At 41.9% G+C, this 72,089-nt stretch overlaps 1 protein-coding gene and 1 pseudogene across 1 annotated transcript; one reads left to right on the top strand and one right to left on the bottom strand.

The window, feature by feature from the left end:
- Nucleotides 1–17,729: 17,729 nt before the first annotated feature.
- On the top strand, nt 17,730–20,372 carry LOC125905169 (uncharacterized; annotated as a pseudogene).
- A 34,776-nt stretch (nt 20,373–55,148) lies between these two features.
- LOC125904319 (sclerostin domain-containing protein 1-like) lies at nt 55,149–60,600 on the bottom strand. The gene is made up of 2 exons (XM_049601661.1): nt 60,376–60,600; nt 55,149–57,019 (listed from the first exon to the last, which is right to left on the bottom strand). Exons 1-2 carry the CDS (start codon nt 60,569–60,571, stop codon nt 56,592–56,594), a joined length of 624 nt encoding a protein of 207 aa, XP_049457618.1. The 5' UTR covers nt 60,572–60,600; the 3' UTR covers nt 55,149–56,591.
- Between the last annotated feature and the right edge of the window lie 11,489 nt (nt 60,601–72,089).

Raw genomic sequence — 72,089 nt, 5'->3', positions numbered from 1 at the left:
CCTGTGCACATCCTGTAGTCACATCAAGACCTCTGGAAATAACTAAGTCAAGAGTGTGACCTTGATTGTGTGTAGGTCCAGAAATGTGTTGCGTGAGCTCAAAAGTTGATAGCAAATCAGTGAACTGCTTTGCAAAAGGATCGTTGGGATTATCAACATGTATATTAAAGTCACCACAAAGGAGGACTGAGTCAAATTCAACAGTAATTTTTGATAGAAACTCACCAAACTCAGAGAGGAAGCCATTTTTGAGTTTAGGAGGGCGGTACAGCGTGAGAACAAGGCAGCAACATGCAGATCTGGTTATAAGAGCCAGATATTCAAATGTAGAGTAGGAACCAAATTAGGTAGTTTTTTATGAGAGGATATCTGAAAAAATATCAGCAACACCACCACCTTTTTTTATTAGGCCTGATACAGTGTGAGAATGAAAAATTGGATGGTGATGCTTCAATCAGCTCCTTACTACCAGTATCATCGAGCCAGGTCTCAGTGAGGAGAATACAGTCAAGTTGATGAGATTGGATAATGTCATTTACAATAAAAGTTTTACTAGAAAGGGATCTGATATTGAGGAGGGCTATCTTTAAGCAGTTTGTGGAGTGAGTGGAGTTGTCAGCTATGACAGATTCAGGCTGAGGAGGGTTAGAGGAATTCAGCAACTGTATTTGAGAGTTAGAGTTAGAGCCAGAGCGCACCGTGGCAGGACTTACACTGTTAGAATTTAGTGTAATTGTCTGAACTGAGTCTTGCCGTGGTGCACTTCAGGATAAACATGCTATAAGTTGGATGAAATTAGTGGTCAACTGCCTTGTTCCCTTTCTGTTTGGATGCTGTTGGGAATAGAAGGATTTTATATGTTTTACTATCAGTTGTGTTTCACTATATAAATTTTAGATGTGTGAACAATGAGAATACTGAGATGATTTCAGCTGATCTGAATGTGTTTGCTTTGCAGAAGTGGAGAAGTACAGGAGAGGAAGAGACATGAAGTCTGAGGAGCACATACTGCAACGCTTAGATAATTAGTTTCATATATGGTAGTAAGAATAGAAAGTGATGAACAGATAGTAAGGTACAGCACGTGTAGGGAGTTGTGTTGTTCTCTTGTCTTTCAAAACAGGAACCACGCCCCCACTGTCAGCGGGAAGGAGTCAGATTAACACGAGGCAGGGGCGTGGTGTGGTGAAGGAGGAAGTGGAACTGCCAATGAGAAGAGGACAACGCCTTGCGTGCACAATGACACTCTGTTATGCTCAAATATACTGGGTCAGGGAAAGGACAGGAGGTCAGACTTCGTGAACTGACACACCTTTGTTGTTCGTCAGGGACGTGAAGTTGAGACCCAGAGCTCTGTAATTTTATTCCTTTACTGCTTAATAAACTACATTAACTGAGACCGAATATCTTCTCCTATTGCTTCATTAAAGAACACGCAGGACTGAGCTCACACATAGCGCATTAGAGAGTAGGATGAGACTCTTAGTCCAACAATGCACACCATCAGCTCTGTAGGCAAGGCAAGGCAAGGCAAGGCAAGGCAAGGCAAGTTTATTTGTAGAGCACAATTCATACACAAAGTAATTCAAAGTGCTTTACAGAACAAGAAAATGCATTAAAATCACGATACAAAATAAAAACATAAATAATCATTATAAAATGAACTTTAAAAGAGAAGAGTGCAGATAAGATCCTTTCAGTCATATGCACAGTGAAATAGAGCTGTTTTGAGCCTAGATTTGAACATTGTCAGAGTAGAGGCCTGTCTCACATCTTCAGAAAGACTGTTCCAGATTTTAGCTGCATAAAACTGGAATCCTGATTCCCCATGTTTAGTCCTGACTCTGGGCACCAGCAGGAGGCCGGTCCCTGAGGTCCTCAGAGTCCGAGATGGTTCATATGGCACTAACATGTCAGAGATGTACTTTGGTGCTAGGCCGTGGAGAGACTTGTACACAAGCAGAGCTGCTTTAAAGTCTATTCTCTGAGCCACAGGAAGCCAGTGTAGAGACCTGAGCACAGGACTAATGTGGTCGTAATTCCTGGTTCTGGTCAGGACCCGAGCAGCAGCATTCTGGATGTACTGCAGCTGTCTTACGGCCCGTTTGGAGAGGCCAGTGAGCAGGCCGTTACAGTAGTCTAACCTACTAGAGACAAATGCATGGATAAGTCTCTCCAAGTCAGGTTTAGACACTATACCTTTGATTTTGGCAATGTAGTGTAATGTAATGTAATTTAGATGGTAAAAAGCTGCTGATGTTGTTGATTTGATGTGGCTGTTAAAGTTCAAGTTTGAGTCCATTATTACGCCAGGGCCACACTGCCCGCGGAAGCGCAGCGCACCGAAATTCTCGCGCGCGCCGGAGCACCTCCGTTCACATCAGACGCGCATTTCTCCATGCCGTCGACAAGCGATTCTGCTCCCAGCTCTTGTTTTTCACTGCCTGGCTTGTCAGATTCGCTCGCAGCTCGCGCAGAAAATAGACCAGACGCCGAACTGATCACTGCAAATCGTGAGCCTGCCGCGGAGCTTCCCGGCGTGGCGCGGCCAGTGTGGACGACACAGTCGGTTAACATGGGCGCCGAAAGGAAACTGCCTTCTCTTCTCGGCGCTTCGAGGCTATTCGCGGCGCTTCCGCGGGCGGTGTGGCCCTGGTGTTACCCCGAGATTTCTAACCTGATTTGTAGGTTTTAGAGAGAGACTGGAGGTGACTGCTGACACTTTCTCTTTGTTTCTGTGGACCAAATACGATGACTTCAGTCTTGTCTGAATTTAGCTGGAGAAAGTTGTTTTGCATCCACACACTGACCTGTTGGATGCAGTGACAGAGTGAATCCACTGGTCCATATTCACCTGCTGTCAGTGAGACATAGATCTGAGTGTCGTCTGCATAATTGTGGTAGGACACATTATTACTTTGTATTAACTGGCCTAAAGGCAACATGTAGAGATTGAACAGAAGGGGTCCCAGGATTGACCCTTGGGGCACCCCACAGGTCAAGGCCATGTGGTCTGAGACACAGTTACCAATTTCAACAAAGTACTTCCTGTCTTCTAGATAGGACTTCAACCAATTTAGGGCAGTGCCAGAGATGCCCACCCAGTCCTCTAGTCTCTGTGAAAGGATCTCATGATCGACAGTGTCAAAAGCAGCACTCAGATCTAGCAAGACTAAAACTGAGACTTTGCCTGCGTCAGTGTTCAGGCGGATGTCATTTGTCACCTTAATAAGAGCGGTCTCAGTGCTGTGATGGGGTCTAAAACCTGACTGGAAAACATCAAAGGAGTTGTTCTTTAGGAGAATGTCAGTAAGCTGTTGGTAAACAACTTTCTCAAGGACTTTGCCTAAAAACGGCAGATTTGAAATGGGCCGGTAGTTGTTCAGTACTGTGGCATCAAGACTGCTCTTCTTTAGGAGAAGCTTTATGACCGCAGTTTTCAAGGCCTTTGGGAATGTTCAAGATTGTAGTGACATGTTAACTATGTGAGCGAGTGGTGGTGACAAACTGCTCAATACAGACTTTAGAAATCTAGTGGGTAACACATCGAGGCAGCATGTAGATGAACTCAGACTGGTGATGATCTCTTGGACAGTTTTGTCAGTTACAGGTGCAAAATGAGTCAGCTCTAAGTGTCTAGGTGGCTGCAGGGTTGTTATTGGTGTTGTGGAATTGATGGCATTTTTAATGGTCTGAACCTTGTCACAAAAGAATACTGCAAACTCATTACACTTAGATGTGGAGATCAGTTCCAACGGCAGTTGAGCTGGAGGGTTTGTTAATCTGTTCACTGTTGCAAATAAGACACGCGAGTTGTTACTGCAGTTTCCAATAATTTCAGAAAAGTACCTCTCCCTTGTTCTACGTAAGATCCAGTTGAACACGTACAACTTTTCTTTATAAATTTCATAATGAACATGAAACTTCGACTTGCGCTATTTCCGCTCGGCCCTCCGGCACTCCCTTTTCTGTGCCCTGACCGAGTCGTCATTCCTCCATGGCGCCTTCTGCTTATTTTTAACTATTTTAACCTTCACAGGGGCAATGGTGTCCAGAACATTCAAAACACTCAAAGTAACAGAGTTCAACAAATCATCAACATTAGAGCATGAGGCATTTTCAAAGTTTATCATTTCCATGAACAGAGCACCTGTGCTGTTATTTATGTGTCTCCTCCGAACAACTGCAGGACCAGCCGGTGGTTTGGGAGAAACAGACAGGTCAATGAAGACACAGAAATGATCAGACAGAGCAACATCAACCACATTGACGTTTGAAATATTAACCCCCTTTGTAATGAGCAGGTCCAGAGTGTGCTGCGCTCTGCTGTGTGTGGGCTCACACACATGCTGAGTCAGGCCAAAGGTTTCAAGGACAGCACTGAGCTCTTTAGCATTTCTGTCACAGACATTATCCACATGTACATGAAAATCACCTGTAATGACCAAACCATCAAATTCTGTGCATATAATTGTAAGCATCCTGGTAAAATCATCAATAAAACTTTGACGGTGCTGGGGAGGCTTGTATATAACTACAGAGTATGGACGGAGATTGTTTTAGCTCCATTTTAAAGGATACATACTCAAATGATGAAAACACCCCAAATGACAACCTGTGCATAACCATATGATGTCTAAATATTGCACAGACACCTCCACCCTTTTTGTTTTCTCGTGTTTCAGATTCAAATATGTAGTTGGGTGGAGCTGATTCTGTTAGAATAGCATTACCTGTGTTTTTGTCAAGCCATGTTTCAGTTAAAAACATAAAATCAAGATTATACGAAGAGATCAAATTATTAATTAAAAATGATTTGTTGGACAAGGATCTGACATTAAGCACAGCAAGTTTCAGATTAGTTTCAGTAGGACTGGACATTATCTTTTTACACAGGATATGGATTAAATTTCTCTGATTGGACAGTCTAACTGTCCTTCTGTAATCTGGTCTATGTGGTGTGGCTGTAGATAGAACACTAGGAGAGAATATTGTCTCACAGGGCCCCAGCTTGATATTACCGTTATCATGGCTGTAAGTCCTGGGACACCAGAGGCCCTGTGCATCCTAGCTCTTAGGGATACCAGCTCTGGGGGCAGGCAGGGGGGGCGAGCAGGGGGAAGTTTGGGTGATGGACCAGATGAAAACCGAGGGGGACGAGCTAGGGGAGCTTTAGTTTGTGAAGCAGGAGAGTTGAAGCTCCTGTGTGACTTGAGGGGCACAGTTTTATTCGGGGAAGAGTTCAGCATAGTTGGTGATAGAAGTCTTGACCTTGCTATATTAGGGGTGAGGGGAACCATCTTAATCCCTGATTTGATCAGGCTTTCAAGATGGTTGGGAAGGCCCATGGGGGAAGGTGGGGATGAAAAGGAGAGGGACAAGTCTCTAGAGGGGGTAGATGTGGCAGGGGGGGCCCAGGGCTGGTCTGTGGGTAGAGGAGGTGATGGGGGTGCTGCCGGGTCTGAAACTTCTGCTGGGGCTGTCACAGACAAGTCCAAGGCCTGTGATGAGGGCCCGGGGGGAGGTGGAACCGATGGCGGGCCTGAATCCTTCACTGGGGGCAGTGGAGGCTGTTGTGGTGCTGGAGCTGAATCCTTCGCTGGGGGCGGTGGAGGCTGTTGTGGTGCTGGAGCTGAATCCTTCGCTGGGTGCGGTGGAGGCTGTTGTGGTGCAGCTGGTGCTGAAACACTGGCTCGGTCTCTGGCTTCTGCGACAGAGATGCTTCTCTCATTCCTCTTTTCTCTCACTGGTCGCTCAGGACCCTGCCCCGGCCCATTCTGATGCCTCAGAGCGTGGAGGAGGTGTTCCGTCAGCACTCTCCTCCCACCTCTGCACAGGTGTGGGCCCTTTCCCTTGAACAGGTCCTCTCATTTCCAGAACAGATAAAAGTTCTCAATGTAGTGCAATCCTCTGTGCGCACACTCTTTGGACAGCCATGTGTTCAGCTGAAGCAGCCGGCTGAACTTGTTTATCTTCCTGTCTATGTTTGGAAGAGGTCCACTAATGAATGCCTTGACCTCCACTTTATCAAGCTCCTCGAAGAACTTAGTGAAATCCCTTTTCAAGACTTCAGTCTGTTGCTTTCTGATGTCCACTGCACCCACGTGCACGATCAGCTGTTTGACTCCTCGGTGTGTAGACAAAACTTTTGGGAGGAGTGTTGTTATCTCAGAGACAGTGGCACTGGGACAGCAGCATGTTTGAATTCTTCCGTGGTTTATGCCACTGATAGCACCGTCTCCTATCAGTAGGCAGGCTGTACAGGCTTGAATTCATCCAAAAGTAGTCAAAGTTAGAGATAAAGTCATATCCTGCAGCAGAACAAAAGTTTTTTAACCAGGAATGTAGATGGTAAAGTCGACTAAACCGTTCAGAGCTAGATGAGATAGTTGGAATGGGGCCTGACATCACACAGCGCTTTCCAAGACTCTCAACTGTGTAACACAGGGACTCAAGGTCCTCCTGTAATTTGCTAGAATTTCTGGCCATGACGTCACGTGAGCTAAAACAATGTCAACAGTGGGATGTAGGTCAATGAGAGCCGGTATGAGTCCAGTTAAATCGGTTACTTTGCCTCCAGAGAGACAGTATGTGATAGCACAGGGGAGAGTCAGATGCCTAACGATAGAGTCACCTACTATCAAGATCTTTGGGTAGGTGCTTACCTCACTGGAACTGTAAAAGAAGACGTGGAGTAGGTTTTACACAGCCGATTCACATCACACCAATCAAATGAGCCCCTCTCCTCGCCCTTAAATGTGCCACACAAAGGCGGAATAAGACTTTACTCAATTCGCCATGGCATAAGAGAGCAGCAGTGTCAGACAGCAAAACTTCTCCCAGGAGGAAACTGATGTTTTCGTCCGGGAGGTCCACGCTCGCAGTGTCCGAATATACAGAACTGCGAGCAGATCTCCACGGGCTGATGATGCAAAGGTAGCCTGGGAGGAGGTCACCACAATTGTAAATCAATGTTGCGTTTCTCTCGTGCGCGCGCGCGCTCTCTCTCTTTCTCTCTCGCAGTCTCACTCTGTTTCTTTTCTTTTGACTTTTCTAAGATGACAGATGCTGAATATATACTCCCTATCTGATGCTGTGGCTGTTTATTGTTGTCTGAGAGGGATGTGGACTTATTAGTTTGTAGCTGTGTTAATCAAATCAGGTTGGGTTTCCATTTCGCGTGCCAAATGTGCCAAACGGTGCCAATCCCCTTTGATCTGACATCAGATGTGACGGGACAGTCGATATAGAGATACATTTATGTGCTGCTTGCAGATAGTTGCATTGAATAGTGGGTTTTGTGGGTATTTATTGCATCATTAACATCCCTGACATTCTGGAAACCTGCCTGTGAGGTTTTGGTGACATGTGCGCACTGTCCGCCGGTCAGCAAAACTTCCACTTGCACTGGCTGCGCTCCGCCTGCGCTGACAGTAGACCGGGTTTCAGCTGGCGAGCTTTTAGCGCGCCTTCGGCGAAGCCTTTTGGCACAAAACTGTCACTGCGCCAAGCTGGATCTCAGCGCACCTCGATCTGCCAAACTACCAAACTGAGTGCGCCTCGGGTTGTGCTGCTTGAAACTAGCTCTGTGCGGGGTTCGCCACCCTGCGCTGCGCCGGGAAACTAGAGGCCATGGAGAGTCATGGTCACACGGTTTGAGGAAAACTCAAGCCTGTTATAACTTTTCTTCTTCAAGGTGTTTCGGCAGGACAGAGCAACGTTTGAAGTCAATTGGATAAAATCTCTAGGACAAGTTCGTTAATTTACAAGCCCTGGAAATGGGCAAAAATGCACAAAAGTGGCACAAGTAAATTTGAAATTGCGGACTTCCTGTTGGGTTTGGAGCATGGATCCAAGAGGCTTTTTTGTATGTCGTAGAGTGTTACAGATTCCTATTAAGTTTCATATATGCAGGTCAAACCAGCTTCGGGGGCTGCTTCATTGACAATTTCTAGGGGGCACTGTTGAGCCATCTTGACACATCAAAGCACAAAAATCACATCAGACAGCAGAATTTGGGAACTCTGATGTGGGTGCCATGCGATGAAAAGTCAAGAGCTTAATTTTTGAGTATCGTCAAGGTCTTAGGTCTTTTTATCAGCAAATTTTAGGTGGAGCTAATTAACCTGTAGTAGAGGGACATAAAAGAATGAACAAAGTAACTTTCTGTTGCAAGTAGGTGGCGCTATGACGGTGATTCAAAATTCCTCTGTAGATGTGTTCAGGGTTGGACTCTCATCACATGTGTGTAATTTTGGAAAGATATGCATACGTGGAGTCAAGTTACAGCAACGTTTATTATCATGGCGAAACATCGAAATTCTTAAGAAGCAAATTAAATAACTTTTCTTCTTCAAGGTCTTGCGGTGGGAGAGACCAAGGTTTGAAGTTTGAAATCGGATGAAATCTCTAGGAGGAATTTAGTTAAAGGGAAATTTCGGTTTATTTCAACCCGTCTCCTATCGTCCTAAATTTGTTTCAAGTGACTAGTGACATAGAAATAATAGTTAGCATGTTAGCCGTTAGCCTAGATACAGCCGTAGCGTCAGACCTGTTAAAACTTAATTGAACGGGCATCCTTTCAAGTGCAAAGTTAATCCACTAAACAAGCTTTTTCTCCACAAAGACCGCCTCATATCGTTAGGATAATTGTCAGAGAACATATAGAAAACGACATGTAAACGTGTTGTCTTACCTTACCGGTGTGGTGCCATATTTGTTGTTTACCATTTAGCTGAGGCTGCAACCGGTCCCATTCCTTGCAACAGAGGTATTCCTCTTCTGTGGGCATTGGGGTACAGCATTCACAGGTAACGTTACACCACCGATCTCCAGAGCTAAATCCTTCCAGCAGCCATTCCTCCTCTGTCGTCCTTTAACGTTACCTGTTGTGCCTCTCTCTCTCCTCCTCCTCCATTCTTAAGTTTCACGAAGCTCTTCGTCAGTGTACTCTGGCTCAAATAAATAAGGGCAGCCATCGCCTCTCAATGTGGAAAGCCTATATACAAACATTCCACATTTAGGTGGTCTTCAGAGTTGCTGTCTTACCTTACCGTGTGTTTACCGTTTATCTCTGCTTCCCAAAGCACGGCCGAAATATCGCGACAACCATAGACATATATACATAGACGCCACATTGACTGCCACTGCCTATTGGAGCCGACGTCCTCGCCGGCCACCATCTTGGATGGGTCTCGCTTCGCCTCCACAGTGCATTCACTTCTATTGAGGAAGGAGCTGTATGCACAGGTAAAATAGAATAACTCACTGAATTTTCAACTGATTTTCACGCGGTTTGGTTTGTTACTAACGGCACACGTAGTTATGATACAGGATGCTTTTGTACATTAAAAATGCGGGATTTCATGCTTTAATACTTCCTGCAGATAGCAACAGCATGTTATTTAGGTCACAACACAGTGCTTTTATTCACCTCAACCCCAGAGTGGGATATATATATATATATATGTATATGTGTGTGTGTGTGTGTGTGTGTGTGTGTGTGTGTGTATATATGTATATATATATATATATATATATATATACACACACATATATACAGTACAGGCCAAAAGTTTGGACACACCTTCTCATTCAATGCGTTTTCTTTATTTTCATGACTATTTACATTGTAGATTCTCACTGAAGGCATCAAAACTATGAATGAACACGTGGAGTTATGTACTTAACAAAAAAAGGTGAAATAACTGAAAACATGTTTTATATTCTAGTTTCTTCAAAATAGCCACCCTTTGCTCTGATTACTGCTTTGCACACTCTTGGCATTCTCTCCATGAGCTTCAAGAGGTAGTCACCTGAAATGGTTTTCCAACAGTCTTGAAGGAGTTCCCAGAGGTGTTTAGCACTTGTTGGCCCCTTTGCCTTCACTCTGCGGTCCAGCTCACCCCAAACCATCTGGATTGGGTTCAGGTCCGGTGACTGTGGAGGCCAGGTCATCTGCCGCAGCACTCCATCACTCTCCTTCTTGGTCAAATAGCCCTTACACAGCCTGGAGGTGTGTTTGGGGTCATTGTCCTGTTGAAAAATAAATGATCGTCCAACTAAACACAAACCGGATGGGATGGCATGTCGCTGCAGGATGCTGTGGTAGCCATCCTGGTTCAGTGTGCCTTCAATTTTGAATAAATCCCCAACAGTGTCACCAGCAAAACACCCCCACACCATCACACCTCCTCCTCCATGCTTCACAGTGGGAACCAGGCATGTGGAATCCATCCGTTCACCTTTTCTGCGTCTCACAAAGACACGGCGGTTGGAACCAAAGATCTCAAATTTGGACTCATCAGACCAAAGCACAGATTTCCACTGGTCTAATGTCCATTCCTTGTGTTTCTTGGCCCAAACAAATCTCTTTTGCTTGTTGCCTCTCCTTAGCAGTGGTTTCCTAGCAGCTATTTGACCATGAAGGCCTGATTCGCGCAGTCTCCTCTTAACAGTTGTTCTAGAGATGGTTCTGCTGCTAGAACTCTGTGTGGCATTCATCTGGTCTCTGATCTGAGCTGCTGTTAACTTGCGATTTCTGAGGCTGGTGACTCGGATGAACTTATCTTCAGAAGCAGAGGTGACTCTTGGTCTTCCTTTCCTGGGTCGGTCCTCATGTGTGCCAGTTTCGTTGTAGCGCTTGATGGTTTTTGCGACTTCACTTGGGGACACATTTAAAGTTTTTGCAATTTTCCGGACTGACTGACCTTCATTTCTTGAAGTAATGATGGCCACTCGTTTTTCTTTAGTTAGCTGATTGGTTCTTGCCATAATATGAATTTTAACAGTTGTCCAATAGGGCTGTCGGCTGTGTATTAACCTGACTTCTGCACAACACAACTGATGGTCCCAACCCCATTGATAAAGCAAGAAATTCCACTAATTAACCCTGATAAGGCACACCTGTGAAGTGGAAACCATTTCAGGTGACTACCTCTTGAAGCTCATCGAGAGAATACCAAGAGTGTGCAAAGCAGTAATCAGAGCAAAGGGTGGCTATTTTGAAGAAACTAGAATATAAAACATGTTTTCAGTTATTTCACCTTTTTTTGTTAAGTACATAACTCCACATGTGTTCATTCATAGTTTTGATGCCTTCAGTGAGAATCTACAATGTAAATAGTCATGAAAATAAAGAAAACGCATTGAATGAGAAGGTGTGTCCAAACTTTTGGCCTGTACTGTATATGTGTGTATATATATACAGTATTTATATACTGTATAAACAGACTGTGTAGAAGCAAAAAAGTCAAGGTCTCGAGCCGTGTCAGAAAGCTCGCGACCTCGCTCTTCCCCTCCCAAACGGACTTTCTTTGTCTTCCATTAGATATCAAAAACTCAAATACTCAGAGGTCAAAAAATCACTGGAGACACGTAGAATCAGATGCAACTGAGTTTAATGTGCTCGCAGGCTCTGATTGTAACGATATCCCACCTCTGCTGAGTCACTTTTTTCCCACCATAATGGTGTCATATTTCTGCTGAGTAATGTTTTTCCTAGATCTAAGACCGCCTCCTCTTACTAGGGTCATTCTCAGGACAAGCTGTAATTCCCCTAATTTTCCACTAGTGTTTTCTGAACCCATCCTCATGCTATTTTTAGAAATGATTCACAGTGAGTCCTAGGTACTTCTCCACCACAATGCTTAAGTGCTCAGTGAGTGTGTGTGTCATAAGAATACATGAAATATGTGTAATTTGTCAGTTGCACAGATTATATTGCTTCAACACATATCTTTTAAAGGTCAACTAAAAGGTACAGTATATGTCTTCAGTAAATCAGTACATTACACTACAACTGTATAAACACCATATACACAATACAAAACACAGTATAGCATATTATGTATAGCATAATATGTAGATCTGAGGTTTGCTCAAACTGTCAGCAAATCAGGGCTAAAAACAGTATTGTTTACTGAAGCGTACTCTTAGATTAAATAATTACCTGCTGTATTCTACTGCCCGTACTTTCTAACTACACACTGCTGATTTATGACTTTTATTATTCTACTTCTTTTCTTATCCTGACGGTTCAATGTATTGAGCCTGTTTTTATTTTATGTTACTGTATTTTATTATTATCACTATCATTCTATCATTCTTTTCAATCGACTGTTTTTATTGTTTTAAATTGTGTCTTGTTGCTTTTAATGTCTCTGTAAAGCACTTTGAATTACCTTGTATTGAATTGTGCTAAACAAATAAACTTGCCTTGCCTTGCCTTGCCTTGCCTAGCACACCTTTGTGCACATATTCACTTTTCCACCAGCTGTGCTGCAAATATCCCCTGCTGCTCATCCCTCTGTATCTTTTTTCAAATTATCTTGACCACAGTCCCATTTTCATAGTTATAATACCAATACCAAAATTAATTTCAGTGTTTATGTAAATACTGAAAATGTTTTTTACTACTTTTGAGGGATCACAGCAGTCAGTGTATTAGAATAACTTTACTAATCCCCGAAAAGAAAATTTCAAAGAAGTCTGTAAGATCATCTATTTAACAAAGAATTATTAAGTCTGATGGTTGTGGGTATAAAAGAGAGTGGGTGTGTGTGAGAAATAAACTCAATCAACAATAGAGCTTTTTCTTTATTAAAATATATTAATAAATTTATTAATATGCTATACTATGTTTTGTATTGTGTATATTGTGTTAAAACAGTATATATATGTGTGTGTATATCTATATCTATCTATCTATCTATATATATATATATATATATATATATATCCATCCCACTCTGGGGTTGAGGTGAATAAAATAACTGTGTTGTGACCTAAATAACATGCTGTTGCTATCTGTAGGAAGTATTAAAGCATGAAATCCCGCATTTTTAATGTACGAAAGCATCCTGTATCATAACTACATGCAGTGGCGCAAAAAGTGGGTATGCACTATATGCGGCGCATAGGGGCGCCGAGCTAGAGGGGGCGCCAAAGCGATGAGGGGAAAATTATTTCCAGTTGGCATTTTCTGTATTTAACAGCTGTTTGTGCATGTGTAAATGATATGATCAATAACAGAGGCACGTCACTGATTAGGCGCCCCTCCGCTCCTTCACCTCCCCCCCCCCCCCCGGTTGACAGACAGTAGGTAAGTTATGTCAGTGTAAGAGGAGGCTTACACTAGTACTACTACTAGTAAAAGGACAGGTTACAGTTGTCTTGCAACTGTGTACTGATCAGTATTTACAATATAACAGATCATGGCAAGAAAAATAAAGGAGCTTGTTTGTGGTTATTTTGTTGTTCAGACAGTAATCGGAAGTCTTGGATGTCGTCCAAACACTCTATTTACTAATTGGATTATAACTCGGCAGTGGTGTGTGATAGAGACTTACGGCAAAAAGATCTGGAAAGTTGACGACTGCGCCGTTTCAAAGAGGGGTCCGACATGATCGTAGCCCTTTCAGATGCTTTGTAATGCAGCCTTGAAGTTCAGTGACTTTTTGGAGTCTTGGCCTTTAAATCCGTCATAATACTGAACGTTTTTTATCGTGATCTGTGGATTTACTCTATTCACTGAACTACTGAGGCACCTGAAGTAAGAATAGAAGAGTGTAGATCAAGTAAATAATGTGTAGATTCTTATTTGTGCATTTAGATGGCAGGCGGACCTAAAGGGAGAAAAAAGGGCTTAGACCTCTGAGGGTTTTTAACTAGATGGTGAATCATAAAACAGATAAATTATAGAACTTGGGAGTGATACACTTGAGTTTAAATGTCTTCACTCGGATATAACACTACAACGTTATATCAGTTCAGCTCATATACTGTTCGTGTATGAGCAATGATCGCTTGACCCAGTTAGCAGTGATCTCTATTGAAAACAGTGTGGCACAGTCTATTTCATTTGATGCCATTCTTGACAAATGGGCATGTAACAATTTAGTGGTAACATTGTTACATAGAGAACAAACTGTTGTTCAGATGTCATAATTTCATATTTCCACTACAGAGAATATATTGAGCACTGGGTGCCGCTGCTGTTACATGTTATTACATTATTATGCATTATTTTTTGTTTTTGATTGAGCTGATCACCTGCTGTACTATTTAATTAAAAAATAGAAGTCTGTACTAATAGTCTTATATTTTATAAGTCCATGAATCAATAAGATTTACACAGGTAAGCATTATGAACAAAATCCGGTCGGGGGGGGGGCCTGTAATGTGTCTGCATACCCCTCAGAAAGTAGGTAGTTGCGCCCCTGACTACATGTGTGCCGTTTGTAACAAACCAAACCGCGTGAAAATCAGTTGAAAATTCAGCGAGTTATTCTATTTTACCTGTGCATACAGCTCCTTCCTCAATAGAAGTGAATGCACTGTGGAGGCGCAGCGAGACTCATCCAAGATGGCGGCCGGCGAGGACGCACTCAGGCAGTCGATGCGGCGTCTATGTATATATGTCTATGGCGAGAACAAGCAGTGATCTCATACCGTGTCCGAAATCTCGCGAGAACACGCCGCAGCAGCTGCAAGGCAGAACCGGACAGTAGCCTGAAAGGTTCATTCATTTATTTTATGAAAGATTTATAGAATAATGGCTGACTTGAGTTTTTGAGTATGTTAAGCCCCCCAAAAAAGGCAGATCATTTGGAGGAAGAAGAAGAAGAAAAATTCATTGCATTTCAATAAGGTCCTTGCACCGCTAGGTGCTCGGGCCCTAACAAGAAAGTTAAAGGCTCTAAAGATTGAATGAATAAATAAAGAAAAAGTTTTGAAAATGTTCTCCCTCTGCCTATATTTCCTAACGGTTGGCCTGGGAATCACCAAAGACCTGTGGATGAAACTAAATCAAACAAGTTATCTACAGTGTCTGCTAAATGGGTGACAACTCACTGCCGAAAAATCAACACCGTGGAAGACTTGGGCGATGCAGACCTCTTTTTATTTTTGGAAACTGACAACTATTTTCATCAGCTGGAACAAAGCTTTTATTTTATTTCCTTTGATTCCACAGATATAAACAATAAATTGTGAAGGCAATAAAGCCCCAGTACAATGGCATTTTATGTCTTCTGTGTGATTTATCCTGGCTTCATGTGAGTAGAGTCACAGTAGAGCCATTGTATAAATTTATACAATGTAAAATGTCTTAGGCTTGTGCTAGTAATGTTAGCATGTTATATCTGTGGGGAAAACATATCTAGTATGAGACTATGAGATTATTTTGACGGTGACCCTTGTGAGTTGTAATTGAGTTTTTGTAATACCTTTTGTTAAATGTTGCTGGTGTTCCTGGGGTGCCCTTTGGCTCACATGGTAGAGTGTGCGCCCCATATAGGCTGAGGCTTTTGCAGCTGCCTAGGTCTGATTAGAAAAATTAATAGTTTGACAGGCTTAAGCATTTCATATTTAAAGTTGTCCTGCATATATTTCTATTTTCTAACATTACCATAGTTACAACACTAATGTAATTTTTCTTCTCTTTCCTTTCTTAGACAGGATGTTAGTTTGAGGTTTACTGTACTTTATTGGTAGTATCAAGACTGAGGCTATTTGGGAAGCAAAGGTTCGTCTGCCAAAAGCTTTTTTCCTGAGATGAAAAAATATTATATTATCTTGTTTACAAGTATTATTCGCTTCATTTTTGAAATTGTTTAAGCTCACCAGGATTTGGATGAGGTTGTGGCCCCTGATTAGTTTTAAACACTAATTCAATCAAGTTTCACTCAACCTTTGCTTGGCTATATTCAACCTTAAGTGCACTAACTTAATGTATCTGACAATAAAGATATTAATTGTATGACAGCTTGAAGACAGATCTTCAAAGTGATGCCAAAAGGGTGACCATGATTTTTTCTTTTTAAAAACTCTCTTCAGCCTTGCATTCTCACACATGTTGAACATCCTTTGGCGATACATTAGATTTCTATAGAGCTCTGTCTCCCTGACTGCATTGTTCTCCATTTTCCACAGCTCTGCTCCCACGGGAGCACACTGACCTCTGTCTCTATGTTCATAGGCACAACCTGCAAGTATGACTACTGTCACACTGACTGTCAATGGAGTCACAACTAAAGCCCCGACCTCATGTTTTTACCCCATTATTCTCTCTCCCCTTATCAGCATGTCACACTCACTCTGGACTGCAGCCAAGCATAAAAGGTTGATCTCAAATTTCCGGTTTTCTGAGATGTAAAAATTAGCAAATGCTCTGTCAGATCAAATGACTTCTTGGAAGCCCCCAAGGTTCTTTTATTCTCAGCTGCTCCTCATCCATATCTCCACCTTGATGATGTGATGTGACAGACAGCTTTTTGGGGTAATTGGAGATCATTTTGAGAGCAAAAAGGGGAAAAACACTCCCTACCTCTGTGTAACAATAATGGCATGAGTTGGACAGTTTTGGAGTGGATATATTTTCAGTGGCATCAAAAGGAAGATGAGGAGAGTCAGAGAGCCCTGGGAAAGGCTTGTAAGAGGACACTTGGGTCTTGGGGCAAAGTTTCGGCAGGATAAAGGTGGAGAGGAGGCTTTGTCTGCTCACTGTATCATTTGGATAATGGACATACACATACATCATGATGGTGAGCTCATCCACTCAGCTTTGGCTGGTTGAGGCTCAGTGAAGAACAAATTTTTCAACACAAAATTTTCATCTAGAGCATTCAACTGTATTAATACTGATCCTGTTATCAGCTGATCCCCACACTCTAAACATTAAATCCCATCAGAGTCAGAGTCTGCCTTTATAAAACTAGCATAAGATATGAGGTTGTTCTTGAATCACCAATGGAAGCAGTTCATCATCTATCCTGGAACAAAGTCCTGGTGTGTTGATGATTACAGCCTTATAGAAAGGCTTTAATAGGCTATCAGTTATCAGTATTATACAGTACCTGTTATTGCCTTTACGTAACACTCTGTGGGTCTCTCAGGGGAGGCAGTTCTTTAAGATCCCTTCTGACATCAAAAAGAAAAAAAAATATTACAAAGAGTGCAATATCAGTGTTATAGACTGTAATTTAAGAGCATGTTGGTGCTAATGCAGGTTTCCAGGAGGATGAGATCATCAAGAACGCAAAAAAGACAAATGCTCCTCGAACATTTTGTGTTGTCACCTTATACCCCATAAGGAACAAACAGCACAGCCTTTATGTTCTCCTGTCTGCAGGGGTTGTGCATGTGTTACAATAGGACAGCCTCATGGATAGGAAACCCTGTATCCTTAATGTGTACAGCAGTAGATTATCTTGGAGTTATCCATACCAGCTATTACTGGTGGTGAATAAAAATGTGTGTTAACATACATCTTGTCTAATGCAATGAGCTAAATCTTACAGCTGCTCTCATAAAGAAAAGTCCTTCTCAGAAAACCTAGTTTGCTTAGTTTTGCTGAGGTAAACATATCCTGCATCCATGCATTACATGTCTCAGAGTTAATACACAGAAAAATAAAGTGTTCCCTTGCATGCATGTTTATGGATCAGTGACTAGCTTGCAGCACCCCTCCCTTTGCCATATGGGAGTGCATCATACAACAACTGGAGGTTATATATGGGGAGCAATTTGGGGTTCATCGTTATTTCTGAGTACACATATCAATGATTCATTAATATAATATCTTGAAGTCTGTCCTCAAGTCATCACCATCTACTATATAATCCTTGATTAAGAGTTAATCAGGAACTAATCAAACAGTGACTCATTAATTATCAGGTGTTTTTTGTGGTGTTGTCGGGGGCCTCCCTAGTGTAGTGGTTAGAGCACTCATGCGGAAGGTCCAGGGTTCGACGTTCCTGCTGGGGTCTACGTGAGCAAAGGCATGCGCTCGCAAGAGATTCCCACTGCCGAATCAAATCAAATCAAAGATTAGATTCCTTAGGGAGTAACTCCGGAATCTGAGGCAAGTCCTCAAACCAGGGCGCGTCTCAAGTACGTTGTAGAAGGGAGGTTCCAGACGTAAAAATGGATTCATTCATTTCTGTGATGTTTCTGGAGCTGCTTTACTACACTAATGTTTGGCAGCCACAGTTAGCCCTTCTGTTTTCTTTGCACATTGCATTTTAGGACAATAACATTATTAAAGTCACAGAGAAATTGAATGAGAGCAGAAAGGACAATCCCATTCAATCAAAGTAGCATGATAGTCAGAGTAGCACACAGTTTTATAGGAAACAGGCATTGTGGCAGGATGCACCATGTTCTGACCTTTACCATGGCCATAAAGGTCATCATCCAAGCATCTTGCTGAGTGGTAGTAGGAGAACAGCTCAAATCCTGTGTGCAGCTCCCACCCATCAGGGTTTAGAGTTCAGTCCGCACAAATGTCTCTCCTTGGTTCTGCCTTCCCCATGCTCCTTTATATTTTCTGACTGAAAATAACCCTCAGTCCCGGCGTCTCCATTCAAGCTCCGCCAATGAGATCTCTCCGACTCCGACTCAGACCGCAGGGGTCCGCAAATCTCAGGCCTCCTCTCCTCCTTCAGCGAGAACCAGACACCACGGGCATGGGCGTAGGCACCAGCTCCAACCCTCTCCTTATCGGCAGCTGACGCCATCGCCTAGGCTTCCAGCTCCCGGCTCTCCACCACGGCGCACCCGCGCTGTGTCCTCATCTGTGAGCCAGCAGTCTGAGCCCAATATCAGAGACTGGACCGTCACTCGTCTCTAACGTTTCCTGCGGAGCGAGGGCATCCCATTTCATAGCAACACCAACAAAACCACATTTTTTTGACTGTATTCAGCCTCTATAAATGCAGCAACAGACTCCATACCTCCCGCTCTTCTGGCTTCCTCACCCGTGCCACCAACTGCCGGTGTCATCAGGCGTGACGTCACAGGGCTGTCGCTGCCTCAGCCATAGCCTGCATCATCAGCCCCCTCTGGTGGGGGCCAGGTTGTATGTCCCCCTGTGCCTGCTCCCTCTGTTCCTGAATTCTCTCAGATGATTTCAGCTTTCTTTTCATCCGTGTCTTCGCAGACTTCACAAAATCCCTGTGCACATACATCCTTTCATCCCATCATCCCTTCCTCTACCCTTCCTTCAGCTGTTCCCAGCAACACAGCTTCTGCTTCTCTTTTTTCTGCAATAGCCAACGCAGCAGCAGGAGAGCCTCAGTCAGCAGCTCAAGGGGTCCCACCACAGGCTAACCAACTCTGTGATCTCCAGCCTCCTCCTTCACTTCCAACTGATCTATCCTTGTCCTTTGCATGTCTGCTCCTTTTGCGGTGGTGCATGTGCCAGGAGCACCTACCCCCAGAATCCAACCACAGCTGCAGACCAACTTGTACAGCACCTCAGCACCCCCGTTCAGGTAAATGTTCTTGCTACCGCTCTACAAAATCATCCTGATAGACAGCTTGTTCATTTTCTCATAGATGGCTTCACACATGGTTTTCATCCCATATGGCAGTTCTCCCTGACATTTCCCACGTCTATCACAACCTCCAGTCTGCTCTTGCAGAACCTCACACCATCGACACCCTGTTGGCCAAAGAGGTCAAAGAAGGATTCATGATAGGCCCGTTCGATATTCCTCCTTTTCCACTGTTCTGCATCAGCCAAATAGGTGTTGCCACTCGCAAATACTCCGGAAAAAAAGAGGCTAATCATGGACCTGTCTTCCCCACATGGCTCACAGATTCCAAGCATCAACAGTGACATTCCCAGTCCGTATTTCTCCATGCAATATGCAACCATCGACCATGCCATCACCCTCATTCGGCTAGCAGGACATGGAACTTGGCTTTCTAAAGCAGACATCACCAGTGCATTCAAAGGTTGGCCCATTCATCCTGACTTCTGGCGTTTTTTTCGGCATTTGCTGGAAAGGGGCATATTATTTTTCCGTGCACCTTACCTTTGGCTGCAAAAGCAGTCCTAAGATCTTCGATTCTCTTTCAATAGCCCTATGCTGGATCCTTACTAACAACCACAGGCTCCCTTACATTCTCCATCTTCTCGACGATTTTCTCGTCATCACTCCACCATCCTCACCTCCTCGCCACGAGCTCAATACGCTCACTAACGCTTTCTCTGAACTCGGCGTCCCTCTTTCTGAGGAGAAAACATCAGGACCTGGCACTTCCATTGAGTTCCTAGGCATCACCCTGGACTCAATTTCCTTCCAAGCATCTCTGCCCTTGGAGAAAAGTCTGAGGACATTAAACTTTTCACAGACGCATCTCCCTCCACAGGTTTTGGCGGCTACTATGGAGGGAGATGGTTCGCCTCCGCTTGGCCCCCAGAGTTCGAATCCCTCGATTCAGAGTCCCGCTCTCCTTCCTCTGCGCTTCACGAGCTGTATCCCATCATAATAGCTGCCATTCTTTGGTGGCACGAATTGTCAAGGAAGTCCATACTTATCCACTCTGATAACACCGCAGTCGTAGAGATCCTGAACAAAGGTTGATCTCGTTCTTTAGCCATCATGCAGTTCCTGTGCAGATGCACCTTATTCTCAGCTCAACATCAGTTCATCCTCTGGGCAGCCCACATTCCCGGTCATCACAACAGCATTGCTGACTCATTGTCTCGCTTCTCGGTCCAGAAATTCAGACACTTGGCTCCAGAATCAGATCTTCACCCAACACCTATCCCACCGTTTTCAGCCACAATATTCAACTTGCTCCACAGCTGTCAAACCTCTCTCATGCCACACTTGCCACTTACTTCAGACCTTATCAGCCTCTGCATATGGTTGAACTAACCCTAGAATCCATGTTTCTGCTGGCCTTTTTCGGATTCCTGAGGTGCTCTGAATCTGCCCCGACTTCATCCGTCTATAATCCTTCTCATCACCCCAGTCTATCTGACATAACCATCCACACTGCTGACTCACTCATATTCACGCTCCGAAAGAGCAAAACAGATCAGTTGGGAATTTCTTTCCAACCTCAGCCCATACGAGCCACTGACCGAATACATCAGCTCCAGGTATGCTGCCAAGGCATCACCTCAACACCCACTCTTTCTCACTGAAACAGGAAAAATGGCCAATCGATTCTGGTTCCAGAAACACTTACACCAAGTCCTACGCATTTCAGGCGTATCTCCAGAACTCTATTCTAGCCACTCCTTCCGCATCAGTGCAGCATCCACAGCAGCCAGACTAGGCATCTCAGACCAAACCATTCAGGTCCTAGGCCGCTGGTCATCCCAAGCATATCGCTCCTACATCCGCAACAACATCTTAACAATCTCCGTCAAGCTCACGTTCAAATCAGTTCAATTTAAATCTGACTCTTTTGGGGGCCAGTAATCAGCTTGGGTGGATATACATGCCTGAGACGGAATGCCCACACTGAGTCTCCCTCCGCCCGGTCTTCAGTACATCCTCCCAGACCAGTCTAACAGATGACATCTTCCCTCTACCTCACCCACATCCATTCATCTATTCTCAACATTCAATAACTCCTGCATTCCATTAAACCTTTAAACGACACATTGTTGTGCTGTGGTTCTTGCTAGTGAAATGTAGTTAACCTGTTAACTTAGGTTCGGGAGCAGAACCACGCCTTAACCACACCTCTAATCACCTGCCAAGCCTACTTTTACCGGGTCAACCCATCCTACCCTGTTTGTCTCAAGATTTCTCGACCCACCCTGCCTTTCCCTTCCCTTCATCCTTCCATCTTCCGACTTCTTCCCTTCCCTCATTCCTTCATCCCCTCATCCCATCATCCTCCTACCTCATCCCTACCCTCATCCCTTCATCCCCTCATCCCTTCACTCCTTCCTTCCTATTCAGTCCGGTGCATACCTCTCCCATGTCTCATTCTAGGCACTGTCTAGGGGCCAGTTATCAGCTCGGGTGGATATACATGCCTGAGATGGAACGCCCACACTGAGTCTTCAATACATCCTCCCAGACCAGCCTAACAGATGACATCTTCCCTCTACCTCACCCACATCCATTCATCTATTCTTAACATTCAATAACTCCTGCATTCCATTAAACCTTTAAATGACATATTGTTGTGGCGTGGTTTTTGCTAGTGAAGTTATCATTCGGATTCACCCAGTGACGATTATGAAGAGAGCAACTAGGGAAAACCTGGGGCCTTACTTATAAATGTGACGTATGCACAGAAGGCGGCGTATACCACTCTCTAAGCAAACTCAGGGATTTATAAAAATCAAACTTGACGGGAAAATGTGGGGTCTTCCACAGAAGCTGTGACTCCCACTTGTGGGATAATAAAGTTTACCTTGACCTTGACCTTGACTCAAGCATATGCACAAAACTGCAGACATGAGACACTGCGACCCCCGTGGCAAAAAGATGAAAAGGAAGAAATGTTGTGAATTTGATATCGTGTAAAATAAAGACAGATATGACCTTTCACGTTATATATTTGAAGAGTGTACCCACAAAAACAGATAAACATGAATAAAGAACAAACATGTTTTTGACTGATAGTCCCTGATGTGCACAGATAAAAAACACAAGTTAGGAGACTAAATACAAGTAGATATCTTTATTTCAAAATAACTCTTTAGGTACATTCTATAATCATTAGATAATATGATGAACTTTAGTCTGTCAAATAATGATGTAAACAGTTGGACAAATCAAGTATACGCTGCTGCCATTTTCGATGCCTTAGTCGAGCAGATAAGACTGGAGAGTGTTATTGTTATCCTATATGAGCCAGTATATTTTGTTTTATAATGTGTTTGTTTTATGGCTTTTAATTCTCTTTATTGCTGTGTGTTAAATGTGTTGTATGCCATTGTAAAGCGCTGTGTCACTGTTACAAAAAGTGTAAACAAATAACGTGTATAATCATAATTATTAATATTTATCTTGCGTGTTTGTTGGCCAAAACTCTGTTACCATCAGGGAATTCCTTTTCACATACAATCAGTCAGTTGATGGGTGGGTATAAAAAGCAGCGATCACAGTGCGTAAAGATGCATGATGGCTTATTTGGCACTGTTAGAGTATGTGGTGGATGGGACACTCTGGAGGGAGCGGATATTCAGGGACCAGCAAGACCTACTGGCCAATGATGATGAGTGGCTTATGAGCCAGTTCCGACTGCCACGTGCAGTGCTGCTGGATCTCTGTGCTACGTTTGGCCCGAGGTTACAAAGAAGCACCCGCAGGAACCGGTGCTGAGCTGCACAATGTGGCGCAGCTAAGAAGTGCCACTATGGCTTGATGCCCCGACCTCTATCCCCAGGCATTTGAGCCAATTGCTGCTGCTGTGCGCCAGCGTCTGGATGTGATGCATTTTTCATGAAAACAAGATGTATTTTAAAAAAAATTTGGGTCAAGACCATCAGATTATTTGTCAAACAGCTGTGGCAATTGTATTCCTCACTCAGAGTGTTTATTTCAGACAGTCACTGAAACTGTCTGTCAGCTTGAAACATCACTTGGTTTTCTGTCTAAATAAATCAGCACAAATAGCCTTAACACCTTTATATCAAACCACTTCCTCTTGACTTCTGACACAGTCTAAGGTGGCAGCATTTACAGCATCTGCCACCAGCTGTCACTCCGCTGCATTTTTAGCCTTACTAATGCCCATATTAAGTCCACCAAACATCATTGTCTTTCCGTTATCAACTTCCCCAACAAGAACTTCAACTTCACGTTGTGTGAAGTTTTGTTTTTTACCTTTTTTTGCTACATTTGCCATGCTCATCTTTGTGCACTTTCTTGGTAATGAATATTAATTCAGGGCGTTTCACTGGCCATTTATTATGGAGCTTTATCCCTATCTTTATAGAGTGGTCTATCAGTTTGAGAGCATTATTTATTGATTTTACATTCAAAAACCCTGCCCTCACACTCAAATAGCCTCTCCTTGCGCTTGGATCTACTCTGTCTCTGCTCAAACTGTGTGCTCGCACTCAGATACCATGTTGCTCGCACTCAGATACCATGTTGCTCGCACAGATTTCCTGCTCGAGCTTCGGCTTTTCTCCTCGCGCTCAAACTGTTTCTGTGCGCTCGCGGAATTTCTGCTCTCAGATTTCTGCCCTGCGTTTGGATTTTTTTGTGTAACAACCCTGTCAAAATCCCCCAACCAACAGAATGCCAGATTTACTGTTGACCAATGAAATCCCTTCCTCCTTGTGGGCGCGCTTGCCTTAGAGTGTCCCGTCTGGGCAGGTACTCTTTAACCGGGTTCATCCACTCCCACCCTCCAGGGAAATTAAATGTTCTTCCCTTGCTTTCTTTACCACTTTTGAAATAAAGGGACTGTTAATTTAGACACGCGCATCCAGCTCATCAAAAGTCTCTGCTTTGGGTCGGCCTGGTGCCATAACATATATTACCCGCCCACATACGGAAGTCGCCACTGAAGGCGGAATTTCGCGGTGTTTGTTTGGAACTGAGCTCGCGGGACACAGCATCTCATCGCAGTTGGTTTGGGGTCATCCCTATGTTCCCCGGGTTCTGTGTTCCCCATTTAACCCTGCAAAAAAGGTTCTATGTTCCCTGCTTACACAAAAAAGGTTCTATGTTTCCCTGGTTCTATGTTTCCCTCTTACTAAAAAAAGGCTCTTTGTTCCCCGCTTATCCAAAAAAGGCAGGAAACATAGCAGTTGCATTAATATGTTGTTTTAACATCTCTAAACACACACACAACGGAACATAATGAGGAGAAATTACAATCAGAAACTTACCCTTTGGGCAATCTGTGGTGGGCAATCTGGGCAATTATATCCTTTACAGAAGGTTTTTTAATCCAGCCGTTAAATGCAGTGTTTCAGTCAGTGCAGATTTCTTCGAGCAGCCCAAGACCAACTGGTAAGAAAAGAATAATTATCATGGCTGAAATAAAGATAAATAAGCTGTTAAGTGCAGCGTTTATTCTGGAACTCTGTTTAGTAAATCCACCATGATTATTTATTAGTTTTGTGATAAAAATAAATGCGTCTATGTTGTTGATCACGGATGTTGATATCACCTGTTCAGTTCGGTCCTTCTACCAATCAGATACTCAGATTTCTTCCTCTCTTGTTTTTATGATGGTAGCGTCAGGAGCAGCCAAAGACCACCTGATGGCAAGATAGTTATCTACCAGTGTTCGTCAACAAAAGAATATTGATCATGGCCAAAATAAAGATAAAGATAAATAATTATGTACAGTTAATGCGTTTCCCCCTTTGCTTATGGGTACAGGGAAACATGTATGAAACACATAGTTTACATAGTTTAGTTTATTTAATGCAGAATTTTAAAAAAAATAAATAAATAAAATTTGTCATTGAAATGAGTAAGGCATTTTTAAAAAATCTTTATATCTAATTATGCAGCATAAACATTTCGGACACCCAGGCAACAACTTCAAACTTTGTTCGCCATTTGAAGAGTCATTCTGCCCAGTAAGTGCTTGTCAGTTAGCTAATATTATCTGCTTAGTTGGTAGTTAGCTAATGTTAGCTTGATACAATACGGGGGTGGGGTGGGGGGTGGGAGGTCATTCTGTTTTTTAATTTATTTGCTAACATTAACCTCAGACCGGCTGTACGTTTTATGAACGAGCAACACAGGGTTAAATGAGCTAAATGGGTGATTTGGTGTGTGTGTGTGTGTGTGTGCGCACGCACGCATGGGGGTCCTCCCTGCAAAGTAAACATTGCAGCGATGAAGTCAGTGTTTACTGACAGTTACTTATATCTTGTCTTTTCACTTTATTAAGATCAGATTCTGCATGTAAAATTACAATAATAAGGTGACTTGACTTGGACTTGACCTGTTACAGGACTTGACTTGGCTTGACTTGACTTGACATAACCTGTGACTTGACTTGACTTGACTTGACTTGCCCAAGAAAAAATGACCTGGGACTTACTTGAGACTTGAAGGTTAAGACTTGAGACTTACTTGAGACTTGCACATGTGTGACTTGGTCCCATCTCTGGAAATCTGTACTGACTGAAACACTGCATTTAACGGCTGGATTAAAAAACTTTCTGTAAAGGATATAATTGCCCAGATTGCCCACCACAGATCACCCAAAGGGTAAGTTTCTGATTGTAATTTCTCCTCATTATGTTCTGTTGTGTGTGTGTTTAGAGATGTTAAAACAACATATTAATGCAACTGCTATGTTTCCTGCCTTTTTTGGATAAACGGGGAACATAGAGCCTTTTTTTTACTAAGAGGGAAACATAGAACTAGGGAAACATAGAACCTTTTTTGTGTAAGAGGGGAACATAGAACTTTTTTTGCAGGGTTAAATGGGGAACATAGAACCCGGGGAACATAGAACCCAGGGAACATAGATACGCTCCCGTTGGTTTCAGGTAAGCTAACTGGAAGAAATTGGCCAAAAATAGCTTTGTTAGTTATTCTATGACCATTAAAAGAGGTTACTGGTGAGTAGTGAGGCACGACTGGATGTATATAGCACATGTCCCCACCAGCTAACGTTGTCTTTCGTTAGCTGATAACTAGTTTAGCTCATGTCAGCTAACAGGCTAAAACTGTAGTGTTTTCATTTTATTTTCCCTAGCTGATGTTATCTGCTTATCTGGTTATTGTGAGCACTCGTTTTGGGTTGAAGTGGAAGTTTCTACCGTTTTTTTTCCCCGTTAAAGGGTTTTTTGGGGGGAGTTTTTCCTTATCCGCTGCAAGGGTCATAAGGACAGAGAGATGTCGTATGCTGTAAAGCCCTGTGAGGCAAATTGTGATTTGTGATATTGGGCTTCATAAATAAAATTGATTGATTGATTGAATTGAAGTGCCCGGAGCTGCCACCCGTGGTCCCGTGGTCCATGCCCCCCCTGGCCTGACCCCCCCCCCCCGGCCTGACCTCCGCAGGGTGAGAGGAGCGGAGAGAACTGATAGGTCAAATAGTGAAGTTTAAGGATGCCTTCAGTATGTTGTTAATGTGATTTTATGGGGAATTTATCAGTCTTTCTGCAAAGCAAACTGACCTGGTGGCTACAGATAATAGCGCAGTTTTGAAACCACTGAGCTGCTGTTAACAGTTAACAGAGTTACGGGATCCTGTTATTTAACTGTTTCAACACTAAATTAAGCAGTGACAGACCCAAAGCCTTCAATCTGGCTAAAATACAGCTGAAATGCTAACAAAAACAAAAATACAGTGGTGAAGTTGGAATTGTTTCTTCAAGTTATGTGCTCATCGTCTTCTCTGTCTTTTGCAGGCTGCCAGGAGAAGTGGACTGGCCATCAGATATTGTTTGTGGAAATTTGAAAATAAAGTTTGTCAAACTGACTTTTGTCTCTTCATTGTGCACACTTACACACAAAATAGGCTATGGTAACAGTCAAGCTAATTTTGAATGTTAGCATTGATTTCTCACATTGAATGGTGAAATATCTGTAGTTTGAAAGGTCCAACCTAAATGAATGAAGGTTGTAGTTAACGACGCGTGGTGGTCAGTCACGTCTCAGTGACGTCTTGGCAATAAGCGAACGCTCTCCCTGCTAAGTCTTAACGTTCTAAACTTGATAAATCGGGCGACATCTGCCAGGTGTGCTATCTGGAGTGAGTGCTGATATAGAGTATAACATCACTGGGACATGTAACAGTAAAATCACTCCGCTCACAGGTGTTATAAATATAAATACAACCGTTAATTAACCAACTGTCACACTCACTACACTCATGCAAACTGACACTATAGCGTTGAATCCGGCCGTGCCAGCATCCAGGTTTGCCAATGTTTCATCAGCCGAACTGGACGAAGTTACACAGTTGCAGATCAGTGTAAATACAAAGTAGTTTGTGAGTTCCTGGCGTGTGTTAGAGCAATAAATAGAACATCTATCTTTCTATTGCTCTGGCGTTTGTGCTGCATTGCCTAGCAACAGACTGGGGGAACTGGGGTTTTTTCGCAGAGCTACATAACAAATAATTTATTTCATCACCTTTTGTTAACATTTCCTTACTCAGCATTGCTGTTGAAGCTGTTGTTGAACTGTTGTATAAAAGCAATATCACACTCGAGGTCGTGACGTACTGTATATCGTCATGGCTGTAATTGTCTTCAGCACTGCGGCCTCGTGCCATAGTGCCCATGACGGAATCACAGCCGTGACGATATACAGTACATCACTCCCTCTCGTGAGATATTGCTTAAATATATACATATACTGTATATATGTAAGGGATAATAGTGAGCCGGTGACTGTTGAAAAATAACTCCTGACAGGGGAAGAGGGTGGGAGTGGATGAACCTGGTTAAAGAGTACCTGCCAAGACGGGACACTCTAAAACTAAAGCGAGCGCACCCACAAGGAGGCAGGGATCATTTCATTGGTCAACAGTAAATCTAGCATTCTATTGGTTGGGGATTTTGACAGGGTTGTTACACAAAAAAATCCAAGCGCAGGGCAGAAATCTGAGAGTAGAAATTCCGCGAGCGCACAGAAACAGTTTGAGCGCAAGGAGAAAAGCCGAAGCTCGAGCAAGAAATCTGTGCGAGCAACATGGTATCTGAGTGCGAGCACACAGTTTGAGCAGAGACAGACTACAATCTCCAGCTCCATCCGACCCTCACTCGTGAACAAGATCCCGAGATACTTAAACTCCTCCACCTGAGGCAGGACCTTCCCCCCCAACCTGGAGTGGACAACACCCTTTTCCAGCTGAGGACCATGGTCTCAGACTTGGAGGTGCTGATTCTCATCCTAGCCGCTTCACACTTGGCTGCGAACCGTCCCAGCAAGAGCTGGAGGTCACTGTTCGATGGGGCTAGGAGGACCACGTCATCTGCAAAAAGCAGAGATGAGATCCTTCCGTCACTGAACCTGACACTCTCCACCACTCGGCTGCGCCTAGAAATTCTGTCCGTGAAAGTTATGAACAGAACTGGTGACAGAGGGCAGCCCTGGCGGAGTCCAACTCTCACCAGGAACAGGTCCGACTTACTGCCAGCCACACGAACCAGACTCGCGCTCCTTCAGTACAGGGACTGGATGGACCTTAGCAAGGGGCCACCAACCCTATACTCCCGCAGCACCCCCCACAGGATCCCCCTGGGGACACGGTTGTAAGCCTTCTCCAAATCCACAAAACGCATGTGGACTGGTTGGGCGAACTCCCATGCCCCCTCTGGCACACTGGCAAGGGTAAAGAGGTGGTCCACAGTTCTGCATTCAGGACGAAAACCACATTGCTCCTCCTCAATCTGAGGTTCAACTATCGACCGGACCCTCTTCTCCAGCACCCTGGAGTAGACCTAATTTAAAGCAGGTCAGCTTCAGATGGTGAGTTGTAGGTCTCCCACAGTTAAAAGATTTTTAACCGCTAATGCGGCTCAGCTGCTGACTTCCGCGTTCACTTCTGCGGTAACCTATGATCCGTGACAACCACAGGCCCGATGGCTTAAAACCTTAGTCCATGTTAAAAAGTACATACAATAAAAGCTGAGAGCAAGTGGTTTGTTAAAAAAAAAAAAAAAAAGCGAGAAACTGGATTAAAAGCTGTGTTTTACTGGACCGAAGTGACGGGGAAACCAGTGACGCAAACCAAAAGAAATCAACATCAATGAAGGTCATTTTACTGAAAAGTACATCCCTTTTGTTTTTGAGCATTAAAACAGAAAATGAACCTCATTCTTAACTTCACTTGGTAATGGAAAAAGGCTATCAGTCTGCTCCTCGACCTGCACAGTAGCTAGAGGCTCAAACTGTTATGCTGGCCTGAGTTGGGATAGCCCTGCTTGATCCATCTCCTTACTGGCACAGGGCAGCTCTACCCTTTCCCCCACCTTCACTACACAACAAGCACCATGATTCAACAGCTTAACCCAGGAGCCCCCAAAAGCCCCCCAACACCAAAGCCCTGTAAGGTAAAAAACAAACAAAAAAAAAAACAACAAAGAAAAGCATACAATCAAAAGCCTTCTCCTAATCAATAGACATAATAATAACATTAATATCATATAACTGACCTGTTGCCAAGTCTTGCCCCTTGAATGCAGACTGGACAATTATAGCCAATCATAATAGTGCATAAAGGCCTACTCTGCTCTACAGGAACCAGCTGGTTGAATATCAGTGAAATTTCCCTTTATTTTCATTGTCTTCTGTCTCAATTGCCATTTATGTTGTAGTTCACTTTTGACACGGATTTCTGGTTAGGCTTTAGCTACTAACTATCTTTATTTTGTTTACCTGTTTTTCGCTTATGAGTGAGTTTGACATCCTGGATATATCCTTTAGACCAGGGGTATTCAACTAAAATTCAAAGAGGTCCAAATAAAGAGAATTTCCTTACGCAAAGGTCCGGAACATCATAATGTCTAACTTTAAATGTGATTTAGTGTGATATATACTGAAGTAGCCTTGTAGTTGTATCAACGTCTGCATGTAATCAACATCTGACAGTCAAATCAAAAAAAGAAAGTACGATTCAAAAACATTACGACAATATTAATTGTCACTTAACATTGAACTATACAGATATGCATTTGAAAATAAAATGGAGAAAATAAATGAAATAGTTTTTGAAAAACTGTGCATCTTAAAAATTAAGTGCTTCATTTTAGAAAAAATTAAAGTGTAACAACAGCTTGAATTTTCCTTTTTCTCTGTTAACTTTCACATCTTGACTTAACAGTCCTAAATAACAATTGAACAGCTTTACAGTTTCTCTTTCTTTCCCTCTTTTCCCACTCTCCCCACTTCTTGTTGTTCAGTGAGAGAACTGAGTTCGAGCTTGTCCTGCCAGGATTTTAAATCTGGACTGGAATGATGTCAGGGCCATTCTCATACACGTACAGGTGCTCATTGGTGAGCCTGGAACGATATTTAGTTTTTATTATGTTCATTGTGGAGAAAGCTGCCTCGCAGCTGTATGTGGAGCCAAACGTGGTCAAGATGTACAGGGTTACTTTCCTCAGACCAGCGAAAGCTTCCTCTGTCTCTCTCCCTGTCTCTCGCTCCCTCGTCTCTTCCTCTGTGTTTCTCTCTGTCCCTTGCTCACTCACCTCTTCCTCTTCGTCTTCTCTCAGTGTATCAATTTCTTTCTTTTTCTATATTTCTATTTTTCTATCGTCTTTCCGCTTCTCACTCGCCTTTCACCTCTCTCATTTGACTGTATACAGAGTCACAATGTTAATCACCTGGAATGCAGAGATTTGATTGGCTGGGTGGCATCACGTGGGATGGCTTAACTCGCATGCAATTGGTCTGTTCATTTCCTGATCAGCTATACTGGTACCGTAAAGACTAGAAACGTTGTGCCAGTTTAAATAGAGGCATCCCGTCATAATTTAAAATCCCTTGATAATTTATTGGTTATAGGTCCCAGTCTGTATAGGACGGCGTCTGGGTCTGCCCTCGGACCACGATCCGCCTGTTAGTGACCAAGGCTTTAGACACATATTGTAGACCCCTTGTCTGCTTGTCTCTGAAATTGCTTTTTTGTTTTTCCAAATATTTTACATTTCTTCAGAGAGTCCAGTTAGTTACAGTAAAGGCTTCATGTTTACTCCAGTAGGTTGACAGACCATCACAAAGGGGCAGGGGTTAGTAAAGTGTTAATTTATAGATATCAAACACATCTGATATCAAATCAGCAGATGAATAAAGATTTTCACTCTGTTTGATAAAAGTTAATAGAATCCTATAGTCTGTGTAAGAGAGCTACTGGTCTCCAGTTTTTCAAAGTAGCTAAATCTCCCTTTTTCAGCAGCAGAGGGAAAACTGCATGCCTACAGGTTACTGGAAGGATCCCTTTTCGAAAACACTCAACACTCATGCTCAAAAGGTCCTGTTCCAAACACTCTAAAATTGTTAAAAAAAAAAAAAAAAAAGTTTTTTAGTAAGCTGTCCTGGAGCCTTGTCTGACACCATCTGAAACACTGCAGCAGTTCATTCAGACTCATGTCCAAGCTTAGAGTGTCCTGAACCTCTGGACATGGCTGAGGAAGCCTCTGCAGAAGCTCTGCAACAGAGTCCACATCACAACTATCCTCCCTGAACAAATCTGTAAAGAAGTCCACTGCATGCTTTGTCATCTCAGCCAGCTCCGTGGTCACCCTTCCCTCAGGGAGATGGAGACACACCATTTATTTACTCTGCATGACCGAATTCTCAAAATTAAAAAAGAACGTAGTTCGTGTGTCCATGTCTGGGAGTCTATTGAAGCATGCTCAGACCGTAGCTCCTTTGTCTCTCTCTTGCAGGAAGCAGTTCAGCTCCTGTCTTTTAGAGTGTAAGAGGGCAGTGTTCTGCTGATCAGTTTTTGAGACAGAGGCATTGTCCAGGTCTCTTACCTCCTATAGCTCTCTTAACTGTGAAATTAGATGTGTGTTGCTGACAGAACACACTTATTTGGGCTTTTCCTAAATCCAACCATTGAGTAAGGGAAAGGAAATTGTCTTTGCTATTCTAGATCTCCTGTGGACCCAAAACAATTTAAATTTTCCACATAAGTTAGGATCATGTAATAACTAAACATGAAATTGGCAAAATGATTTACCAGTGCGGGCTCTGACAGTTAACAGCTCAAGCAGTGAAAAATGTTCGGTTAATTTGTAACCTTGGTTCTTTGAGTGAGGAGATAATCTCCCCACCCAGAAGTTATATCACAACTATGGGAATTATCCCCATCTGGGGTAATCGACGTGGAAAATGAATAATCTTTAAGACACACCACTTTACATGGCTGGCATGCGCCAGGCTATAAAAACCCCACCCACTGATTAACATTGGAATGGGTACCGAGCAGCCTTGAGCCTGGGGAGATAATCTCCTCACTCAGAGAACCAAGATTACAAACCAACCGAACGTTCTCTATCATATCAAGATTATCTTCCCACCCAGTAGTTATGTCATATAACTATGGGAACCCTAGTTCCTAGTGGCTGTGTGCCACTGTGCCAATGCCCAGGCGCGAGATGCAACCATAATCAATTAATCAGTTCAATTAATCAATTTTATTTATAAAGCCCAATATCACAAATCACAGTTTGCCTCACAGGGCTTTACAGCATATGACATCCCTCCCTCACAGCGGATAAGGAAAAACTCCCCAAAAAAAACCCTTTAACGGGGGGAAAAAACAGTAGAAACCTCAGAAAGAGCAACTGAGGAGGGATCCCTCTTCCAGGACGGACAGACGTGCAATAGATGTCGTACAGAAGAGATCAATATGATAAATTAACAGTAATCCATATGTCACAATGAGACAGAAAGAGAGACAGAGAGAGATGCAGGACAGATGGTAATGACAGTAGCTTACAACAACATTAATGAAAGTAATAATATTATAATTATAATTCTGGCTGTTGTTATGTATATATATGTTATATATATGTTGAAAGTATATATTAATATCTGATGGTATACATATGTGACAATAATCATATCTGTATAATAACAGTAGAAGTATGACTAATGATAACAGCAGCAGCAGGAGGCATCTGGCAGGACCACGGCAGCAGCACAACCACACACGTCACACCATTCAGGCACCGCTGCAATGTAAGTTAACCTGAGAGACAGTGGAGCACAAAGGCTCCGGAGAAGAAGCCGAGTTAGTGAGCTGCATTATGGCCGAGTTAGCAAGATGCAGTAACAGGACACGAGAGATAGAGAGAAGGAGAGAAGGTGCCCGGTGTATTATAGGGGGTCCCCCGGCAGACTAGGTCTAAGTCAGCCTAACTAGGGGCTGGTACAAGGCAAGCCTGAGCCAGCCCTAACTATAAGCTTTATCAAAGAGGTAAGTCTTAAGTCTAGTCTTAAATGTGGAGACAACCAACCCTGCCAGATGCAGAGGTTGGGTACAGGAAGACCACTCATTTGGCCGGCCTGCTGCCAGGCCATTGACAATAATATACAACATCACCCTGGCTGGGTAAGGCAATGTGAGCAGAAATGCCCTATTCTTTTCTCTGCAGCATGGACTGTGACAGCCAGAGATGGCACCTGGCCACCCAAAAACTTGCCATAGCCTGCCAGCAGCTTCATCCTGCTCTCTCATGAGCTTTGGAAGAAGTGAGGACACACATTGTAGTTCGGCTATTAGATCCGTACTGCACTCCTTCAGCTGGCCAACCAGATGATGCTGGCACAGGGACAGAATGGCACCCATGTTTGCCAGCTGTGTCTGGACTGTCATGGCTCCATGCATTTTTCCAACAATTAGCCCTGCCAAGGAGGGACTTTGCCATCAGAGTCCGTCCTTGGCAGGGCTAAGTCTTCATCTTCTTCTAACCGCTTCAACCTCTTGAGGGTCGCGTGGGGGCTGGAGCCTATCCCAGCTGACATTGGGCGAGAGGCAAGGTACACCCTGGACAGGTCGCCAGACTATCGCAGGGCTGACACATAGAGACAAACAACCATTCACGCTCACATTCACACCTATGGACAATTTAGAGTTATCAGTTAACCTAGTCCCCAATCTGCATGTCTTTGGACTGTGGGAGGAAGCCGGAGTGCCCGGAGAGAAGAGAGATATAACTACTGGGTGGCGAGAATATCTCAATACAATAGAGAACCAGACATGTAAAACTGTAAAACACTTAGAATACCATGTGATATTGTCACCCAAGTTATCTGTCTTGTGAAGGGTGCTTTATCCTCCACACATCAACTAATTTTATTTGCTTTAATACATAAGACAAAAAGAGGATGACTGAAAATGTGGCTCCTCTCTAGTGCTATCTAGAGTAAAATCAGTGCAACAATCTCTCCACCCAAAACAACACACTAATCTCAATCAGTGCAACTTAATTTCTATTTCAATATTTTAAAAGGCCTTTATGCTCAGAGCCTCAAATTTGCTCAAAGACAAACCTCCTCTATTATTGCTTTCACCACTTGTTGAGCAGCTCCAGCTCAGTGAAGGTGACAGGAGAAAAAGCGAGAAGAGAAAAAATATTCTCCCTTTGTTGGGTCGATGACATCGCAGGGTCACATGCCACAGTGACCAGTGGTGACACTTGCCACTATTTCAACTGATCCCAAATCAAGGAAAAGAAGAAAATAAGTATCCATGAAAAACAATACCTCTATGTAACTGTTTTGTTTATGTGCAAAATACAGAAGTACAATCACTAAAAAAAAATGTGTACAGAACAATCAACCACACTGGCTAAAACGATGCTATTCCTATCTCTGCTGCTTCCCACCAAACCCATTTGGGCTGTCACACTAACACAATACATCATCAGTTCGGTTGCAATGCTTCAAAAAGAGCCAAAGCCCCAAGTAAACCAATAGCATTGTTTATATTGTAACATGGTTCTCTGGGGGTCATGTTGAATCCCTTTTTGGGCCCTCCTCACATGGTTCAGTTCCATAAACTCTTAATAAAAATGGTCTGCAAACATCATTTTACAAGCTGGAAAAAATTCTGATCACAAAAATAGACAAGTGTAGTTTAATTTTTAATTGTTTAAAGTACTTTATTTGATAATAAAGTAATATAAATTGTTAAAATGCTAATTTTGCAATAAAGCAACACTATACCTTTATGAATTCCAACCTTGACAGTTTTTTGGTATTTATCTCTACAAGTTAACCTATATAAATGCATAATGTCAATTGCAATAGAGTTCAGGCTATGACATTGTATAGTCTACCATAACTATACTATATCATAATAGTCTGCAGTTTGTGTCCTGTATGCTCATATTTTACAAACAGGTTTCTTTCACTGACAAAATTAACTCAGTGTCATTCTATGACTCTTCAATAAGAAGAGGATAAAATTAGCACCGCCCAGTTGATGTTAGCAGGGATGGATCAGACGTTAGTAGTTTGGAAGACAACAAATTGCTAACAACCCAGCAAGTAACTCAACAAATGGTGGTGACATCCAGTCTGTCAGGAAAGACACAAACCAGGACACTGAAAACAGGCATTTAAATGAAACAAAACAAATAATCAAGCACTGAATTGTAACTCACTGTCTTCTTTTGAAGAACGTTATGATAGTTTAGTTCGATAAATTGTTTGAAGTTTGCTGAAATATGTTAACACTCTTTAGCACATGCATTCCTATGGGCTGTTTCACAATAGTACAATGTCTTCTGGGGGTAATGCTCAGACAAATAAACCTTTAAAAAGAGCTCATTTTTAATGTTTTAAATTTCAAATGAAATGAAGCTTAAACTTAATGGTTTCTGAATATGCTGAATGAATATTGTATTAAGGTTTCTTAAAAACATTTTACATTAACCCTCTGTTGTCATTTCTTACCATTATGGTACTGTCTTGCTTTAAGATAACATACCCAAAAGTGTATCCCCCAGAAAATATTTTTGAAAGTTTCTCTAAATTATGTTTAGTTTGTCTATTTTATAAACAAACTCATTACAAGCATTTTTTAACCAGCTGGCATCATAATGTGTACCGTAGAGGGTTAATAGCATTAGAATTGGACCTTGTGGAGAGGTAGGACATGTGATCCCCGTCTGGCTGTGAACCACAGAGTGTCTTTGTCTGCTGAGGGTTTCGAAGTGTTTTGGCTATGAGGACATCCTTCACTGATGCCCTGCCTGAAAGAGAAACAGGTGTGTCTGCAGTGGAGAGATTAAACTCTCTTTGATTGTTTGAAGCTATTGACTGCAGAGCACACATGTAGACAGAAATCCAGCAGTAGCACCTTTCACAGCATCAGGCCTCAGGACGCTATACAAAACGAACCTTTGTATGATTCTATTTTGGCCTTTTTACTTAGTATGTTTGCAGAGAATGAATTTCTGCTGCTTTTGATGTGGCTCTCACCCACTCTTTGATGTATAAAACACAAAAAATGTATTCAAACTATAGGAAACAGGAAAATTAATATTTATGGGAGAGGGGCTTTATAAGATATACTGTGGCTATACCCAGCAGTTGCACGGTATATCTATTAATTGCTTCTTGTTCTAGTTGAGATTGTGACTACATGACTTCCTTCCACTTGTGATGTTACATCCATGATTTTAAAAAGGCTTGCAGTATCACTGGCTCGGGTGTAATCCTCCTATTCAAATATGTGTGAACTCTGCAGGTAGAACTGTGTGTTTTTGTATTCAAAGAATGACAGTGCTCTATGAATGTAAGACACCAGGGTTTGGCAGGATGTGGAGACAGTTCAAAGTATTGTAAGCCTGTGCTTAAGCCAGGGGCTTGCAATGTTTTGTAACTTTAAGGTCCACTTCTGATTGTTGAAAAAATTCCCTAGACCACCTTCCCAAACAAAAAATAATAATAATATGACAAAAAATATATAAAAGAATGAGAAATAAAATGATCTGGCCTATAATGCCACTGTCAGTTGTTCATGTCGTGATGACTTCTTGTTGAGCCTGAAGCCTGTCCCTTTTCATTCCTTTTCGGATGCTTTGTGTTTAAAGTTGGATTTAAGGCTTTTGTGTAGAATGCCTTTTTGTCATAGTATTTGCTGAAACTATACTATACTATATATTCATGTCACTATATTCACTCAGCACTAAATAGTCTGAAAAAACATACGCCTCTGCCTACTCTATTGCCTTATCGCACTTCTATTGGCCTTACTGCTCAAGAACAAAATCCAACACATTCTGACTCCGACCTCGTCACACATCAACATTTGGTCATGGACTTTCCACGTACTGATATGATGTGCAATAACAACAATAATAATAATAATAATAATAATAATAATGCATTATATTTATAGGCTCCTTTTAGGACACTCAAGAACACCTTACAAGACACAGTAAAAAAAAAAACAAGTAGAAATGTATCCATAGATCAGGCCAATTCAATTAGCGGACTGGGCAGGGATCGGTACCGAGACCCAGTATTAAACGGCCCAAGGCAAATTTAATCAAGACCGTAATAATATTAAGTTTTGCCATTGGCGTTGCATTTTAAAGTTTCGGTTTCATGTATCATCGGCACTTTGTCAGGACATGTCGGGGGGCAGCAGGAGCATGTTCAGCCCACTTGACATGCTGCTGTGTTGTGGTGTGGTGTGGTCGATTCAAGTGCTGGAATTTGTTATTTACGTGACCTGAGCACAGCACAGGCTCCGCTCCAATTGAGTGAGTGTACAGTGCTGTGCTGCGCTGTCCAGGGCACCATTTAGGCTAGAACCGCCACTGCTCCTCAGTAGAGGGGGGACAGAGAGCAGGATGAATGACTCATACTGATGTTTGTCTTCATGCTTTAACATTACTTTCTTCACTCAGTATTGTGATGTCAGGAGGAATATTTATATTCCAGTGAGATATTATTGGGTGTTAAATAGTGACTTTGTTGTTGTAAACATGACTGTTGCTGACATGGACTGTATAAAACTATGTCATGTGTAACTGACCTATAAGGAAAACGTCAGGAGGTGAGGTGTGTGCATGTATGTGTGGAGGAGAGGAGAGAAGGAGCGAGGGAGATGCTGGTAGGGATAGTGTGTGTTATTAGATACTGTTAATCTCACTTATTATGCTTCTGTGCATTGATAGCTCTTTTTTATTCTGTTTCTGCATAATGTTGAGGAGAGCATGCCTGTATATATATATATATATATATATATATACAGTAGCGGGCGGCACGGTGGTGTGGTGGTTAGCACTCTCGCCTCACAGCAAGAGGGTTGCCGGTTCAATCCTGGGTGTGGGAGCCCTTCTGTGTGGAGTTTGCATGTTCTCCCCGTGTCAGCGTGGGTTCTCTCCGGGCACTCCGGCTTCCTCCCACAGTCCAAAGACATGCAGATTGGGGACTAGGTTAATTGGTAACTCTAAATTGTCCATAGGTGTGAATGTGAGTGTGAATGGTTGTTTGTCTCTATGTGTCAGCCCTGCGATAGTCTGGCGACCTGTCCAGGGTGTACCCCGCCTCTCGCCCGATGTAGCTGGGATAGGCTCCAGCCCCCCCGCGACCCTCAAGAGGATGAAGCGGTTAGAAGATGAATGAATGAATGAATGAATATATACAGTACAGGCCAAAAGTTTGGACACACCTTCTCATTCAATGCGTTTTCTTTATTTTCATGACTATTTACATTGTAGATTCTCACTGAAGGCATCAAAACTATGAATGAACACATGTGGAGTTATGTACTTAACAAAAAAAGGTGAAATAACTGAAAACATGTTTTATATTCTAGTTTCTTCAAAATAGCCACCCTTTGCTCTGATTACTGCTTTGCACACCCTTGGCATTCTCTTGATGAGCGTCAAGAGGTAGTCACCTGAAATGGTTTCCACTTCACAGGTGTGCCTTATCAGGGTTAATTAGTGGAATTTCTTGCTTTATCAATGGGGTTGGGACCATCAGTTGTGTTGTGCAGAAGTCAGGTTAATACACAGCCGACAGCCCTATTGGACAACTGTTAAAATTCATATTATGGCAAGAACCAATCAGCTAACTAAAGAAAAACGAGTGGCCATCATTACTTTAAGAAATGAAGGTCAGTCAGTCCGGAAAATTGCAAAAACTTTAAATGTGTCCCCAAGTGGAGTCGCAAAAACCATCAAGCACTACAACGAAACTGGCACACATAAGGACCGACCCAGGAAAGGAAGACCAAGAGTCACCTCTGCTTCTGAGGATAAGTTCATCCGAGTCACCAGCCTCAGAAATCGCAAGTTAACAGCAGCTCAGATCAGAGACCAGATGAATGCCACACAGAGTTCTAGCAGCAGAGCCATCTCTAGAACAACTGTTAAGAGGAGAGTCAAATAGCTGCTAGGAAACCACTGCTAAGGAGAGGCAACAAGCAGAAGAGATTTGTTTGGGCCAAGAAACACAAGGAATGGACATTAGACCAGTGGAAATCTGTGCTTTGGTCTGATGAGTCCAAATTTGAGATCTTTGGTTCCAACCGCCGTGTCTTTGTGAGACGCAGAAAAGGTGAACGGATGGATTCCACATGCCTGGTTCCCACTGTGAAGCATGGAGGAGGAGGTGTGATGGTGTGGGGGTGTTTTGCTGGTGACACTGTTGGGGATTTATTCAAAATTGAAGGCACACTGAACCAGCATGGCTACCACAGCATCCTGCAGCGACATGCCATCCCATCCGGTTTGCGTTTAGTTGGACGATCATTTATTTTTCAACAGGAGAATGACCCCAAACACACCTCCAGGCTGTGTAAGGGCTATTTGACCAAGAAGGAGAGTGATGGAGTGCTGCGGCAGATGACCTGGCCTCCACAGTCACCGGACCTGAACCCAATCCAGATGGTTTGGGGTGAGCTGGACCGCAGAGTGAAGGCAAAGGGGCCAACAAGTGCTAAACACCTCTGGGAACTCCTTCAAGACTGTTGGAAAACCATTTCAGGTGACTACCTCTTGAAGCTCATGGAGAGAATGCCAAGAGTGTGCAAAGCAGTAATCAGAGCAAAGGGTGGCTATTTTGAAGAAACTAGAATATAAAACATGTTTTCAGTTATTTCACCTTTTTTTGTTAAGTACATAACTCCACATGTGTTCATTCATAGTTTTGATGCCTTCAGTGAGAATCTACAATGTAAATAGTCATGAAAATAAAGAAAACTGAATGAGAAGGTGTGTCCAAACTTTTGGCCTGTACTGTAGGACGGACCTACCCGCGATCACTCTCCTTGGTTCTGACCAAAGAACAGTGCTAGGCGCAGTGGGCGGGGGGGGGGGGGGGGACCCCCAGCGCCCCCGCTGCCCATAGCACCCCCATAGCACCCCCAAGAAATGCTCAAACAAAATTTCATTTTTTCACTGTCACTGAATAAAATTGTTTTTGTTCAATTGTGTGACATTATCTGGTGGGCATATTATTAATAGACTATCTATGAATAGGCTAATGCATCAGTTAGCGAACGTTCTGTAAATAATGTATTATCGGGTGCCTGATAATACATTATTTATGGTAGGTCCTGCCCGGAAAGTCTCGATTAAAGTCAAGAAGGAGGTCAGGGTCCAGAATCAAGGAGCGGAACACCCAAGACCGCTCCTCTGGACCATACCTCTCCCAGTCCATGAGGTACTGGTACTAAATTGACCTGACTTGACTGGATAAATGAGAGAGTTTGTAAACATATGTTTTGATATAGTTTTGCTACTGTTAAACGTGGACCCAGTAAATCAATATGTTCGCAGTTTTCCATGAAGGCATGGCATGACTAATTAACATACAACAGGGTTTGACTGGGAAAAGAATTTGGCCCTAGCATTTTTCCTTTGGAGCCGCCACGTTGCTACCCACTACCACCACAGCGAGGGAAGGTACACAGAATTTATCAGTTAAGGCATACATTTACCTGCATCTAAACAGAATTTACATGACAGTGACACTCAACGCCAACAGCACAGTCAATAAATAAATTCACCAGTATCTGACGAAAATGTTAGTGATGGACTATTGGTCATTGAAAGCTGAGAATGGCTGTGCTTGTAATTATTGTCAAATGCTGCATGAGCAACAGTCTGGTAAACACCAGTAAATAGTCTGCGCCAGGATGTTTCACTAGCCTGCAAAAACGCTCACATGGGAGCAGTGTCAGCTGTTGGTGTGGGTTGTGAGCTGTAATTCAGCAGTAAATAATCAGCTGAGTGTGTTTGACTGTGGATAGTGGAGCTGTTGAATGGATTTGTGGAGTATGTTAGTTGCAGCAGTGGTTGTTGCTAGCCACTGAACAACAGTGGAGCAAACAGCCGGCAGCTGCCAGACTTCACAGCTGTTGTTCCATGCAGGACTCCCCTCAGAGCCGGACTGTCTTGATGAGGTTTATGGTCCGATGCTGTTTGACAGGCAGGTAGGAGGCTCAGTTATCTGTGAGTGTAGCTGTTCTATTAGTAAACAGTCTGAACTCAGATAACTTTCATCTCTGACAGAGATGAAAGTGAAGTTTTAAGCACTAGCTCTGTGAGAGGACGCAAGTTTAAACCTCCAGACTAACATGTTGCAGATTAAAAAAAAACTTCAGGGTTTAATTAAGTTATTTTTCTGCTTCTTAACAGTGAAATGGATAAGTCAGAGTTTACAGTGAACACGAGCACAAATCCTAGCTGTTTCAGATTGGTTATTTGTGGTGTCAAAGTGTTTGAGACCATAAATAGAGAGATGTTGACCTTTTCAATGATGATCATTAAGTGTGTGCTCGTAAATCACCCCTTAAACCTGTCAAAAACTGCTGGAGAAATGATAGTTTGTAAGTGTGTGGAAATCATTTGTAGTTGTAGAAAAAAAAATGTCTATATGAATTTTTTATACAAGCTGTCACCTTGATTCTAATTTGTGATACATGAATTAGCCTTACTGGATTAATTTAAAGTTAAAAACAAACAAACATAGAAAACATAATGACTACAAGAAGACTAAAATGTCATTAATTTTCATCATCAAAAACCTTTTGAATTTTTGACTAAAATTAGATTTAAACTATGAAGGATAAAAATGACTAAAATGTGACTAAAACAAGTAAACATTTTCCTCTCAAGACTAAGACTAAATCTAAAATAGCTGTCAAATTACCACTAACATCACCCCATATTAACTTAAAAATTATTTTACTGCTTGTTCTATGTGAACTGCGTCCATAGCAACAGTCTGTTACTCATAGCACTGGCCTGCTCTTCAGAAATAACAGACCATAGAATGGATTGAAAACAGGATTTAGGCCATAGATAGACTCAGTTAAAGCCTAGTAAGAGATAAGGTTAAGCCACCTGAGTGATTGGCACTGGCAGTACTGTAACTGACAAGCTCTGTAAACTGTCACTACATGAGCTAGCCAAGCACTGTGGGTATCACCTGTTGAGAAGTTGTCATTTTGTCGTCCTCTGTAGCGGGCAGTGACCTTCTTTTCTTGCTCCTGGCCTGTAACGTAACTCTGCTAATATCAGCCTGCTGCTGCTCATCAGTCCACATACTCTTTCCTCCTCTTCATTTGGTGCGGCCTGCAGACCGTTGTCATTGTGTCAGTGCTGCGAACGTTGGAAACACTTTGCAGCATCAGCCTCCAGTACTTTTCTCTTTTGTCTCTGACCATCTCTGTTCCACCTTTTTGTTTTTTAGTTTCTTTATCCATCTAGTTTGTATTTACATTTTACATATTCTGCTCTTTCTGTACTGATTTCATGTATTTCCTGCTTGATCTCTGACACTACATGAGGGACTGATTCACTTGACGGGGTCAGGGGAGGTGATGACAGGCAGTATTAATGCACCTACTTTACAATACGGGTCTCCTTAAAATTTTTGGACCTGTATTCCCTAATCTGATGGACTGTTCCAACATCAAGTGGCCTGCAGCAAGCAGGTCTTATCTGTTTATTTCCTACAGTTTTTTATTAAACATTTCTGGTGGTGGCCTTGCAGCCCACAAGGTGGGCCAGCCCATCTGGCATTTGCCAGAATTGCCCAGTGGCCAGTCTGAGCTTGTAAATAAATGGTCATTTTGTGGGTGAAGTATTCCTTTAAATCCACCACATACTCAGTGAGTTCATCAATGAGTTCACTGATAAGTCATCAGTGACACTGACGGGTGTCCTGGAGCTTGCTTCAGACTGCATTTTGTATTGCAGACTACAGCGCAGCCTCTGACTGGCCTGACCATTTCCTGGCCTCTCGCATCACTGGGGGCATGCACCATAGTTTGTTTACATACTTTGATCTCAACAAGAAGGCTGCGCGGTCACTCTTACCGATGCTGTGGTGTTGGCGTGTTCAGATTTAGGGCCGGATCCACTAAGATCCCAATTTGCGTGTACTAATTTGCCTGCGCAATCTAGAATTTTGCGTGTGGGGCTGAACCGCGGTTTGCGGGTGATTTACTAAGAGTGATTGCGTAAATGACAACAGGTGCAAACGTGTTGGAGATACCCTATTTAAATGAGGGTTTCGCGGGTTTTATGGTTTGCAGCATGGCGAGTTTGGAGAGAAAGCGCAAAGTGAAATTTGACCCTATAGAATTAGAGGTGTTGGTAGATGAGGCCAATAAACACTTAAATGAGCTACAGCAAAGAAACGCTATATCACTAGGACCGCCAGGATTACAGCGCCCCAGAGCCCAAAATTTCACTTGTCGGTACCACTCAAGGTGACAAAGCTTACTTATACTTTTTGAAAAGTTCTATGTCTGTAGATGATATTTTGGTATGATAGCCCTTCCTGAGTGGTAGCTGTATCATAGTTATCAGCTCATCAAGTTTACCTACCCCCTCAGGAAATTGCATTTCAGATGCTGGTGCATATCCTGCTTTAGACTCACGTAGAAGACATCTGTCAATTCATTCATTCATCTTCTAACCGCTTCATCCTCTTGAGGGTCGCGGGGGGGCTGAAGCCTATCCCAGCTACATCGGGCGAGAGGCAGGGTACACCCTGGACAGGTCGCCAGACTATCACAGGGCTGACACATAGAGACAAACAACCATTCACGCTCACATTCACACCTACGGACAATTTAGAGTTATCAGTTAACCTAGTCCCCAATCTGCATGTCTTTGGACTGTGGGAGGAAGCCGGAGTGCCCGGAGAGAACCCACGCTGACACGGGGAGAACATGCAAACTCCACACAGAAGGGCTCCCACGGCCGGGATCGAACCGGCAACCCTCTTGCTGTGAGGCGAGAGTGCTAACCACCACACCACCGTGCCGCCCGACATCTGTCAATGTTTCACAATATTGTCTTTGGTATCATTTTAAAGGGGAGTATATAATCTTTCATTCAAGCTAAAATGTGAATCTTTCTGGCCAATATAGAGGTCACTGGAGCTCTTTGAACAGTCAACAACGCACATTTTTACATAATTTTCACCTAAATGATATACTATCTTTTAGCCTTGTGTCATCTAGGAGCAACAGGGACACAAAATACAAAATGTACAACACTCTCAGGACCATAATTCAGGAAATGTAGAATATGCCTATACTATTTCTTGTCAGGGGTGATTGTGAGCCTTAAATTAGAAGAGCAGTACTAGGCTCCTATTAAACTATACAACAGCCACTAGGATAATGTCACAAAGTGGTCAGTCTTCATCATACATATACAGGACATAAAGGACACCACAATGAGATAAGGAACCACTTAGAGTTTTATAAAAAAAACTTATTAAACAGAAAAACATTATAAACAAAATTAACACCCCATAATGTCACCCAAACTGCTCGTCTCTCTCATCCTCTGACTCCTTGAGTTCGAAGTCATGTTCTGGATCATCCTGCAGTTTTTGGTTGCTGCATGTCTGTAACTTGCACATATCTGTGCATGCCAGTCTATTTGATAAGTATGTGCAGCTTGGCATTTTGCATGAATGGACACACTTGCATGTTAGCAATTCCAGGACTACATCTGTTGCAGGTGGGGAGCGCATCCAGTAAATTGCCAGCTTGCCCTCATCTTCTTTCCATCCATGCTCTGTAGGACTTGGGATCACAGGGTTAGACTGCAGACTGCTCTTCCAGATTGCTGCCTGATAGTTGGCTCGTTCAACATGCAGGAAGAGATAGTCTCTACATGGTGGCAGCTGGCTTGACTTGACCTCTCCCCTTTTGGTACAGAAGAGCTGGTAGCGCAGTTGGTTCACCTCTACCGCACTGCTGTTAGCAGCGTACATGTGACATGTAAACTCCGCAGTTCCCTGGAACAGCTCCTCACTCACATCCCATGACTGCCATAGTCCACTGAAGGTTTCTTGGTAGGAAGTATCCTTCTTCACCATCTTCAGGGCATTCAGCTTCCCCCGGCCAGCGAATGCACTGACAGTGTCACAGCCAGTGATTCGTCTATATTTAACACGTGTCAAAGGGAAATGCAAACAGTTTGTATGCGTAATTGCGCACACATGGCTGCAGTTATTGTTGCAAGAAGGAGACATCGAAACGATGAAAGAAGACGCAGAGAACGCATTTTTCACCCTTGTGTGAACATTTTTGGAATGAATGAGGAAACAATCAGCCTCCACGACAGTCTGACAGACCGTTAGGTTTTTTATAATGCAAACAACTCTGTTTAGATAAAGCCTACAAGCTTCTCTTCCTATGTCGTTTCCTAAAAATGCGTCTTGTATGGTTTCTGAAGCCTTTAAGTTACAAAAATGAAACAGACTAGACTTCTGAGCATTTATACCTCCGACCGCTACCGAAAATTATACATTTTGATACATACAGGTGGGCTATATACACATTGCAAAACTCTGTAAAAGTACACCAAAGCATACATTTTCGTTTCCAAATATCCTATTTATTTGAAAACAAAACCATTCATACGGTCAATAAAAAAACATTTTGTTAATAATAAAAACGAATGTAATCTCAACAGTGACCGCGCCAGCCGGCGCGACTGCGGCTTCAATGTGTGTGTGTGTGTGTGTGTGTGTGTGTGTGTGTCAGAGAGGAGGAGTATCAATAAAAAAAAAAGTTTCCACTAATTATTCCGGTGTTTATTTCTTTTATTCTAAAAGTTTTTTTATTAAAATGCGTAATATAGCCAACAATATTAAAGACCAAAAATTAATCTAATTTATTGTTCTAGAATGTATTTAGCAGATCACCACTTTCAACTGGAGACATGGCGCAGCAGCAGCGCAGCAGCAAAAAAACAACAAAAAAACCCCGACAGATAGCTAGTGTTAGGCCTAATTAATTGACATGAGACATTGGAGAGGATGTCAGTCCTATTCTATAGTCTGTAATATTTTTTTTATTTTATCATAACTTCTCAGAAATTAGGAGAGGGACCTGGCTGCAGACCTCCAACCTCCACGGGTGACAGGAAACACGTGACCTCCATGGGTGACAGGAAACACGTGACCTCCACCGTTGACAGGAAACACGTGCGCTAGCGTAGTATTTGCATGTGCATACTTCATTGAGACGTATGCATTGAGAAAGCGGCAACAACGGTTTTGTGCAATATTATCATAGAAATGACAAAAGTATATCTCGGCGAGCGACAAGAGGCGAGGTAAGGTATGTTGAAATAAAAACAAAAAACAAAGTGTTGAGTGGCTGTAAGCATTTAATGAAAGCAGACCTCCAACCTCCTGTCTGCCTGCTATACAAACGGCTACGCTAATTTTAGCATTGACTTTAGCTAAGTTCATAAACTGTATGATCCACAAATCTCGTAGCCTGATCTGACTGTTGATATATTACCATGCACTGCGTTTACTAGTGAGACTGTGGTGTGTTTTTAATGTCGTTTTATAGAGTTTGGGGAACCCCAGACTAGAGCATATAATGTTACGTATAATAACTATAAAGGGAACCCTTGTGTAATAAAGCTAGATTTATGCGCACTGTTTCTTGAAGAAGTGTGTGTGTTGATTTTATTGTGAAAAACAAAAGACAAACTGCTGGTTTGTGTGATGCCACAGCTCTTTGCAATAAAATTATCCTTATATAAAGTGTAAGACATTGACACACAAGATGACAGTGCATTATGTTACATCTCATCACGTTGTTGTTTTATTATATTATCTGTAGATCTCTATACCTAACATTACAAAATTAGCATACCACTACAGGTATTTTCCCTGATTAATTCATAACAGGTGTTTGACAGTGATCCCACAGTAATAAGCGCTGAATCATGATTTTACTAGACGCCTCCTTTTCGTCCTCTTCTGTCTGATAATACTAGTAATCAGTTATTTCTCCAGAGCTCTTTGACACCAAAGAACATGAATTAAAGTGTCAGATAATTAAGTTGTGACTATTTTATTTTATTTTTGTTTAGTGACATGAATACTCAAAAGGGAGAATTGTAATTGTAATTTCCTACCCGTGGCAGACAAAGGGGTGTGAAAGGCACCTTAATGAGCGTTTCTCAGGCATAAATGTGTAGGTCTCTCCATGTTTGGGGTCTTTCTTCACTCTGACCGCTTGTGTGTTGAATGACCTTTTCTTTGCAAAGAAAATAAATTCTCATTCTTCACCAGTAGCAGAGAATTTCCACAACACTGTCAGGTGTTAAAATTGTTTATAAATAAGTGTTTCCGTGAACAGAAGCAGCAGTTGAAAAAACACTGCTGTAAGAGGGAAGGTAATGTGATTAGTGAAGTGCATGTAAACATAGGGCGTGTAGCATGCAGTTGATGTTGGCCTGACTATTACCAAAACTAACCATCTGTAGGGCCTGCCTTTATCACTCTCTGGGAAACCAGGTCTTAGTATAGTAATGTATACGGTTTTGCAGATGCATCCATCAATCATACACTCTGGAGGCTAGTTAGAGAGGACAGCCTTCTCCGGTGCAGAGTGGGGTTGTCCTCTCTGTCCAAAGTTTAGAAGCTCATGGCCAGTGGGAGAAAGTTTTGATTTGTCCGTTAAAATAAACTAATAAAAATGATGTTGAACTGTAGTGATGTCTTGTTCCTTTCTCTTATGTTTTGATGGATAAGGGGGACATGTCTCATGCAATTTTTGATCTTTTTTTAAAAGTCAAGTTTTTATTGCTTTTTGAAAGACATTCAAGATTTTTTTTTAATCTGGAGGTGGAGGTGGTGTACATAAATAAAAATTAACAAATAAGTCTAGAAAGAAAAGGAAAAAAAAACAAGCAAGCAAAGAAAAAAAATATGTTACACATATATCCTCATACATGACTACACAGGATCACATAATCACAGCAATTTTTGATAAAAAAAATTCACATGATGTGCTGTCAGAACTTGGTTAATTTAATTTAGTCATTTAAAATAGGTTTTAATTGCTGGGGTTTATTTATCTTAAACAAAACGTGTTTATTTTAACATTATTACTGGTTTTGGTTTGTTTATTAAATTATTTATAAGAAATTGTTTATTTTGTTATTTTTATTTTTATATTATATATAAGTATTGCTTCATAATAATTTTGTATATAATATATATAAATATATATATATATATATATATATATATATATATATATATATATATATATACATACAGTACAGGCCAAAAGTTTGGACACACCTTCTCATTCAATGCGTTTTCTTTATTTTCATGATTATTTACATTGTAGATTCTCACTGAAGGCATCAGAACTATGAATGTGGAGTTATGTACTTAACAAAAAAAGGTGAAATAACTGAAAACATGTTTTATATTCTAGTTTCTTCAAAATAGCCACCCTTTGCTCTGATTACTGCTTTGCACACTCTTGGCATTCTCTCCATGAGCTTCAAGAGGTAGTCACCTGAAATGGTTTTCCAACAGTCTTGAAGGAGTTCCCAGAGGTGTTTAGCACTTGTTGGCCCCTTTGCCTTCACTCTGCGGTTCAGCTCACCCCAAACCATCTGGATTGGGTTCAGGTCCGGTGACTGTGGAGGCCAGGTCATCTGCCGCAGCACTCCATCACTCTCCTTCTTGGTCAAATAGCCCTTACACAGCCTGGAGGTGTGTTTGGGGTCATTGTCCTGTTGAAAAATAAATGATCGTCCATCTAAACGCAAACCGGATGGGATGGCATGTCGCTGCAGGATGCTGTGGTAGCCATGCTGGTTCAGCGTGCCTTCAATTTTGAATAAATCCCCAACAGTGTCACCAGCAAAACACCCCCACACCATCACACCTCCTCCTCCATGCTTCACAGTGGGAACCAGGCATGTGGAATCCATCCGTTCACCTTTTCTGCGTCTCACAAAGACACGGCGGTTGGAACCAAAGATCTCAAATTTGGACTCATCAGACCAAAGCACAGATTTCCACTGGTCTAATGTCCATTCCTTGTGTTTCTTGGCCCAAACAAATCTCTTCTGCTTGTTGCCTCTCCTTAGCAGTGGTTTCCTAGCAGCTATTTGACCATGAAGGCCTGATTCGCGCAGTCTCCTCTTAACAGTTGTTCTAGAGATGGCTCTGCTGCTAGAACTCTGTGTGGCATTCATCTGGTCTCTGATCTGAGCTGCTGTTAACTTGCGATTTCTGAGGCTGGTGACTCGGATGAACTTATCCTCAGAAGCAGAGGTGACTCTTGGTCTTCCTTTCCTGGGTTGGTCCTCATGTGTGCCAGTTTCGTTGTAGTGCTTGATGGTTTTTGCGACTCCACTTGGGGACACATTTAAAGTTTTTGCAATTTTCCGGACTGACTGACCTTCATTTCTTAAAGTAATGATGGCCACTCGTTTTTCTTTAGTTAGCTGATTGGTTCTTGCCATAATATGAATTTTAACAGTTGTCCAATAGGGCTGTCGGCTGTGTATTAACCTGACTTCTGCACAACAAAACTGATGGTCCCAACCCCATTGATAAAGCAAGAAATTCCACTAATTAACCCTGATAAGGCACACCTGTGAAGTGGAAACCATTTCAGGTGACTGCCTCTTGAAGCTCATCGAGAGAATGCCAAGGGTGTGCAAAGCAGTAATCAGAGCAAAGGGTGGCTATTTTGAAGAAACTAGAATATAAAACATGTTTTCAGTTATTTCACCTTTTTTTGTTAAGTACATAACTCCACATGTGTTCATTCATAGTTTTGATGCCTTCAGTGAGAATCTACAATGTAAATAGTCATGAAAATAAAGAAAACGCATTGAATGAGAAGGTGTGTCCAAACTTTTGGCCTGTACTGTATGTGTGTGTGTGTGTGTGTGTGTGTGTATGAATGTGTGTTACTATTCATTAATATTTTTATTTATAATTTATTTCTGTGTGCAAAATTGCACGTTTTAAGAACCAAACATCGAGTACATAGAATACGAACATTTTCCGCTGTTGAGTTAACGCATTTCGTATCAACTGCGAAGGCCGAAGTTTTTAAAAATCATTATTATTTACTAAATATACAATAATACACAATAAAAGCCCGAAGGTCTGCCGCTACAAGAAGAACTTCCGCTGCTGAGGTCCCGTGTTTCCTGTCAACGGTGGAGGTCACGTGTTTCCTGTCACCCATGGAGGTCACGTGTTTCCTGTCACCCGTGGAGGTTGGAGGTCTGCAGCCAGGTACTCTTGGAAATTAGGCCTACTCAAAAATGCATTTTTGTGTGCTTCTGAGCACACAGGCAGCATAAACAATGAAGTTACATAACGGTATGGCAGACGTTGCTGCACTTGGAGGGGCGCTGTAATCCTGGCGGTCCTAGTGATATAGTGTTCCTTTGTGAGACAATCAGGTTTCTTTGCTGTAGCTCATTTAAGTGTTTATTGGCCTCATCTACCAACACCTCTAATTCCATAGGGTCAAATTTCACTTTGCGCTTTCTCTCCAAACTCGCCATGCTGCAAACCATGAAACACACAAAACCATCATTTAAATAGGGTGTCTCCAACACATTTGCACCTGTTGTCATTTGCGCAAGCACTCTTAGTAAATCACCCGCAAACCACGGTTCAGCCCCGCACGCAAAATTCTAGATTGCGCAGGCAAATTAGTACACACAAATTGGGATCTAGTAGATCCGGCCCATAATGTATTATCCTGTAAGCAGTATTTCAATTTCGTATCTAGTGCAAACTTAACTACTGTTAAAACTACAATGTAAATACAGCCACCATATTATGGGGTTAACATTAAAGATTTCCATTTGAAGTTGAGCAATGAGCAGTATTTGGTATTTACTTTAACTGTAAGTAATTCGTTTCTGCTGCCAACCACACACATCCTGTCTAATGTTTTTTCTCCACTTACTGATCAGCTTTCCTAGACTCTGCCTTGTTCTGATGACCCTTCACTGTACTCACAGGATATTATTGACAAAGGGACATCAATTCTTTCTCCTTTGCAACACAAGTTCAACATCCTGTTATCATCCAGTATAGGTGAATCTATTCACTACCTACCTTAGCCCACAGCTTTCACAGGGGAAAAATGAACGGATGCATGAAACAATAAAGTGTCTTAACATGTTGCGGCAGCTAGAACAAGCCCTCCTTGCCTGGAGGGGAAGGCATCTCCTTCACAATAAAACAAAGTGTGGCATCTGTTGAAGAGAGAGTTTCATCACTGACTAATGCCTGTATTGTTAAGGAGTTCCTGTTTGCAGTGAGCCTGTCTGGCATGCCTGCAACATTATGTCAGAGACACAGCCTTGTAAACAGTTTTCATTCAACTATTTATTTCAGACAATAACAAAAAATAGATAAAAAAAAGAACTTCAGCTGTTCTGGTACAAAAAATAAATTACATACTATTCACTCTGGAAAAAACCCCCATAAAAATGTACCCACATATTGTACATTTGCACTACAGGCTATCTAAACATCACTCTATTGTATAAATCTAACTTCATATTTGAAACTCTAATGAATCATAGTAACATTTGTTTTAGGCCTACATGTCAATCCAAAGTCTGTTGATCCTTTAATCATATAGAGAGTTAATGTTTTCTATTATTTTCCCATGAGAATGCTTTAAAGCAAAACTAATTGCCATATGTGACACAATAAACCCCAACACAAAGCAAACCTCCTCTAGGCCTACTGACAAACTGTTGCATATTACTACACTACCTTTATTGCCACCAGAACATCCATTAACATTACATACTGTGTTTGAGCGGTACTTTATGGGTCCTTGTGTGTGGTGGAGGCTCTCAAGTTTAGTTTAGTTTAGTTTAGTTTAGTTTATTGGTTTAGTTGACATGGACCATGTACAGAACATGTTCTATACCAGAGTTAGCTGAATAGCTAATTTGCATCTGTGGTCCCTGGGCAGGGAGTTAAAAGGACAATAAAACACATACTAAACATTACAGGTGACACGATACAACCTCTGGGTGGCCATGTTGGAGGCCTACAGGGACACTGAAACATTAAACTCATTTGCAACAGCACGTGTTTTGAGGGAAACGTAATGCCATCTGGATTCTGTTTTCTATTAACATAATGAGAAAATACAGCTGAACAATATATTGATATAATGTCTATATCATAATATATACATAGATATCATCTTAGATTTTGGTTATGGTAATATAGCAAGTGCTGTCTTTTCCTGGTTTTACAGTAAAGTGATGTGATTTTCCTGAACTCACCAGACTGTTCAAGCTATTATTTGCATTTATCCACTGATTATATATCTACATTACTGATGATTATTGATCAAAAATGTCATTGTGTGTAAATTGTAATGGAATATGGCAGTATTTCCTTTTTTTTAATCAAAATGTCAATCAAATCATTTAATAAGGTAAACTTTTTATTGTGTTTATTGTTGACTCTAAATTGCCTGTAGGTGTGAGTGTGAGTGTAAATGGTTGTCTGTCTCTAAATGTTAGTTCTACGATAGTCTGGCGACCTCTCCAGGGGGTACCCTGCCTCTTGCCCAATGTCAGCTATATATATGTATATATATATGTGTGTGTGTGTGTGTGTGTGTGTGTGTGTATATATATATATATATATATACAGTACAGGCCAAAAGTTTGGACACACCTTCTCATTCAATGCGTTTTCTTTATTTTCATGACTATTTACATTGTAGATTCTCACTGAAGGCATCAAAACTATGAATGAACACATGTGGAGTTATGTACTTAACAAAAAAAAGTGAAATAACTGAAAACATGTTTTATATTCTAGTTTCTTCAAAATAGCCACCCTTTGCTCTGATTACTGCTTTGCACACTCTTGGCATTCTCTCCATGAGCTTCAAGAGGTAGTCACCTGAAATGGTTTTCCAACAGTCTTGAAGGAGTTCCCAGAGGTGTTTAGCACTTGTTGGCCCCTTTGCCTTCACTCTGCGGTTCAGCTCACCCCAAACCATCTGGATTGGGTTCAGGTCCGGTGACTGTGGAGGCCAGGTCATCTGCCGCAGCACTCCATCACTCTCCTTCTTGGTCAAATAGCCCTTACACAGCCTGGAGGTGTGTTTGGGGTCATTGTCCTGTTGAAAAATAAATGATCGTCCAACTAAACGCAAACCGGATGGGATGGCATGTCGCTGCAGGATGCTGTGGTAGCCATGCTGGTTCAGTGTGCCTTCAATTTTGAATAAATCCCCAACAGTGTCACCAGCAAAACACCTCCACACCATCACACCTCCTCCATGCTTCACAGTGGGAACCAGGCATGTGGAATCCATCCGTTCACCTTTTCTGCGTCTCACAAAGACACGGCGGTTGGAACCATTCATCTTCTAACCGCTTCATCCTCTTGAGGGTCGCGGGGGGGCTGGAGCCTATCCCAGCTGACATCGGGCGAGAGGCAGGGTCGCCAGACTATCACAGGGCTGACACATAGAGACAGACAACCATTCACACTCACATTCACACCTATGGACAATTTAGAGTTACCAATTAACCTAGTCCCCAGTCTGCATGCCTTTGGACTGTGGGAGGAAGCCGGAGTGCCCGGAGAGAACCCACGCTGACACGGGGAGAACATGCAAACTCCGCACAGAAGGGCTCCCATGCCCGGGATCGAACCGGCAACCCTCTTGCTGTGAGGCGAGAATGCTAACCACCACACCACCGTGCCGCCCGCGGTTGGAACCAAAGATCTCAAATTTGGACTCATCAGACCAAAGCACAGATTTCCACTGGTCTAATGTCCATTCCTTGTGTTTCTTGGCCCAAACAAATCTCTTCTGCTTGTTGCCTCTCCTTAGCAGTGGTTTCCTAGCAGCTATTTGACCATGAAGGCCTGATTCGCGCAGTCTCCTCTTAACAGTTGTTCTAGAGATGGCTCTGCTGCTAGAACTCTGTGTGGCATTCATCTGGTCTCTGATCTGAGCTGCTGTTAACTTGCGATTTCTGAGGCTGGTGACTCGGATGAACTTATCCTCAGAAGCAGAGGTGACTCTTGGTCTTCCTTTCCTGGGTCGGTCCTCATGTGTGCCAGTTTCATTGTAGCGCTTTGATGGTTTTTGCGACTCCACTTGGGACACATTTAAAGTTTTTGCAATTTTCCGGACTGACTGACCTTCATTTCTTAAAGTAATGATGGCCACTCGTTTTTCTTTAGTTAGCTGATTGGTTCTTGCCATAATATGAATTTTAACAGTTGTCCAATAGGGCTGTCGGCTGTGTATTAACCTGACTTCTGCAAAACACAACTGATGGTCCCAACCCCATTGATAAAGCAAGAAATTCCACTAATTAACCCTGATAAGGCACACCTGTGAAGTGGAAACCATTTCAGGTGACTACCTCTTGAAGCTCATCGAGAGAATGCCAAGAGTGTGCAAAGCAGTAATCAGAGCAAAGGGTGGCTATTTTGAAGAAACTAGAATATAAAACATGTTTTCAGTTATTTCATCTTTTTTTGTTAAGTACATAACTCCACATGTGTTCATTCATAGTTTTGATGCCTTCAGTGAGAATCTACAATGTAAATAGTCATGAAAATAAAGAAAACGCATTGAATGAGAAGGTGTGTCCAAACTTTTGGCCTGTACTGTATATACATATATGATACTGAACGTGTGAGTAAAATGTTCACTGACAGCATATTTCTTTTGTAGTCAGCCAAAATATCCACTTGTAATGACTACCACTCCATTTAACCAAAGTCCTAAAGTCCTGCTATTTGTAGACCTACCCAGGATACCATCCTGTAAATCTGGTGTGGAACACAACTGTAGCTCTCCTTTCACTCAAAAATACACTGCCTATAAACATAATCCAGTCAGTGACTGCATTTGCCATCACAATATCAATGGAAAAACAATACAGTCATATCAACGCCATTTTTAAGAGACAGAGTTTAAATAATCACAATATTAAATGACAAATCTGGTGTCCAACCCTCTTAAATGTTCTTTTAGGCCAAGTTCTATTTTTTCCTTGTGACCCATCCACCACCTCAACCAACCTGTTTACAAGCGCTTGGGACTGCTTCCTTGTTTACTGCCATTAGTCATTACATTAGTCACGTGATCATAACCTTTAAAAATACATGGGATATGTATGTATTTGGGTGCATTGCTTTTCATAGGAAAAAAATGTGAGAACAGCCTGTAATTAGACAAATTAATATCAGTTGTGTTACTATAGGCCATGCTGGCTAGTTTACAGTTGCTTGTTGACAAAGGAACAGTTCATTAAGTCAGAATGTGGTTAGCCAAACGTAGCATAAAGACAGGAGGTAAGGGGAAACAGTTGGCTTGGCCCTGGACAAAGTTAGAAGCTGTAAAACTCACTAATTAACATGTTTTGTCCTACATAAAAAGGAATGACATTACATGGGTTTAAGTGCTGTAACTATTTCTTCACGAACAATAGTCAAGAGCAGTGACAGCATACAGCTTCCTGAGGTTTTGTCATCATAGTAAAGTTACACGGTTTGAAACCATTGTGCCTGTACAAAGATCAAAAGCAAAGCCTGTGCTCACTGACAGTATCTGCCAACTTGTACTATAGCAAATGAAATGCTACAGATGTGCTGGCAGATTAACTGTTGCTCATCAAGAAATAGTTCCAGTGCATAACTTCCCCTAAAACCAAATTGTCATTTTGAAATGATATACCGTGTTAATCAGAGAGCTTCAAAGATGTTTGGACAGAGTCAGGCTAGCTGTTTGCCCCTGCTTCCAGCCTTAAAGCTAAGCTAAGCTTATCACGTGCTGACTCCAGGTCAGTACTTAAAACACAGACATGAGACTGATATCCACTGACATCTCACTCTCTGAAAGAGAGAATCCATGTATAAACCATTCCTATTATGAGGCTGTGTTTTGGGCCACAAACTTATCTTCTAAAAGTTTTTTGTTTCACAATGATCTACATCTGGACACAAATCTACACAACTGACTTTTACCTCTATCTGTTCTGGCTCTGAAATATTTGATCATGATTTGCACACTTATAATTCATCCATAAACTTCATTATGAGAACAGGTGTGGCTTTTTTTTGTTTCCTTTGTTAGTTGTCCGACTGGATCCCAGCTCTCCCCTCAGGCAGTCCAGCCTTCTTCTGATTTTTCTTCTGTTTACCACTGTGGACAGATGTGTCCTTGTGTCCTGAGTCATTCAGCTTTCTGGAGTAGCGCTTGCACTTGCAGGAGGTCACCACAGTGATCTTGTAGGTCCTGGAGCTGCCATCCTGGCATTGCAGCCGGATCCGCTGGATCCGGGTCCTGTCAATGACACAACGCCACTCCTGGACATCACGGCGGCTCCAGTGTCTCCCTGTATAACTTCCACCCCCAATCCAGTTGGGCAGTAGGTGTGCTGGCAGACACTCCCCAGCACACACTAGCTCCTTGATAGGGTTAACACTGGTGCACTGGCCATCAGAGATGTACTTTGTGGACCTCAGCTCCCTGCAGCCCACCTGGCTCTGGTCTGGGCCTGGGACATGAAAACTAAGTTAATTATACATATGTTCCACTTTATCTTTACACTGCTATAATTCAGAGAGATGTACCATGAAGTGAGATATGATGAGTCTAATGCAAGAGTTTTCCATCCTACAAAGGTGGCTCTCTTTTAACCCGGCTAGATCGCCACCTTTTCAAGCTGGCATACTCAGTCCGATTTAATAGAGACACACATATTGATGATGCTTTTATTATGATTATTGTATACCTAGTGTTAATAGTTATGATTTTGTCTAGTTATTTTATCAACTGTTATTGTATATTACTGAACTGTTTGATTTTATGATCTATAGATACATTGCTACTTGTTTTGTTTTTTATTGTGTCTTGTAAGGTGACCTTGAGTGTCCTGAAAGGCACCTATAAATAAAATGCATTATTATTATTATTATTATTATTATTATTATTATTATTATGGTAAGTTATGCAGACCTTGCGACCAGTTTAAATTCAGAGGTTTGGCTTGAAATAGGCTAAAAAGCTCCTTTTATCGCTCCTTTGAGTAGCTTTACCCTATAATCTATGAGCCATACAGATTCTCAGCAGAGATAATACATTATAAATGCAATTTATCCAACTTCTTGAGCTGTAATTTTACATAAATGCCACAGAATAAAGCAGTACTCTTACAGTGAAACTTGTGTATTACATTGCTGTCTTTGTTGTTGCTGTTGTTGCCATGGGAAAATACAGTATAATAGTGATGCAGAAAATTTAAGCAAGAATATTGTTTTCTTTTATTTGCATGTTTGTTGTTGCTCTCAATTAACTGCTGAATGATTGGATAGTGTCCTCTGGTCCATCTGCCCACACTGGCTCTAAAAGAAGCCTTCTAGAAAACCTAAAATAGCACGATACATTAAAATTTCACTGAATTATTAATCAAGATTATGTTGATGCCTTTGAACCATAATGTTGCCACTTTGAATTGTGTTTTTATGCTTGGTTCTGATTTGCTTTAGTCTATTTTAAACTGCTGGTATATTATAGCTGATAAAACTCAAATTTAAAATGAATTAGTCTACTGGCATGTATCACAGATGAAATTTAATGAACAATCATTTCACTTTGATTAGTCCATAACTGATTTCCATGTCTCCTTCAGTATGCATGCGAGTATAACTTTTAAATCTGCTGCAGCACGTATAAAGTTTCAGAGCTGTAGAATATGCAGCTGCCATGTTAAAAATAAATGGAGAGGTAACATAAATATATTCACTTGTGAATTCATCCTATTAGTCATTTTCTGCCAGCATTTCTCTCCTTAAATTAAATGAAGCAACAGTGTTCCTTTTTACTGTAATACTTTTTTATATTCTTCAAAGGTAGAAGTAGGTGGCATGGATCAATCATTTTTAGGTGTCAAATGATGCACTGAATAGGTCACTTGCATTTTATGTGAGCCTGCACAGAGCCTGAAGCAGAAAGCCTGGGTTAAAATAGACAGTTGACAACCACCTTTGTGGTACCCACTATCTCTGAGTTAGGCTTTAGAGTTTGTCCGGCAAGCTCAGACAAAGAGAGCCTGGCTCTGTTGAACTGGCTTCATGGTACAGCCCACTGGTCTACTTCACATTACAGCTTGGGGTGAGGTGGCAGAGTTCAGCCCTTTTTTCAACTACTCTAAACTGTGACCTAGCTGGAGACTGATCTAAATTTTAGTAGTTACATTACAAACTGGGTATGTGGAGTTTGAAAGATGCGGATGTGTTTATCAGGGTGGGGGTGAGGTCTAATGATATATGCTATGAAGTTGCATAGTGATAATTGTAGGATCCAGCATTTGTGAGGAGTGACTCATACTGGACACTTAAGTCATAAATGTCTCAGCCTCTGCTGCACTGATTTTGATTATATTCCTTTAAATTTGTCTCTCACACAGAGCCCAACTCTGTGGAAACGGAATACTAAAATTGCTGGAGGGCAATTACCCCTTTAAATCAATGATATTGTCCGCCTTTTATAATTAAAAAATGAAGCTTGAGTAAGAGGACTCATGTCTATGCAGGATCTGAAAAAGCTGACCCATGCCCTCCTCTTGAGCAGGTTATTATTGCCCCTGGCAACTGCAGCATGTTCAAAATGCAGCTGCCAGAGTTTTAACAAAAACAAAATATATGAACATATTACAGCCATTCTCAAATCTATGCATTAGTTACCACTTATCCAGACAATTTTTTTGAAATACTGCTTCCTATTGGCAAATCACCTACAGGGCTGAGAACTAATTAAATTTACTCTCTTAGAGTCAACACAAAACATGGGAGGCCACATTTTGCAACCACATAATATATGCAGCCCATAAAGCCCCTTGAATTGATAATGTGTGTTAAATGTGCTATACAAATAAAGTCTTTGTGAAGGGCTTGTTATTGAGCTGTTTATTGTTTTTAAGTATTTGACTTATTCTACATATTTGCTTGACTTAAAATTGGTATTTCGTTTGCTTATTGTTTTGTTTTGTTTATTTGTTTGGTATGTAAGAATTGGGCACCACTACAGGCATCTATGCTGGTATTTACTGTAGGTAGACATGTAAGACCAGCACACACCTGAGGGGTCTATGGCAGCAGGAGCTGTGGTGTCTTTGCTTGCTTGCCAAGGATAAATGAATCACAAACAATCACGGAAATGTCTGGATGAACATTGACTTTTTTGTCCCTGTACAACTGATTCCTCTGGTCCACCAGTGGCCTTTTTCATTTGGCATTTGCTTCAGTTTTTTATGAACAATATAGCCCTGACATGACTGTTTTGATACTGAGTCCTAATGTTAACTGGCATTATGCTTTGTATGAACCCTGTCACTCACACCCTGCAACCCTGAGGAACATAACTGGTTTATAAAATGAATGGAGGCCATGGGTGGAAACAAGCAGCTATTTAACTTAGATTGCCGCATAGGCATTAGTACCCATAATTATTGAACTTTTCTGCTTGTCATGTGCTTTTTGTCCCTTGTGCTCTCTCTCCTCATCTCTTCATTTCTTTTTCTTTTTTCTTTCTCTATTTATTTTTTTCTTTCTCCCAGTGTCCCAGTATGCGGTCTAGGAAACCATAAATTTCTGCTCACATCAGTCACGCAAAATGCTCTCTCTGCTTATCTTAAAACATTTATTTCTGAAAACGAGATCAAACACCATGCTTTTTTAAAATCCACCCGCTATTCCTGCCACACACATCACTGCACTAAGAGAGAATAATATCTTTTCGCTCAGTTTGAAACAATAGCCTATGTGCCACGCTTTACTGAGCATGACAAAACAATGAGGTCAAAAATCATGTACATGTACTGTAACTGCCCCATGCATAACCGTTTCGACTCACCATTACGCACAGCGTCAGCTAGCCGTCTCCCGCCGTTCCTCGCATGGTTCGTGTCTTCATTAGCCGGCTCCTCTTCAGTATCGGATACCGGCTGAATATTGACTGACTCTGTGGCGTCATTATGAACCGCTAAGTTGCTCCTGCTCAGCACCAGCAGGAGCGCAAAGACACGGAGTCCGCTGGCAGGACGGAGCATGGCTGCAGCTGACTGATATGGGTGTTGCTGTCAGTGACAATTTTACACCTGATGAGTGACTAACCTGCTGCAGCTGTGCTTTATATAGCCTCCACTATGGTAAGGGACTGTTCTTTACTTACCGGAGGAGGGGAGTGGCAAGGGCTATTATTATTACTAGGGTCCGGGCAGCTAAGCTGCCAGGACACTATTGTAATCCTAGGTATTCTTCTTCTTTCTTCTTTCATCTTCCGAGGAAATCATACTTCCCATGGGTGAAAACTCACCGAACTTTGCACAAAGGTCCAGTCTCATGCCAGATATCCTCAGCTGTAAACTCAAGTCAATAGTCCTGATGGTGGCGCTACAGCAAGCATCTAAAGTTCAAAACTTTGAAAATTCATAACAAATCAACCATACGTGCTATAACTTCACAACTTTCATCAAACTGTAGCCCCAATACTGAATACATTTTTGTACATTTAATCCTATTAAAAATTATAAAGTTCATCACTCTGTTTTTTTTCAAAAACTGTAACGCTTCTTAAACCTATCTCCTCCCACAATTTTTGCCCAATTGACACCAAACTTGGTACAGAGCATCTTCAGACTGTCCTACAAAAACTACGTTTCTCAGATTTTTGATTTATCAAAAAAATTGAGCCTACAGTGCATCAAAATGTTTGACTGTAAACGGTACTGTAAACATATACATGCAAATTCTTGCTAAATAAATCTTCAATGTTCATGAAAAAAAGACAAAATTCTAGAGTCATGGTAGATGATGTGTGGCAAGTTTCAGAATTTTATCTCAAAAACTGAATTTTTGACAGCATTTTGAATATTGCTCTAATGTGAACAATTGGAATCATGTTGTAAAATGTTGGATGTTGGAGTCATTATGTAAAAATGGCAATTTTAAACATCAGTTTTTCACTTATGGAGCAAATCAATCATTGTTACAAACAAATTTTCAACATCTCCATGTCTAGATGCAATATGTGTATTTTCAGATTTTTGTTTCGATAACTGAATTTTTTACAGTGGTTTGAAATCTGCTTTTCCATGCATGGACGGCTGCTAAACCTGCACGTCTGGCTTAGTCAATTTGTGAAGCTACACCTGAATTGTCACTGACTAATTAGCTCAGTGAGATAGAAACTGATCCTTAGTCTCAGAGGTTGTCAGTTCAAGCTTCAGCTGATGCAAAAGGCAGATTCATTCATTCATTCATCTTCTAACCGCTTCATCCTCTTGAGGGTCGCGGGGGGGCTGGAGCCTATCCCAGCTGACATCGGGCGAGAGGCAGGGTACACCCTGGACAGGTCGCCAGACTATCGCAGGGCTGACACATAGAGACAAACAACCATTCACGCTCACATTCACACCTACGGACAATTTAGAGTTATCAATTAGCCTAGTCCCCAATCTGCATGTCTTTGGACTGTGGGAGGAAGCCGGAGTGCCCGGAGAGAACCCACGCTGACACGGGGAGAACATGCAAACTCCGCACAGAAGGGCTCCCACGCCCGGGATCAAACCGGCAACCCTCTTGCTGTGAGGCGAGAGATTGTGTTGCTAAATTCCTAAATGTCTTCCAGTTCTTCTGCTTGTTGCTCAGAATTGCCTAAAAATGCCCGGACCCGACCCATCGCTGCGCAGCAGCGATAATTATTATTATTATTATTATTATTATTATCATCATCATGATTATTATTATTAGGAGTAGTAGTAGTAGTAGTCAGACATATTTACCATGAGATGGTATCTCATAAAACATGACATTTTTTACCAACGTTTGGTAGTTATGTGAAAATAGTACTCAAGAAATATAATGCCAATTGGCCAGAAGGGGCACTATAATTAAGGTTGATTGTTTTGTCTTTGAAAGGTCACCTTCTTGCATAGTATGTCGCATTGACTTCAGATTCGACACACGTATCCAACGTAAGGTGCTTTACAAAAAGGCCTCAAGAACTATTAGGGTTTGCATGACAAGATTTTTCACCATTTTGACTTTTTTGAGAAGCACATTTTTGACATCTCCTCCTAAACCATAGGTCCATAGGTTTGTACACTGTAAAAAAAAAGTAACATAACAGAATTTTACTGTTTATTTCACAGATTTTTTCTGTATTTTTAAAATACCATTAAATTTACAAAAAGAGACTGTGATTTTACATGTCAAATGTAAAATAACATGAAATCATTGTAACTGTGAAACCCCAAGATATTTCTGTTCTTTTACAAAAAACCCCATTAGAAATACACATATTTATTGTTAAAATACGTTCACAAATGTATCATAATTTCACAAATATTTGTCTGTTATTTAAGGGAGTAAACTGTTAAATTCATAGGGAAAGGGGAAAGCTTGAGAGGGTGAATAATATGCAGAGCAAAGAGTTGGACTTGAACTTAGGGCTGCTGCAGCAAGGACTATATAGCCTCTGCGTATGGGGCATCAGCACTACCATGTGAGCTGCAATTAAATGCTTTCAATAAAGCATTTCACTGATGGAGATGCTGCTACTTTATTGCAGCTGCTGCTTCAGAACTGAAGCAGACACAGTGTTTGACGACTGGATGCTCTCGTGTCTCTCGTAGCATGCTCATATTGTCCAGGGCAGTTTATTAGCCAGACTGTAAATCAATTAAGGCCTATCAAAGTTAGGATCAGATACAAACACAGTCCCATTAACACTCAGACATTTGTGTATAATATTATTTTTGGTGGATGTTAGGTTACAGTACCAGCACCTGATTTTAATCCAGGAAAAAGTCTGAGTCTGCAGTCTGAGTATGAATGACTTGTCATGAGTTTCAAAAGGAATTCCTGCAGACCCTTGCTCCTGAATGACCACTGCCATCAGAACCACTCAATCTCCTGGTATACCTTCAGCATATGTGTATATGTACTGCAAATGTTAACCTTAATGTTGAGGTTAAAACTTAACTGCCATTTCATTTCATTTCATTTGAGCCATCTCTAAAGTGAAACTGCATGTGTAGTGGGGTATAGCACCTGACACAGTCAAGTAGCGCTTGTGAACGCACCTCCAGACTCCACTCTGCAGTAACCACTCCCCTTAATCACAGCCAGCCTATATAAGGGGCGAGTGAGCACATGCTTTTTCTTTTTGGCTGCTGGTTCCTGTGTGAGGTGGCTGCTGTTTGCTGTACTGGTAGGGAGCCCATTTCAGTTTAGTTGTCACGTTTTATTTTCCCTGTACTTTTATTTAAAACCCCCCTTTTTCTCTCAGTAAGGCTGAGAGTGATCCGGTAATCCAGGTGGTAAGTAGGGTTGTGCTTTTAATCTTTCAAAGGCAGTGTTGTGAACCTTAATTAATTTCATTTTTCACTTTATTATAGGCTCATGTTACTTACCCTTTTAGAGCTTTTGTGTTTTGCCCTCGTTTGTTTCTGTTTTTGTTGTTTGGTTTCCTGTTTTGCTTTTTTTGTATTTTGTGCTTAGTTTTGTTCTTATTCCTATTTGCTTTTGCATCCTATTGAGTTATTTCTTTGAATATATTAAAACATTTGGGTTGCTGTATTTGTAAATTTTGTTATTAGTATTTTTCTTTTAGTGAAGTGGAGCACCATTCTCTTGGGGAGGCTAGGCATCCTGGGTGAGGTTCCTACACATTGCATGTAAGTAAAGGCACCGGGGCACGATTGTTCTCAAGATTGCTGTGAGACTTGCTGTGAGGTTTGCTGTGTTTCACTGAGGTGAGTAGTGGTGGCACCTTTAGGCACCCCTCCATAGTAGTCTGCCTCCCCACTGATGGCCTCTGCTCACTCTTTTATTTAGGTTATGTTGGGCTGAGTTTTTTAGATATTTTACCACATCTCTGGTTTTTTTAGCTTGGATTTGTTAAGGCCTCTTTTTTTTAGACCATATTGTAATAAAAATGTTTATAATTCTTTTCAGTGTTTGTTGATTCTGCTTTATTTTTGACTTGTTAATTTTTCCCTCTTCCTTTGCAGTTCCAGCCCTGCCTGTTTATTTTGATTTTCAATAAATAATTCATTTATTCAAACAATACGTCTCTGTCCTGTTTCAGAACGAATCTGTGTGCCTTATTAATCTTCCAAACGTTAATATTTTTGAGGTATTTCCTGGGGTGCAATTCCCCAGGTGGCGTTGTTGGTTTTCCCCTTCATACTACTTGGTGACCTCCTTCACCTCACCCCGCCACACATGCATCATGTGAAAATGAATGATTTGGACCGCTCTGTGTAGGATACTGAAATGGCCGTGGTTAAAGAAAATAAACATTTGTGAGCGGCCTAGAACTGCTATAGGCTAATATGAAATGCAGTTCAAATGTAGCAATGGTCTCCAGGGAACGTAAATGCTGTTGTATTGGCAAACAAATCTCTATCTGTCATAATAAAACAAACCAAGAACAGGAACTGTTAGTGAAGGAGGCCAACAATAGGATAAAACCACATAAACTACATGCTTTTCATCTGTTTCCTCAACCTACCACCTGAAAGCATTATATTCTGTCATTCAGAACAGATCTTAATGACAGAGCATTAATATCATCTGTGTCTAATTGCTTTTCAGCAATTCAGAGGTAAACAGTGAAAATATAATTTATAGAAATAAAAAGTAATATAGGTGGCACGGTGGTGTGGTGGTTAGCACTCTCGCCTCACAGCAAGAGGGTTGCCGGTTCAATCCCGGGTGTGGGAGCCCTTCTGTGTGGAGTTTGCATGTTCTCCCCATGTCAGTGTGGGTTCTCTCCGGGCACTCCGGCTTCTTCCCACAGTCCAAAGACATGCAGACTGGGGACTAGATTAATTAATTACTCTAAATTGTCCGTAGGTGTGAATGTGAGCGTGAATGGTTGTTTGTCTCTGTGTCAGCCCTGCGATAGTCTGGCAACCTGTCCAGGGTGTACCCTGCCTCTCACCCGATGTCAGCTGGGATAGGCTCCAGCCCCCCCCGCGACCCTCAAGAGGATGAAGAGGTTAGAAGCTGAATGAAAAAGTAATATAAAGTATGAAACATTGCAGGGCCACACTGTATTATTTATTTAAAAAAAAATCTAAATAAATGTAGGGGCAGCAATTGCAAACAATGTAAATCACGTCTTTCACAGCATGTCTGAACAAAACATGTTTAATCAGGAGACATTCTACTGTTGCAGCGTCTCTCTGCACAAACACACGTACACACACACCAAAAAAAAAAAGGTCTCGCAGCACACACTGGGGCCTGAACCAGAACAACGTCATGACAACAACCCAACATGCCATTGGAGTACGTGCTGTGGAAAGCGCGGTTCCCGTTTGGGTTGGTCGACAGAAACTGTTCGAGAAGAAGAAGAAGACATGCCATTGGCTGTTGGGACACTGAACATCCGTCTTTGACGTGACATTGAACAAGATTAACAACTACCGTGCAGCAGTTCCCGTTTGAGTTGGTCGACAGAAACTTCGAGAGAACAGCAGCTCATGTTAAGGCTGGAGGAAGGACGAAGCTACAAGGCAAGTATCGAACTCAAGCTGAGTAGCATTAGCTTTATTTACCACCATGGCTGTGAGTTTACTCAGTCGGCAAAAGGCACCGAATCCACTAGCACGTCGTCAATTGAAATGTTATTTAACTATGATGACAAAAGCATGGCTGTCGGCGTCAGCGTCTTCACGTGGCGTCTGCCAGTGTAAGATGCATTTAGTATTCAGCCAGACCAGCCACTAGCTTACCACTTAACAGTGAGTCATTACGTTTGCTTTTGTGAACTAACTGGCACGCGGAGAGAAAGACAAACATTTGTTTAGAGCTGCAACAATTAATCGATTAATCAAACAATGATTGATTATTAATCCTTCTTCCTCATTTAAAAATTCCAGAATCTACATATATGCAACATATATACCTTCAAAGATACAGAGTGTGTAAAGTCCACACTCTGTATGTGCACGGAAGACTTTAAATGTTCCGATCACATGTGTATCTAAACTGTTGGTAATATCACAAATCGTTCTCATAGGACCATCAATTAAATATTTATATAATAAATATATTATATAATACACAGAAACTTTCTTCTTTCCGCAGATTAATGTAAAATGTATTGAGGTGTTAATCTGCACATACATCATTCTTCACAGTGAGCGCACCCCACTGGGACCTTCTCTTCCCTACAGTTTTTGTCTATATATTCCCTTTTGTGTAAATATTCCTTTCATAATTTTTATCTATATTGTTTACTTTTTTATCTATTTATAATTGAGTGTGGATTTAGTTGATATTTTTTCTGGTATTCATTGCAGTCAGCAAAGGAAGAATTTCATTGTACGGGGAAACGTGTTTCCTCACTGTGCATATGACAATAAACACTTTGAATCTTGAATCTTGACCTCATGACGTTGGTTTGTTATTAACTATGCATGGAGTGGCATTGGCTAATTTTTCAATTTCAATTTTATTTATAAAGCCCAATATCACAAATCACAATTTGCCTCAGAGAGCTTTACAGCATACGACATCCCTCTGTCCTTTGGACCCTCACAGCGGATAAGGAAAAACTCCTTTAAACTTAAAAAAAAAAAATTTTAACGTGGGGAAAAATGGTAGAAACCTCAGGAAGAGCAACTGAGGAGGGATCCCTTTTGTAGGACGGACAGACGTGCAATAGATGTGGTGCACAACAGATCAGCATGATAAACTAACAGTAATCTGTATGACAAAATGATACAGAAAGAGAGACAGAGAGAGACCGTGAGAGATGCAGCAGGACAGACAGTAATGACAACAACATTAATCTAAGTAATAATATTACAATAATAATTATGGCTATTGTGATACGATATGTTGTAGGTATATATTAATATAGACAATAATAATATGTGTATAATGACAGTAGAAGTATGACTAATGATAACGGCAGCAGCAGGAGGTATTAGGCAGGACCACGGCAGCAGCACAACCACACACGTCACACCATCCAGGCGCCGTTGCAATATGAGTTAACCTGCGAGACAGTGGAGCACAAAGGCTCCGGAGAAGAAGCCGAGTTAGTGACATCCAGAATGGCCGGGTTAGCTAGATGCAATAACAGGACATGAGTGTTAGCAAAGGAGAGAGTGAGAGAGGGAAGGAGACAAGGTGCTCGGTGTATTATAGGAGGTGTATTACAGGAGGTCCCCAAGCAGATTAGGCCTAAGTCAGCCTAACTAAGGGCTGGTCCCAGGAATGCCTGAGCCAGCCCTAACTATAAGCTTTATCAAAAAGGAAAGTCTTAAGTCTAGTCGTAAATGTGGAGACAGTGTCTGCCTCCCGGACCGAAACAGGAAGATGATTCCACAGAAAAGGAGCCTGATAGCTGAAGGCTCTGGCTCCTGATCTACTTTTGGAAACTTTAGGGACCACGAGTAACCCTGCGTTCTCAGAGCGCACTGTTCTAGTGGGATAATATGGCACCATGACCTCTCTAAGATATGATGGAGCCTGACCATTTAAAGCTTTCTAAGTTAGGAGTAGGATTTTAAATTCAGTTCTGGATTTTGCAGGGAGCCAGTGCAGAGAAGCTAAAACAGGGGAAATGTGATCTCGTTTCTTAGTTCCTGTCAACACAGGTGCCGCTGCGTTCTGAATTATCTTAAGAGGTTTTAAAGACTTATTAGAGCTACCTGACAATAGGGAATTACAGTAATCCAGTCTAGAGGTAACAAAAGGCTGTGTCAAGATGAATATGTTGGTCTTAATGAGTCCACTCCTCCCAGTCATAATAATACCCACATTCCTCGAGGCAGCGGCCGAGGAGGGGAAGTTGCAGCCATTTTTAACTCTAGTCTGTTAATCAGCCCTAAACCTAAACTAGGTTATCATTCATTTGAAAGCCTCGTTCTTAGTCTTTTACATCCGACCTGGAAAACCAGCCACTTTTATTTGTTACAGTGTACCGTGCTCCTGGCCCGTATTCTGAATTTGCATCTGAATTCTCAGAGTTTTTATCCAGTTTAGTTCTTAAATCAGATAAAGTTATTATTGTAGGCGATTTTAACATTCATGTCAATGTTGATAATGACTCCCTGGCTACCACGTTTATCTCATTATTAGACTCCATTTGCTTTGCGGTGTTTCTTCCGCAGGCTCTGCTTCACTCAGCTTCACTCAGCTGCCCGATATACCCGCTGCTTCTTCCCACATTAACCTGAATAACAAACCAGGGCTTGGTGCTCCGGTTGGATCCAAACGGAGAGCTAACTGACTGTGTTAGCAGCTGAGTGAAGTGGAGCATGAGGAGGAAGCACCGGTTAGCCCCTGCTTTCACTGCAGGCAGATTCACTCGCCACAGGGGCAAGGAAATAAAACCTAAACAGCCAGCTTAGTTTAGCAGTTAGCAATGTCTTTCACTCACTCTCAGTCTCTGCTGTGTTTAGCTATTTCCCTGCTTTCCTGTTAGCATTAGCACTACTCAGCTACCACGCTAACGCTCCAACTGAGCCGAGAGCCGGGCTCATGGTCTCACAGAGAAGAGGTGGAACGTTAGCATGGCAGCCCATTAGTGCTAACGTCCCCACGCTTCTCCGCCAGGCTCAGTGAGTCGGAGCCGAGAAGCGTGGGGACGTTAGAGTTAGCACCAGTCGGCTGCCATGCTAACGTTCCAGGAGCCTGCTTCTTGGCTCTGGCGAGCTCTAGCGTGGAGCCTGGCGGGCTCACGGAGAAGAAAGGAATGTTAGCGTTAGCTCCCAGAGTTAGCACTAGAGCTACTATGGCTATTTGCAGCTATGGAGCGCTTCTACCAGCTCTTCTAGTCACTGAGCCTTGCCTCCATTTCAGCAAATATATTGTTTTACATTTATATATTATTACAGGGACCATCATCATTGAAGTAGGCAGGGGAATAGCCCGCTGGGCTACATTTTACAGTGCTAATTGCAAATGTTAGCTGAGCTGCCGGGCTACTCACCTAACACAACCGAAACGCCTGACCCATTGCTGGGACCGAGCCACTAATAACTCAAGCCCTGGACATTAACCCATGCTACGATTGTAACATTAAATTTAATTGAATCGACATAGCGACATGGGATTCACATGAACGTACATGAACGTGCAGCCGGACCGGCTTGTAAACAATGGGCTGGAGATCAACACAGAGAGAGGGTGTGTGCGGTCATGCTATACTCCAGATGAAATTACACCTCTAGTTCTTCACATAGCAATTTTTTAATTCCTTCAATCTAGAAATGATGAATCTCACTTATTGTTCCTTTAATGATTGTGGTACATAACCTGTTAATAAAGATAGAAGAATATTGATCATGTCTAATAAGTGAGTGTTAACTAAAGGTAAGACCTCCTTAAGTAGCCTAGTTGGGATGGGGTCTAAGAGACACGTTGATGATTAAGATGAAGAAATCATTGAGGTCAATTGTTGAAGAGAAATCGGGGAGAAGCAATCTAAATATATATTAGGTCTTGCAGCTGTGTTTGAGGGCAGATTGGTTACATTTGAGGGCAGGAGGTCATGAATTTTGCCTCTAATAGTTAGAATTTTGTCATTAAAAAAGCTCATAAAATCATTACTGCTAAGGGCTAAATGAATACAAGGCCCAATAGAGCTGTGACTCTCAGTCAGCCTGGCTACAGTGCTGAAAAGAAACTTGAGGTTGTTCTTATTTTCTTCTATTAATGCTGAGTAATAGTTTGCTCTGGCATTGTGGAGGGCCCTCTTATACGTTTTGAGACTGTCTTCCCAGACTTAACGAGATTCTTCCAGTTTGGTTAATCGCCAGTTTCTTTCAAATCTTCGTGATATTTGTTTTAACTTACGGGTTTGAGAGTTGTAGCAAGGAGCTTGCTTTGTTAGCTTCTTTTTAAGAGGTGCTACAGAGTTGAGTGTTGTTCGCAGTGAGCCTGTAGCACTATCAACAAGATGATCAATTCAGAAGAGTTTAAAGGTGGTATGGGAAACCTCTGTTACAGAAGGACATGGTATTAAATTTAACGTTGATGGAATAATTTCCTTAAATTTTGCGACAGCACTCTCTGATAAACACCTAGTATAGTAACTGTTGCTGAGTGGTGTGTAATCGAGTAGAATTAAATCAAAAGTTATTAAATAATGATCTTATAGAAAGAGATTCTGTGGAAAGACCATTAGGTTGTCAATTTCAATTCCCGTACATCAGAACTAGATCGAGGGTGTGGTTAATCTTGCCTCGTTGTGTGAATATGCTAAAACTATCTCGGACTCCGTAGTTTTCTCTGGACCCCTCCCAAATCGGACCACTGATGAGATGTTTAGCTGCATGTCAGGTGGAGTCCAGCAAACAATGTGGGCTTCAAAGATAATTGGCAAACTTTCTGGGTAAAACCTGGTCTGATTAGGAGAGAAGGCATTCATCCCTCTTTGGATGGAGCTGCTCTCATATCCAGAAACCTGGCCAAGTTTATTAGTAATTCCAAACCCTGACAACCCAGAGTTGAGACAAGGAATCAGAGTCGCGGTCTTAAATGCTTCTCTGAGCTTCTAGTGCAATTACCCTCCTATAGAGTTATACAAATGGTGTCTCTCTACTGACCACCTAAATGATCTCACTATAAATTGAACAAAGAGGAGTTGTGCATAACAACCTCATAAAATTAAAACCTCTTCTGTGACAGAAAGACAAAACAGGAGAATTAAATGTGGACTGTTAAATATCAGGTCTCTATCATCTAAAGCAGTGTTAGTAGACGAATTAATATCAGATAATCATACTGATTTACTCAGCCTCACTGTAACCTGGCTGTGTCAAGATGAATATATCAGTCTAATTGAATCCACTCCTCCCAGTCATAATAATACCCACATTCCTCGAGGCAGCAGCCGAGGAGGGGAAGTTGCAGCCATTTTTAACTCTAGTCCATTAATCAGCCTTAAACCTAAACTAGATTATAATTCCTTTGAAAGACTTGTTCTTAGTCTTTTACATCCAACCTGGAAAACTACACAGCCACTTTGTTATAGTGTACCGTGCTCCTGGCCCATATTCTGAATTTGTATCTGAATTCTCAGAGCTTTTATCCAGTTTAGTCCTTAAATCAGATGAAGTTATTATTGTCAGTGATTTTAACATTCATGTTGATGTTGATAATGACTCCCTTGCTACTGCGTTTATCACATTATTAGACTCCATTGGCTTCAGGGTTTGAAGATTAAACCCACTCACTGTTTTAATCAGAGCTAGTGTGGGTTAAGGCATGAAGTAGATGTTAAGCAACTGAAGTGAGGAAAAACAGAAAGAGTTCGCTGCAGCACAGAGACACGCTATCACAGAAACACCAGAAATGACACAACACGCTTACCGCAGTACGTCAGGCTACAGAGAGCTTAACAATTTACTCCATAAAAACATAACCGTTAACACAAAATAATTGGGTTGTTTTTTTAGAACATAAGCAAAATTTGTTAATCAATGGATTCCCCACAGTTAAATTCAGGCGTCCAGATTGCTGTTTCAGTCTGATATAGCCAATCTATGTTGACAACTTTATATGTATGTGATAGAACGGAACTTAGAAACTCACCAA

The sequence above is a fragment of the Epinephelus fuscoguttatus genome, linkage group LG17, assembly GCF_011397635.1.
Source record: "Epinephelus fuscoguttatus linkage group LG17, E.fuscoguttatus.final_Chr_v1".
In the NCBI taxonomy this organism is placed as follows: domain Eukaryota; kingdom Metazoa; phylum Chordata; class Actinopteri; order Perciformes; family Serranidae; genus Epinephelus; species Epinephelus fuscoguttatus.
The sequence above is the reverse complement of the archived record's forward strand: the minus strand, read 5'-3'. Positions and strand labels throughout refer to the sequence as shown.

Coding starts and splice junctions, on each gene's coding strand:
- LOC125904319 (XM_049601661.1), bottom strand. CDS start 60,571: ATGCTCCGTCCTGCCAGCGGACTCCGTGTCTTTGCGCTCCTGCTGGTG. Junction 57,020..60,375: donor AGCTGACGCTGTGCGTAATG/GTGAGTCGAAAC, acceptor TTCATGTCCCAG/GCCCAGACCAGAGCCAGGTG.